The sequence below is a fragment of the Lampetra fluviatilis genome, chromosome 19, assembly GCF_964198595.1.
Source record: "Lampetra fluviatilis chromosome 19, kcLamFluv1.1, whole genome shotgun sequence".
Taxonomy (NCBI): domain Eukaryota; kingdom Metazoa; phylum Chordata; class Hyperoartia; order Petromyzontiformes; family Petromyzontidae; genus Lampetra; species Lampetra fluviatilis.
The window spans coordinates 4,588,240-4,660,328 of record NC_136293.1 but is presented as its reverse complement, the minus strand read 5'-3'; the positions used below and the strand labels follow the sequence as shown (position 1 = coordinate 4,660,328).

Sequence of the window (72,089 nt, the reverse complement as noted above, 5' to 3'; positions counted from 1 at the left end):
GCACTTGGCAGAGCCGAAGATGCGGCGTCTTCCACTGGCCGTGCAGCGGAGGTGGTCGCAGTGGAGAATATGGCGGTCAACGTCACAAAAGAGCTTTCGCTGCCTGATATAGATTCTACGATGATGACCGTGGCTTCTCAAGATCTCAATTCTGCTGTGACAAGTCTGCCAACTGCAATGGTGGAAAATAAACTCGTTGATACAAAAAGGCCAAAGGGATTTGGTGTACTGCCAAAGGCCGGTTGTGAAAATGGGCCTCTTTGCATTAACGACCCAAAGAGAGCCCAGATTGGTGCACCCTTGGGTAGTGACATTAATCATCGGCGCATTCCTGGTGACCACGGTATGTTAAAGTATAAGCATTCGCCCAACGGCCCCTCTGATTTACAAAAAGTAAGCTTGAATGGTCGCACCACGTCCACTCCGCTCGTTGACGATGGGTGTGCACGAACCCTCGTGCCTGCGGTGATGTTTGCTGGAGACAACGATCTTGGTGAGATTTCGACCATATCTTCCTCGTCGAAATCCTCTTTCAATGGCTTGCCGCAGCAATTCAACTTTGACAAAGGAACGCTGCCGGTTTCTATCAACAGGAGAGCAGAGAGCACAGCCGTCAAGGCGTCCAAGAAAACGCTGACTGGTCGGGGGGTGACAACGGACGATCAAACTTCAAATGCCAAAAAGCTGCCGACAGTTGTCCGAAAAGCTTGGAGCCTCGACGTGATGCAGAAGAAGCTGCAGATGTCAAATCCAAACAAGTCCATGGAGAGAATCCCAGCCACTGTGGTTGAAGGTCGGGTTGCCCGTGCCACCGTCACAAACGTTCAGAAGTTTAAGCATCCCGTGAAGGCCACCGATCCCACGGGACGTCGCATGGCCGGTGTGGATGCACCAGGTGAATTGTTGCCGTCAAAGGTCAAAGCGTCGGCCGTGATGCAGCCAAGAGACAATTCTGCAGCAGCGATCAAAGCCAGGGGTTTGCCAACGTTTCCAAGACGGGCGCTCCCTTCATCGCTGTGTCTTACAAAATTGTTGGCAGCTGGCCCCACCAAATACGGCAGCCCCACAAGGCCAAGGCAGCAGGTGATTGACGGTGTTGCGAGGAAATTGACAAACACGCCGTCGAAGCCTGGCAGCTCGAGCAAGCTGTGCACACCGGTTAAGGCCGGAGTAACCGCAGCCGCCGCGGGGAGGAGAACCGTTGCCGCCGTCACTCCGCAAAAGCCGAGTAAAGTCTTGGGCTGCCCCCATCTGGACGGCGATGGGCCCTCCGTCTTGGGGGCCGTGAACATGTCCCCCAAGGTCCCCTTGGCCAACGCGGTGAGGCCGTCGCCCAGGGCCATGAAGCCGCCGATGCGCCTCCCTGCGAGGGCCTCTGCACCGGCCCAAGCACCGAACGTCGTGGTCTCCGCCCAGAGGCGGCAGCTAAACGGCCCGGGCGACGGCCACTCAGAGAAGGGCGCTCCATCCAGCGGCCAAGTCAGGGCGAGGCAGCTCAAGCCTCCGTTTGGCTCCAAACTGAGGGCTCCAACGAGACCCACACATGGCGACAAAGCAGAGCCCCCCGCGCCCGTGAGGGATGCTGTCGACGGTGTGCCGCTGGAGGAAGCTGCAGTCGGAAGCGCGAATTTGACAATGGTGAGAAATGGATGCAGCATTGTTCCCCCGTTACTCGCGAAGTTACTATCCGCGGTTTTTGGCTATCCGCGAATTGCATCTGGCACTATGCAACTGCATCGACAGTGGGGAAAGAAAGTGAGAAAGTGGTGCGAGAGAATGTGATGCGGTAGAGCGATGAGAGACCGTTTATTTAAGATAATTAATTAGAAACGATGGGTTTTTGTACACCAACGTTTTCCATACAATTTGCTACTCGCGGGCATCTCCAGAACATATCCTTCGTGAATGAGGAAATATGTACTGTAATATATAATCATAATACATTGCAGTGTATGAAAATGCTAAATGGTCTGGACTTGGGTGTCCATGATTGTTTTGGGTCCAGGCAGAGATTATTGTGCGTGTGTGGGAGACACCTGCCAGGGTGGCTAAGACTTGGCTAGTAAAAGGCAGTGCGGCAAATAAGTGGTTTATTTTTCCCATTTTTATCATTTTGCTGTGTCTGTTCATACACATGAATTGTCTGTCCACTGGGGTTTCCCCCTATTTTCTGTAAACAAATAAACTAAACGCGACTCTATCTTGACTTGAAGCGTTCGTGACTGCAGGAATTCATATTCTTGGGTCTTTCGGTAAAGTCACGTGGATGTTATTTTCTTTGAACCTATTTGCGTGACTGTACCGAAAGACTCAGGAATATAAACTCAACTATGTTTTATTTCGCAAGGTAAATCCCACTAAGCTGTATGCATTTTTAGAAGCGACCTGGCCACAACTAAGTGGCTTATGTAGAAATGTATCGCAGCTAAATACAACATTTTTTTTGCCAAACATCCAAGTCATGACCTGATTTTGAAAAACGTTTCGGTACGCAAAGACTTTCCTGGGCATAAAAGGAATATTTGTACTATTCAATTACATTAATTACCGTAATGCACTCAAATTGTCTCCATGCTCCAAAAAGGAATTATTTGTGGGCAGCCATGAGGAGTGGACATTCCACATTCCCAAAGCTGGATGCCCCTTTCTATTGGACGATTGCGCTTGGTCGTGCTATCGTTGTGCATGTGTTCACGTATGCCCATTTTATCATTGTTTTGAGCGTTGTGGGGATATTTAACCATACTTCACCATGGTCAGTGTGTGATGGTCATAGGGTGCAGCATAGAATTCCAGTGGAAATTGCTGCACTGCCTTATGCTGTGCAAAAACCACTTGGCCATTCCTAATATTAATTTACCTTAGATTTGTGGTAACCACTAATTTCTTACGGACTGAAGATTGGTTTTAAGCAAAAAGACATTTATCTTTTAAACATCTATTTTGTTCGATAATTGTATCATGATCGATGTTGATATTACATTGAACTATTCACTCCTTCAAATTAATGGAGTGAGTTTGCGTGCGTAAATTATTGATGTCGCCGTCACAGACCGACCGTGTAATTAAACGTGTTTGACGCAGTAATGTCGTGCATCACAATTCGACGCGTGCCCTTCAAATCACGTCTTTGTGCTTTCCATATAATTTTGCCTAATGAAATAACACAAGTAACCACGAATGTGCTGGGAACTTTCTTGATGTTGCATGTTTTTGGGGAGAATATGAACATTAAGTTCCAACGGGGCAGGGCGTGGCTACTGGCAGCAGCACGGCCTGTGTGAAATGCCAAGAAGCAAGGTGGGGTCTCGCGGTTTGCCTTTTATATAATTGTAATTTTTGTTTATTAACGGGGTCGTCCACATTCAACGTGCACACTTGGCAGTAACCCATTGTTGTTTTATTTACGCTTATTTATTATCCCCGAGAGGCTCGCTCACTTGGACACCTTGCTGGGAGGGTCCTGCCAAGTTTTGTCAGTAAGGTGGTGGATGATGGCCATGTTACACTCTCAATTCAGAAACATTGCAGGGTGACCTTTCCAATTTTGACCCGGACGCCGGCGCGCAATAGGCGGCTACCCTTGTTCTTGACGTCACTATCTTCACCTCCATTGTGTGAAGCACGTGGACTGTTTTTGTTGTGGTTACTGCACCCGCCGTGATAATTGTGCGACGCCCGCAGAATTCGAATCTTGCACCACCTGAAACGAGCGGCAGGCCGTGTCGCCGCCTCGGTAAACTCTCCGCTGCTTCGGCTTGCGTCGTGCGTGGCTTTGCGCCGCCGTGTGTACATTGTTATTAGGAAGCCACTGGAGCTATCCACTCGTCAATCTAGATTGAAAACGAATTTCTTTAGAAGCTCGATTTTAGCTCGGTTGGCTACGTTGCAGTGCGAAACAAGTTCTACATGCATACGTGTAACATTGCAGATTCAGGTCGATGATGGGAGAGACTCCTCCAAGGTCGCTGCTGGATGCCTGCTCCAACCTTCCAACGGGAGCCTGCGTCCCACGGGCCCTTTCTCATCCGCCGGCAGGGGCCGCCCCACGGCGATGAGGCCCCCCTCCTTCCTACCCGGATGCCGAGGAGCCTCCAGGCTTCCTGCCACACGCGCCACCGTCGCCGCTCGGCCGCAACCGGACAACCCCAACAGCACCTTCTTCGCCGCAGGTTCCCCGCGACGACTGGCGCTCGCTGGATTTGCTCGTGCAGTGGAGCGAGAACCGGTGTTAATTTTGTGGTTTCTTCCAATTTAATTCGTATTAAAATGGCAAAAAAATGTTTTTTCATATTCTTAGGTTTTTTTATTGCACATCTCTTTTCTAATGTGTATTTCACATACGGGTCAATCTGTTACGGTGGAGGGCTCATACCCAGCAGTGTTCTAAACATAGCAGCTGCGAAATACGTTCTACATACCATATGCGACACGTGGCTAATGCCGAGTGTTCAATAAGTTGGTCGCCAGTTAAATAAAAATTTGTACCAATTTAATTGCAAAAAATAAAATAACACACTTTTAGATGGGTAGTAACTGAAGTGCCGAAGAGCATTGCTTTGTAGCTGGTTGAATAAAGCCTCCTGTGACCTGCTTTGTGATGGGCCACTCCTTCGCACGCTCCACGTTATCATTGATGATATTTGCATCAAAACAGGTGGCCTAGTGGTGCAGTCGCGACTAGCGGAACCCTCGGTGTGGGTGTACCTCGTGGCCTTTCTGCTGAATCCTCGCCTGTCGTGACCACCGCTGCCACCGTGCGCCATTGTACAGCGGTGCTCCATGATGGTCTAGAATCAATGGGAAACATTCCACATTTTTCCTTTGCACAAAGTGGTGCAGTACATGTTTTTATCGACTCCAGAGGAATGATGTTTTGAACTTGTAATTGTGTTGCTGAATATGTAGTCGTGCTAATGTTTGTCAGGCCATCCTAATGGCTTCATCCAACTGCATAGCAGCAGTACATGCAGAGTATTGCAGATTGCTCCTTCGCATGGGGTGTAAAGGTGTAAGATGGAAATAGTTAAGGGACTCTTGAGAATGAATGGTGGGTGAAGCCAAGTGTCAAATACATCCGTCTGCTTGCTGACCTAGCCCTGCAATTTCAAGGGCCTCGTGGTGCATCTTATTTTACCAGCGAAGTAACCTCGCTGACAAACACATTTGGCTGAAACACTCGACTGCATCTTGCATTGCTGAATTATTTAACGGGGAAAAACTACGGCAACATTGCCCCCCCCTTCCCCCCTACTAGCGGACTCTACGCGCAGGTGAAACATGGCGCGTGGAGTGACGTACGTGTTTAATACATTTCTGTTAAAATCGTTGGAGACTAGGCTCTAAAGAAAGCTGTATCTGGTGTGGAACAATTGGCTGCAAAGACAATGCACATGTTATCAGTTGTTTTTACATTCTGACCACAAGCATTGTGGTTAATGCAGACATGATTCCTTGAAAAAGGTTTCAGTTTGCTGTTTTAACATCTTAACACCTGTTTTGTTGCCAGAAAAATGGGGAGAAACCTTTTCTTATAATCCATTTCTTTCGCACCGTACGTAGTGCACCGTGCCAATCGTAGGTGTGTGCGTGCCACCAGATCGACGTGAAAGCCAAATTGCGCGTTCAGCGTCTGCCGCTGCTTCTGCTGCGTTTCCACCGCAACGCAGGTGATGCCCAGACCAGCACGGCCGCCGGCAAGGCTGTCGCCAGGGCATCCTTGGCCTCGGCCGCCGTCACCGCCGCCACAGCCACCGACTTCTCTGCCCAGCTCTGCCAAAAGCTTCTGGCCCTGCCCGCCTTGAGGAAGCGCAGCCCCAGCCCCGGCTCCGCATCCGTCGCCAGCACCCAGTCCACGGACAGCGATCGCAGTGGGCACGCCGCGCATCGTGGCGCTAAACGTACGGAGAGGTGTGGGGGCGGAGGGGACTGCGGTGGCAGCAGGGGGTGCTCGTGTCGCGAGTACAGCCGAGTGTAGGGGCGGGCGCGCGCGCGCGTGTGTGTGCGCGCGCGTGTGATTCGGGTGGCGTGCTGCACTACCCAACCCGGCGGTCCGAATTCGATTTCCGCTCACGGACTACACCAGTGACTAATTATCTTTTTTTGCACACAGCGTTGTAATGCGGTGGTTTTTTTTTCTGGAAGATTTGCTGGTTTATCTGGGATGTTTCTGTTGCGCGTCGTCGCTTTAAGATGTTCTCTGTTCATATTTGGTTTGTTGCGGTTGCACCCGACTCAAGAGCCGCATGCATGGCTCACAGGGTTATACCGAATACATGGAACTTGAATCTGAACCGGTTCTGGGCCTCCCCCCCCCCCCCCCCAGTCTACTCTGCCTCGGATGATTCCCTCGTGCGGTGTAGTAAACATCGCCACAGGGGAGACAAAGGCGGCCAGACGTGGTGTTGGCCACCCACGTGTGCCATGCCGGCCTTCATAGGTGCTCGCTAACAGCACTTGCCCCAACAGCCTGTTAAGGTTACATGGATGAGCTTTGTCTTTTGTAGGTGACGCAGTTGCTGTAATTGGCTGTGTTGGTAATGTCCAGGCGGTCTCCGGTTTACTTTGATCCATATTTACGTTTATATAATGTTTCTAGATTTTACAAGGATCCTATTGACGATAGAGGTTCCAGGAAGGCATTGCAATGTCGTTAAAGCTGTGGGGACCAGCTGTACTTAGAATTTGCGACTAATTCGGAAGAAGACTTCTGGTTGTCAGTTGGTGATCGTAACCTCCTGGGTACGAGAGAACGAGGGAGTGGAATGTTGTTGGTAGTCGGTAGTTGGTCCGTGTGGTGATGTGAGTCACGTCACGAGAACGTGGAGTTTCCACCACTGCCTTGGAACATGGTGACGATGAGCACTTTGCTTATCGTGAACTAGAAGTTCGGGATTTGTTTTTGATTACGGGAATATAGCTCCAAGTTTGTACCAATACATTGAAGGCATATCTTTGTGGACTCGATTAGTTTTGTTTCCACAGGAATTGGGTCAATTCAATGTAAAAACAGTTGCAGAGTATGTAGGCTTGCCAAATGAGCATATTCACATACAATTAAATGGGCTGTGAATGAAACTGCATTATTTAAATTAATTAGCTCTTCCTGTCCCGCCCTTAACAAGAGGAACATTGTCTAATGTCCAGTGATTGTTAAAATCCATAATTAATTGCACTTGCATTCACAAATCTAATGTAATTGTCATTCAATGCTCGCGCTTGTCCCTAATGCAGCGCAATTGCTTTAAACGCACCTAGGCCTGCTTTGGCCTTCGTTGAGTGTGAGCGCTGCTGTCGCGATGAAAAGCGGTGGTACCCATCATCACCACCACCCCCCCTGCGTTTTATTGGAAGGTGGCCCTCCGTCGCAGGTGTCTGCCAGTGCCACCATCTCGAACGGCGACACTCCGGAGGGTCGCTACGCATCCGTGACAGGCAAGTGGTTGTGACCCTCCCAGTGGTGCTTTCTACTGTGTAGGAGGAAGGCATTTCAGCAGCAACAACAATTATTTACCTTCTCTAAAGATGCAATTCATCCCTGGATATCCCAATGCGCCATGTATCGAAACCAGGACATGAATTATGTTGAACTTCTTTCGCACCGTAACAGATAACCGTGCTCATAGGAGGTGCGGTGTAATGACAACAAGCTTAAACACAAAGCCGTTGTAAAGAAATTATTTTTCAATCTAGATTTAAAAGTGCATAGCTCCAGTGGCTTCCTCCATCAAACCGGGGTAAACTGACCGTAACGAGGGGGGTAAATGTTTGTATGCACCGTTGATCTTCTTCCGTAACACACCGAGCCAACGGTGCCAATTGCTGAAGGCCAGTTTTAAAGAAGTGCGAGTTTTGATGACACTCAAATGGCTCGAACCGCGACCCCCTTATCAGCGAAGGCGGAAAAGCGCTTTCCAAAGCCTGGGAAGCGGCACTGACTAAAGCCCGATTGCCACGGCAGGAAATGAGCCCCGAGCATTGGCCGTGTGGACACTGCTTGCACTCAATCGAGATGGCCTTGAGTTTAAAGCGTTTCAACCTGTCACGTCTCAAGATGCTGATGAAATGCGTGTACCCTTTTTGTGTTGAAGTCTACAGTGGTTATTGCACGGATGGACTGGCTCCTGTCTGGGAATGTGGAATATGTATTCCTCCTTGGCTGAGCTGTTAATGGAGATGAGCATTGCTATTGCCCCAGGGCTAATTTGTGCAGGGCCACTTTTTGACTTTCAAGTAATTGTAATAAAACTCCATTCCATTGCATCTTCAGACTCTTTAAAACGTCAAATGTAATCTTTTTTATTCTGTTCCACGTTACATAAAAACGACAAACAAATGTAACCACACGGCTTGAGGAGTCATGAAAATCGACGTTCACACTTCGTCGGAATTGTATGCGTTTAAAAATGTATTCAAACATTACTTGAATTTCCAAGTTTCCTTGCTCATTATGACGGTGCTCGCCTCCAGACGTCGTGCCAAAAAATTCCACATTCCATGGTGATGGCCGTTATCGCCATCGGCAACCACTCTTCCCACAAAGCGGCCCTCTACGATAATGGACACACGTGTGTGTGTGTATATATCATGATCATCATCAGTTGGTTATAGGGCCGCCCCAATTGTGTCGCCATCTCTCGCGAACCTGCCGTGTAAATAATCCACTTGGCGCCTGCAAACGAGGACATTTTAGTCGCTACATCTCCTCTGGGCGCGGCCGCTCGGCCACGTTCCATTCCTTGGCTGTCACTCGGTCACCGGGCTTGACCATCGGCCACCAACCTCGTGTTTTGTTGTCCTTCCCCCACGACGTTACAGCGCGAAATAATGTCTGTCGACATACAAGACCAGTCCTGTGAAAATGCCTCTCGTATCTTAACAGTTAGAATTGTCTTTAACCTGGGCGTGCTCTGGAATGTGTTTTCCTGCTCTCACTATACTTGCTTTGAAGACGGCACTAAACCTGGATGCGTGAAATACATTCAGATATTTTCTACTGGTATAGCGAGTCGCTGAAGGTTACATTGGGGTTGGTCCCGTACATGCCCCAGGTGATGTGACTTTTACAAGATTAATGTTGGTGACTGTGCCAATGCAACTCCCTGTTCTCAACACCAAGCAGTGAAGCGTCGCTAAATACAAAGTAAACAACGCTGTCCCAGAGCTACGTTCATCTTCCATGGGATGCGCTTCAATCCAGAGCCGGCTATGAACAATCAAGGACATAATAGTTATGTTTACTTGATTGTAAAATATTTACTAGCTTTAAGAAGGTTAGGTTTTATATTTGCCTTAAAAAGACGATTTTTTAAATATAATAATCGGCACCGTGAATGGACAATCCAAATCTGTAAAATGCAAAAACCCCATCGTAACATAATTTTAGGACGGGCCGAAAAACCACGAGTTTCAAGCGGCACACCAATGTGTAAAAGGCGCAATGCCTCCGCTTTTGCAAAAACAGGAAATGCTGATGGTTTGTGCAGAGGCACAGAGGCTGTGCGTATTGCACTTCTGTGGCTTGTTTGAAACTGTAGGGCGTTTGACTCGTGATTTAAATGTTAAGTTCATATCTCGGCAGTGTCAACTCGGCCCATCAGCCGTCCTCTAGGGTTGATAAAGTCCATACCGCCTTGTAAAAAGAAAAATCACCAGCAGGGGTTGTCCTTTGTGCTAACTGGTTTCCTGGCTTAGGAACGTCGACTTTAGACTCGTGATCTGCAACCAAAGTGAGGGCACTGCTCAATGTTCGAGCATGGAGGGACTGACTTGTTGGCTTAGTGCTACCAATCACACTGCAGTCCCCCTTAACAACCATGTTGATTACGTGTAAAAAATTAAGGGGCTGTTAATGTATTACAATGATCATCCAAATCAGTTTTTTTTTTAATACGGTGTTCCCTCCGTTTATTCACGAACTTGCTATCCGCGATTTTGACTGTTCGTGAATCGCATCTGGAACGCTACACGACTGCATGGAGAGAAAGTGGCGAGAGGGAATGTGGTGCGAGAAAGGGAGATTAAACGATGAGATAAAGTGATGATGATGATGCCAAAGCCAGCATCATCAGTTAGGGCAAGTTCATTTCTGAACTCTTATTCTACATTCTTGGTTCTTTCGGTAAAGTCACGTAGAAGGGAAATAATAAAATAATATAAACGTCAAACAATAAAAATTCTCACGACGTCTCCCTTCTACGTGACTTTACCGAAAGAACCAAGAATATGAATCCCTGCAGTCACGAAAGCTTTAAATCAAAATTTATTATTTTACACTTAATTTTTTTAAGTTACTTAGTTTATTATAATAAATTTAGTTTATGGTAATGTTTATCGATTTGATAGCTTATTTATGTGTTTAAGGTAATTAAAAAAGATAAGTTTTTGTAGCCCAATATCACTCTGTGACATTTGCTATTCATGAGCATCTCTGGAACGTATCCCTCTCGAATGAGGGAACACTGCGTTCTCAATGTGGTGTGATGCACATGCTTGTGGCCGATGGCAGAGCTCCTCGCTGTTAGCAAGAGTGCAAGTGTGTATAGTGTTGCAGACTCTCTTCCTAAGCGGTTTCTGCAGTGGTGTTTTTGTTTTCTCGACTGCTTGAGGATACAGCCTCCTACTGCGCTCGCCTGCGGCACTTGAGAATTGTGGCCGGGCAAGCAAGGCTCGTCTCGCATGCTTCGCTTGGGAGTGTCGCTTGTTAATGTTGACATTTAAAAAAAAAACCCAAGTTGTATAAAAATGTAGTGCGCGTCTCCCTACCGTCAAATAACGAGGGCAGTGCTCATTTCTGTTGGCTGTCCTCGGCAAGTTGTGAAAATTCAACATTCCGACGTTCGGGGCTTAACTCTTCACGTGACAACTGATGTAGACGTCCCACGTTTAAGTGATCATATTATGTAACCGGGAGAGATGAACAGAGTCCACGCCAAGCCGGGATGTGAACTCGCATGCTTTTGTGAGTTGCACTTAAACAACAACAACAACAGAGTTAATCAATGTCCGAGTGCCTTTACTTCACGAAAGCATCGACTCGAAAGCGCTTTGTAAAAAATTTTAATAAATGTAATAGATTGCAAATGGTGGCATGAAAAAATATACCAAGCAGTGGGTATAAATTATCTGTAAAAAACAGCAGTTCAAGCGAGGGTGGGAAAAAATATCCGAGTGAACGCCCTACAGTAAAAATATATTCTCAAACTTTAAAACCGCAACAGAGGAAGGCCCTCCCTTGGTGTGATGGTGCCAGTTAATTCCATACTATAGGGAATACTACTCTGCAGGCGAAATAATCTGCCACCGTTGGGCAACCTTGAGCAAGGCTGCATGCTGTAATCTAAGAGGCTGAACAAGGGACCGATGCGGCCAACAATTCGTTTAGTTACAAGGGACCCAGGGTGACGTGGAGCGTCACCTTGTCACAGGCAGCACCTTGACATCGATCCTGAACCGAACATTCCCACCCAGCGACGCGCACTGGGTGCCAGGGTGGCGAGATGTTAACTGCCTCGCCTTCATAATAATTCATAATAAATCAACGTTTTTGGGTTAGATCGTGTTATTTATAAATGTGTCGTAACCCTCCACCACCCGACACGGCCAACCAGCAAAAAAGTGTCACGTTGAGAAAAGATAAATGGTTCACTACTTTAGCCCACCGGTGTGAAGAGAATCCACAACATTTACAATTTTTGAGTACGACGTTTTGCTGGTAATTACATCCGGCATCATCGGGCAGGAGGTCGTGGGTCGATCCCGTCCCTGACGCCGGTATATTTGGAGTTTTCGTGTTCTCCCTGGTGGCCGCGTGAAGTTTTCTCCGGGTCCTCCGTTTTTTTTTCTTCCCACATTTAGCACCATGAGTTTAGAGTAATATGGTTGCTGTAAATTTCCACGTGATAAGCCTCTTCGTTGAGCTATCCTTTGTGCCCAGGTTGCGTCTGAAAGATACCTATATAGCTTCAGTGGGCCTTACCTGGTAAAATAAAAATAAAAACAGCTTTAGTTGAGTAGTTTACTCTGCTGGTTCACCAGTGAAGTGGCTGCAAGTACGCTTGTAACATTCAGATTTGCGCCGCGTGCGGTGGTGTCCATGGGCAGGAGGTTTAGTCTCAAACCTGACACACGACGCTGAGCAGACGGGCCTAATTATCCCATTGGTGCCAATGGCGCCGTGTTACATTCCTGTCAACGTCACCACTCCGAACCGCACGCGTGAAGCCTCTACAGCCGTTCATACGAGACCACATCCTACGTATTAGTGGGCAAATAGTGACGTGCGTGATGTTTTGTGCACAGATATTTACAGGGGTAGGGGGGTGGTGGTTGCAGTAGTTTTGGCGTACTCGAGTTCGAGTCTTGGCCACGGCTAACATCGCTGGCGAGTGATATCCAAGCTGGGCCATTTTCGCCCCTCCTTTTCAGCAACCTGCACTGAGCAGCTGCTCACCCCGAGCTCTCGGTGTCCTGATGGTGGCATTGTCTTTGTGCTGTTCGCCTTTTGGCGTCCTCTGGTCTAACACTGTTTGAGACAAGGCTCTAAAGAAAGCTGTCGCTGGTGTGGACCAATCAGTTTGAAACACAATGCATATACTAGCAGTGCATGCGTTTTGTTTGCATGTTCAACACAAGTATGTGGTTAATGAAGACATGATTCTGTGCAAAAGGTGTTTCTCCGGAGGGTAAACCCCTATTATGTGACTGACATGGTGTATAGGGAGGCCTTCATCCAGCAGTGGATTTAAAACTAATTTTCCTATTACTCTCTACAAGTTGCCAAGCAAGATTGCCGTTCTGAAATTTGCAACGGGTTTACTTGGTCACGTTTTTGTTTACGTAAAGTAGAGGGGAACGCATCCTTTAGGAGGGCGGTAAAATGTTCAGGGGGTGTGCATGTGTACATCCACCTGCGATCAATCACGACGTCGCACCTGATTACATATCCTTCGGGGGGGGGGAGGAATTCAGAACCCGTTTCTAAAAGAACACTAAATCAGTTTAGCACTATTGAGTCCTCTTGCTACCGTCTGTGTATGCAAGAGAAATCCTCCTGCATTGTAGCTTTTGTGACTGCAAGAATTACTATACTCATTGGTTCTCTCGGTAAAGTCACGTATGTAGAAATCAAGTTAAAGTAAATCACGACGTTTCGAACGCAACACAAGCGCTCGTCCTCGGGTGAAAATGGCTTAAACCACAGAAAGGGAACACACAGAGGGACATGACACACAGAGAACGGCAAACTGCACGGAGGCAATTACAGCAAGGAGATGGGAGACGCGAACTCGGCAAACCTTAGAAACATAATGCGATGCAACCCAGTCGGCCAACAACACAGACACTAAACCTGGTTGACCACGTATTTCAAAAGACTGCTATATTTTGTGTTCATCTTCTGGACTGAATACACCAACGTAAGCAGAGGACAAGGACTCGTAAACAGACACGTATCTTTTGAAATACGTGGTCAACCAGGTTTAGTGTCTAACTGTGGTGGCCGACTGGTTTGCATCGCGTTATGTTTCTAAGGTTTGCCGAGTTCGCGTCTCCCATCTTCTTGTTGTATTTGCCTCCGTGCAGTTTGCCGTTCCCGGTGTGCTCTGTGTGTGATGTCCCTCTGTGTGTTCCCTCGCTGTGTGTTTTGCCCCATTTTCACCTGATGAGCGCTTGTGTTGCGTTCGAAACTTCGTGCTTTAATTAAATTTTATTTTATTTCTACATACGTGACTTTACCGAAAGAACCACTGAGTATGGACATCCTCTTGTGGGTCCGTGTGCTATAATAATGATTAACAGTCGCCTCAATCCATTGCTTGCTGGAGGTGTCATGGTGGTTGTCTGACCATACTTCACCACATTGGTCTGTTGGGAAGGAAGGATGAGAGGTTCCTGCCACGGCAGGAACAGGGGATGCCACATACCTGAATTGTTTGACCGGTTTGGGTATCGCTTGCCACTGATGTTCGTTATTACCTGGAATTGAACCCGGGTGCAGTGCATACTTTTTTGGCAGTGCATTCCATTGGAGTGTGGACAATTATCTTTTATTTAAGTTGGGGAAAATCTCAAAGTATCTTTCAATGTACTGCACAATTCATGTTTCTCGTGGTGTTTTGTCGTGTGGAAGTTCTATTCATGGATTTTCTCCGGACTTTTCCGTAGGAGGGGATAAAATTATTCTCTGCACTGGCTAGCTTAGAAACCTACTGTCTGTACAGCCTCTCTCCCATCAACGATGTCTCCAAGTTTTGTGCGAAGTGGTCAGATCAGTGAAGTAATATATTCTTGAATCTATCTGTACAGAGCTTGTGTTACTCCCGCATGTGCGTGGTGAAACATATACATGTGTGCCTAACATTCGCTGCATAATGGAACATACCAATGCAAAAGTCTATGCTCGGTGACGTTTCTCCGGTTAAATAATTAGCAAGAGTGTTAATTACTACAGGCATACGCCCATCATACCACCATGTAGACGTCACTGAACAAGTGATAAACATCCGGATTCTTTGTATGCAAAAAAATTCAGTTTATTTTGCGTCTTTCATGACATTTTCAGGCGCTAAGTAATTAAGCATCTCGTGCCACGGTGGCGAGATGTTAACCACCTCGCCTGGTCTGCAGGAGGACAAGGGGGGGGGGGGGGGAAGCCACCAAAGTGCATTTACCTGACGTTGTAGCAGCTGACGAGGAGCATGAGAAGATGCGACAGGAGCAGATGTCGGTGTGAAGGGGATCGGTATTACCGTGGTGTCGCGGCATCTCTTGAGAAATGTGAGGTGACTCGATCAGATGAGACTTTGTCCCATTTTTTAAATCCATCTACATGACTTTACCGAAAGACCCAAAGAATATGAATTCCTGCAGTCATGAAAGCTTTAAGAATAATAAAATAAGCTACGTAATATTATAATTGGAGCACTTGGAGATGACGAGTTCAAATCAGTTATTTTTCAAGGGTCAATGAAACGGTTATTTTATGGCATATCTGCAGTGACTTATTTTAGAGGATGGCCATTATATGAATGCACTTCTTTCACACCGTATGTAGCCAACTGTGCTCATCGAAGGTGCGGTGGTAAGGACGACAATTATGACCCTTGCCATATAAATGTGGAATTGCCGTCACCGACTCCTAAGCATCTAGTGAGCATCATGCCTATGAGCACCTTGCCACTAACATTGGATGCCAGAAACCTTGAAAATTGAGCTTGGAATTTTGGTTTTACTTTTGTAATTCACGAGCCAGTTGTGCATCAACATTTATTTTGACGCCCGCCGGCTCTTTGGAACCCGGAAAGATGTCGCAGCCGGGCAACTTGATCTCGTTTGCCAAGGTGCCTCGTGGCCCACGGGGCTGTGTTGTGATCGCGAAGCCCTCCTCTTGCCTTTGGGGCAGATTCCAAGCTGTAATTGAACGAGCACACGCGGTGGGCCCTGGCGGATTACCGCCACCACCCCGCCTCCTAGCGTCCCCACCCGTGCCCCATCATCACTGCCTCTCCCCCGCCGCACCTAACCCATCCCAACATCAACCGCTGCTGTTTTCAAACATTTAGTGTCATGCGGCTTTGACGCGAGCGGTCGACCTGTTGCCGAGCTGTTGGATATCACCTCCCCCACCCCCCCACGATCATGAATGGCTACAATATCTACATCGATATCGGTAAGTTGTTTTAGCAACCCGTACTGCTATGCCGTTTTTAACGATATTGCACACTTATGAGTGAAGTTTTGAGAATGCGATTTTAATTTACGAAGAATAATATTTCGCGTACTATTGTCCCTGTGTATACAGTTCAGTTGTGTATGGTTGAGTCTAAGCGTAGATTTGACGCTTTCGTGACTGCAAGGATTCATATTCTTAGGTTTTTTCGATAAAGTCACGTAGGTAAAAACATTCAAATTAATTTTACTTTTATTAATTTTAATGTTTTTACCTACGTGACTTTACCGAAAAAACCTAAGAATATGAGTCTAAGCGTGTTTGTGTTCAAACAAGTATATTCGGGCTGTGTAAATATCCATTGTTGGTTCTTAGCCAATGCTGAGTATTCAAAATTCTCTTGACAGGGCGCAGTTTAATTTTTTTATTGGATTGCCATTGTTTATTTCCCACTTGAAGTACTCGTTTAATTAAATTTGGAGGATTGTGCGAGGCTGAATTTAATCTTGAGAATAAAAAAAAAATGCAACCCTATAATTGTATAACGAAGGTAAAGTAAAGGGTTAACCCGCGTCTTATTTTTCATACTTTGATACTGGCACAAAGGTCCCATGATATCGCTGCTCAACCCAAGCTATATAATGTTTTCATACGTGTATTGTCTTTGTACTGTTCGCGTTTTGGCGTTCTCTGATCTGACACTTGAGACGAGGCCATAACGAAGTTTGTCTCTCTGATAGAGGCCAATCGGTTTTAAAGACGATGCTTATATTAACAGAGGGTGTTTGTTTGCATGTTCACCACAGGTACGTGTGATTAGTGCAGACTTGATTCCTTTCAAAAGGTATTTGGTATTTTAACATCTGAACATATTTTCATAGCCATAAAGGGTAAAACATTTTCTTATTTTTCATACTTTGATATTGGCAAAAAAGGTCCCATGATAAGTCAAGTATGTATTGACAATTTGTCATTGTTTACACTTATTCTTCCAGACTCGATTAAATAGGTACCCAATTGTGGGAAGTAAACGATGGAAATGATCCAACACCCTGACTGGGCTCTGTCATGGGAATATGGAATGTTCAACAACTTGCCGAGGCCTACCAGTGGCGATCTGCACAACCCCTAATGCTTGTTTGATCAAGAAAACTCTGCGCTACCACGCCACTCAAAATAATTTGTGAAGGAAACTTAGGTAATGTATAGTGTGTGTTCATGCGTAAGTGTAACGTGGATCATTGTTGAAGGAGCCGTGTGGGGTTGAAGACTTGGTCACCCAGCGTTCACCCAAGATGAGTAAAAACCTGTTGAGAGATTTAACCACCTGTCAGGCAAACCATCTCTGCTCATAAATCAAGGCCAACCGCAGTGTCTGTGGCTGGAGGCTTCGTCAGTGTGTGGTCTCTCGCCTAAGGAGAAATTCAATCTTGAACACCTGCGTAGCACTGCAAGTGGGCAGTGGTCAACATCCGGAGACAATGGCTTCCCACCATAGAAATGGGGAATTGTGCCACTGACGTGGGGCCCACCAATAGAGATGAACGCTGCTGCGCCGCCTTGAGCTGGGAGACGTTTGAGCTTGACGGATCGTGGCCCCGCACGGCACGGCTGATGCGGGGGGGGGGGGGGGGGGCTCCTCGCACCAGGTGGGCAATGAGGGGTAGCTCGCGGTGCGACCGCAGTGGCCAACCTCAAACCGTGGCAGCTTCGGATCCTTCCCCTGCCAACATTTGTGGATATTCACCTTGCTACCCCTCCAGCCCGCTCGTCAACCTTGCCATGAGAATCTGTGTCGGTGCCACTTGGCGCCACTCGTGACATAATTGTAGGCTATGCCACTTGCTTCGTACGTGGATTAAACGCTTGATTTATGTTCTGGCATGGTCTACTAAAGAGGAACGGATCAACATGTAGTGATTTACAGATTTGATGGTGGATAATTACCGTGTTCAAATCCTGTGCTTTGTTTGGCTCGTCCGACGCCACCTGAGATTGATACAATCGGTGCCATTTTGTCACCGATGTTTATTCTATGGGGAGACTGGATTCCATCGTGGTAATGTGGAATTTTCTTTTAATGGCATATGTCCAGCCCACGTATAAGCAAAACTTGGACTTGAGTCGTCTTCAGTTCGCTATGCCGTATGAGAATAGGTTTTCCCCTTTTTTTCTGGCAACAAAACAGGTGTTAAGATGTTAAAACACCAAACTGAAACCTTTTATAAGGAATAATTTCTGCGTTAACCACAATACTTGTGGTCAGAATGCAAACAAAAAACTTACTCTGATATATGCATTCTTTGAAACTGATTGGTCCACACCAGAGACGGCTTTCTTTCGAGCCTTGTCTCAGTTTTTTCTTTGCATTCTGACCACAAGTATTGTGGTTAATGCAGACATGATTCCTTGTAAAAGGGTTTCAGTTTGGTGTTTTAACATCTTAACACCTGTTTTGTTGCCAGGAAAGGAAGGGGAAAACCTATTCTCATATTTTGGTACTGGCAAAGAACGTCCCATGATGGTGCAGTGTCTTCATGTGCAGGGTCGTGGTTTGTTGTCAGACTTAAGGTTGGGGAAAAAAGCTGAGCATTAACCTCTTTTTGCTTAATGCCCCACTGCTGCCCAAGGTTATGGTACTGGCATCCAACCACGACCCTGGCCCAGGACCTTCAGAGCGACCCCAGCAAGCAGAATCACCCCGCGGTCTCGAAGAGAATCGTTGATGTGTGGAAAGTCGATGCGAAGTTGCCCCCCAGTGTTGTCCAGTCATGGGCTGGAGTGCAGGATCGCTTTAATTAAAGCCCATTCTTGTTGAGTCATATCGCCTGCCATTGATTCCTAATCGTCTCGGAATGCATTTTTTATTTGCCGGTCCCTCCCAAATTATATTGGTGGAACACGTAAGCTCCAGGGTTTACTGTAATCCCAGTTGAACAATAATAAATACTTTGTACACACGAGGCAATGCGCAGCAATGCAGACCTTTGAAAATCCAGGATATCCCTTAACTTGAACTTGTGGGTCCAGCCTTTTTTCTAAGCCTGCAATTCTTCTGTGCAGCTAATCTACCCAGTCGCTCAAATTCCCTTTGACACACCTGACGTGTGAATGACGGCCGTGCGGATGTATACGAAATATTTGCGATGGGATCTTTGTGTGAAGTAGCCCCTTTTGTGCGGTGGCTGTTTGGGCGCAGCCAGATGTCGGCCGGTAGAAACCAGAACAATTTAATGTGCCTAAGAAACAACGTTTATGTTGTCTGGCTTTGCTCAGAAACCATAACAGGGCCGCGTAAACAGAAACACTTACATGTGGCACTCGAGGTGAAGAAAAATGTTGCCCTTTCTGGATGGGCAACTATTGGATTTGTCAACCCTCATCCCTTCCCTGTTGCCAAACTTCGCTCGCTCGAACTTACGCAGGTCTTTTGCGTCTCCAATGCAGTGATCCGCATTTAGTTTTTGTGATAGGGCCGCGTAATTGTTGTCGTTGGCCCTCCACCACCCGACCTTGTCACGTCCACGCAGATGTTGTTTGTACGTGGCCGGTGGATTCGTCAAATTCTGACCGATTTTTAGAATTGCTCACTTGGTGGCTTCAGATTTTTTATGGGCGAATGTTGCGCCTCGGATTTAGCATGGTCGACGACGTACCGGGTGAAATAAGTTAAACGTGCGCAACGATGTAGCATCAACGAGACCACGGCTTTTTCAAACGGCTTTGAGTTTCATCAGGTAGCTAACCCCGAGGTCAATACGGATCACACTGAAGTGATTCACCATTGAATGGCTGTGAGTGTCATGCCAAGTGTTGCCTTTGTTTTTGTGCATGAAGTTTGCTGATGCTGGATTGCCAATGTAATTTCGGTACACACTGCCTTTTCTATTGGCGAGTTCCTCAACAATAATAATTAAAAATAACAATTTCAACTTGCAAAGTGCCCTTAAACACGGGGGGGGGGGGGGGGGAACGCATCATTTTAGTGGGCAGTAAAATGTTCAGTGTGCGCGCATGGTGTGTGTACGTCCACCTTGCTCTATCAATCGTGATGCCGCGCCTGATCACTAAATTGCCTTCGACGGAAAATTCCGAAGCCTTAAACAAGTGAAATGACGACTTGGTGTAATACGACGCGCGGGGGGTTTCGTCAACCTGCAGGTTCGGAGCCGCATGCAGCTCGTCCTGACGACTGCTTCGTGACGTTCTGTATGAAGCACCCGCCGTCTTCACGTCTTCACGTGGATTGAGGCTCTTTAAATATCGGTCTTTTTTTTACATGATTCAAAAAGAATGCCTCCTTATTGTGCTTGCCGACCCCCCTTGCATGTTAAGCTCATTTTTAATTCCTTTATATTAAGTTCACTTGCTTGCTTGCGCGCTTACGACCGTGCAAATTTTTCGGTCGTCTTTTAACCCACTTCCCGTGATCCAATCGAGCTGACATTTTGCACACAGACTCGTTGTGCGTGACAATTTATTTTCGTGAATTTTTTTCCAAAATTTTACGCTTTTTAGGAAAAAAAATATAATATTTAATTACCAATTGCTTAATGGTGGCAGGCAATCATCTGACCCATAGGTGGCAGCCATCTCAAGCCAGAGGACGAGAGGACTCTAGCCGCCCGTTTCAAAGACCAATGTGGGCTGGGTTGTGGCCCATTGAACACGCATATAAAGGATTTATAGTGAGAAACTTTGTTTTTACGGGTTAATTTTTTAAAGGCTGTTCAGCGTATATGCACGTTTTCAGTCTGTGGATAAACTTATTTCTTTTTCATTAATTAGACTCAATAGATGATGGGCTTTGTGAATTTAATTCGCAAGCCTAATTACGAATTTCGATATATTCTGAAAGTGGGTAGCAACATTCCATTATGGATAACCGTCTACATACATTGTTTTAATCGTCGTTTTTTTATTATTATTTGCAAAATATCACCTAATTTGTGGGCTCCATTATTTTGGGGGAGGCGGCTTGACGATGGGGAGTTGAACTGGGCTAGTGTGTAATGGCGCGCACAGTAACGTACTCTTATTGAATAAAAGCATCGATGGAAAACGCAAACACCGCTGTAATCGCATCATGCAAAACACGTGGCGTTATACCTCGTGCAGGTTAAACACGAGGTTTACATTTCGGTTTTATTTCGCGTGTTATTTTGCGGCGACGCGAGCTCGCTTCGGTTATCGCTTGCCCGGCTTGTCCCCCCCTCCCTCCTCGGAACTTTTCATGGTGCATTGAGGTGTCTGTCATCGTCCAAAAACAAACCAACCCACACGGCTTTAGCGTCTGGATCCTCTTGTCAGCGCTGAGCATTCGTGCCAAGTAAATGTCGTGGCCGTGATTGTGGTGTGCGAGATACAATGGCAGTTGATTGCACATTTTTTGTATAAAAAGTTCAAGTTTTTTTTTGGGTAGAAAATGATGGCAAAGCACTGCCATAGAATGTTTCCGCCAAGAGCACTCCCCGTATCCTTGAGCTGGTGCAGCAAGGCAGCGCGATGCCACACGTAGCTATGAATGTCCGATACTTTAATGTATGTTGAACTTCTTTCGCACCGTATGCAGCCAACCGTGCTAATAGGAGGTAGTTTAAGTTGATTTTATTTCGCCAGGTAAAAACGTATTGAACCATATAAGGTGTGTATATTTAAGTGAAGCTGTCATGTTCTGGATGGCTAATGACTATGGGGGGTGGAGGTTGGTTTTTGATAATAATTTTGGCATAAAACTGCTACGGTGGCCTGAACCCTCACCCCAAAACAAACATGGATCGTGGTTCCGTTTGGCCCGACTTTTAATTGCAGCCGCGGTTTTCTTTCAGGTCGGCAAAGGAGTTGAACGCCGCAGCCTTGCGCTCGTTTTGGAAATGCATCTCGGCTCGCTCAAGTAATTGGGGGACGCGACCCCGTTTGTGTCGAGTTGTTTTTATTGAGGGTCAGGTCAGCGACTCGTTGCTCAAATGCGCGCACTCGGTGTGTCTCTGCTCGGTGGTTGATCTCGAGCCAAGTCGTGAAAATTCCACGCGCTTATAGTGGGGCGAGGGGGGGGGGTCACTCTTCATGACTACCGTTGTCGGCTTCCCACGACGTGGTTGCTGGTTTTATTGACCAATGGAGAACGGATGGGATGAGCTGAACCCCGATTGGAACTCGCAACCTTACAATTTAAGCTAAGCAATTAAACCTCTGATACGCGCATGAAGCCATACGTGTGTAATTAAAATGCACACGTTACAGCCCCCTTTGCCAATCCGCTGCTGAATGAGGGCCCTCCCCATACTGCGCAGATCATGTGCGTGAATTGTTCATACTTCACCAACCAGCATGGTGACGGTGGGGATCATAGAAGTACCATACAACAGTATTTTAGCGCACTGCCTACCCCGCAGCCCGATGATTGTAATCTATTTTATGCATGGTGGTCGCTGATCCAAGCACTATCCAGGCTTGACCTTGCTCGGCTTCCAAGTGCGTGTGTGCGTGTTTACATGCAAACGAGCAGATTCATTCCTGTGTCGCGTGTGAAGTGGCTCTCCGAAACAAACACCCAACTGGTGTGGTGCTGGTATGGGCCCGGCTGTAACTACGATGGAGGGATTGAGTGTCGCCATGGGCCGTCGTGGGGCAGTGTTGCAAGGCACTTTGTTTTGCAATTCCTGGGGGGTTGACTCATTTCTCTATCGGCTGCGTCGCGAGCGTTCCGAGTTCTGTACCCTGGCTTGCTGTGCGTGCAGCGACTGCTGCTCCACCGCGCTCTGCCATGCGTCGTGAGTGCAACACGTTTCGGTTTTAGCTTTACAATCGCACGGAGGTTATGACGTTGGCAATGCAAGGTCGTTTTTTGCGTGTGGTACCATTGAACCAAAAAAAACCTTACATCTGCCAACGTGCTTTCCCCGCACCTCCGATTTGCACGGTTGGCTACATATGGTGAGAAATGTTGAATATACACTCGTGCGTACGTCATCGTTGTCTTCAAATTTTAACTGCAGACATAGATGGACTCAATTTACATGTTGACCGATGTTCCCGTTCGTGCTTGGTACGCTAGAAATGTGACTTTTTCTCCGTGAACACGATAGAGAGTTTCTCAGGCACAGCTTCCCCCCAGTCACAATGGTGATTCTGGCGCATAGTGAAAGGATTCCCTTGGGAGATGGGAGCGAGTTTAAAATCCTGCCTGAGTTGATGCAGATTCCGTTCATTTTTGGCTCAAGGCTATCATCGGCAGAGAATGGGCCCTGTTCCTTTCTTGTTTTGAGCGAGACCTGTTTTGTGTTATAAAGTATGACCATTGGAAAATTTGAAGTCCCCAAGGCATTTTGTCTTCGATAATGCTACAGTATCTATATGGCGGCAAAAACTAGGATTGGATGTCGTATTTATTAGCACACTTGAATGAACGCTATTTTAACTTGTGTACCATGGACTTTGGTTTCAGTATTACCAAAGTCCAAAACTTTGAACTTGCAGCAACCAATTTTAAAAAGCGTGCGTTTCATATTCGCTTGCGTTTGTTCATTAGCGTGAGTCCCCCCCCCGCCCACAATGTTATGACACAATTTGCAGTCAAAATATAAATACAATAATTTTAGCTGGGCGTTGCCCCACCTGGACGCGCTAATCGTTTAATGAAATAAGCGCGGTGATGCTATTGATAACTATAATTATGAATAGAGGGGGTAGCGTAATAATCACGGTGTTGGAGTTAATGATGATGACGAGTCATACAGACTTAAATCGCTTTTTTACCCATCCCTCTGATGCATTCAACCCGATTTAAACGTGCAATTGAGTATAATACGAGGGGAGTCTAGGAATTGGGCTCTCTCTCAGTAGGTTGTCTTTGTGAGAAATGGCTTAAAAGGCTTTGCACCGTGTGTATGTATTAGCACTGGATCTGCTGATTTTGAGCAACACAAACATTTGGATTTAACAGCTTGGAAATCTATTGAATTTCATCATGAAGCAATGGAACGGTGTCCTGCAGGAGATGGTACAGAAAGTAGGCTTTTGATGGGCAGGTTGTGTTCTCTGCATGGTTTATATGCGCAATTACTATTATCTAGCCAATAACATTTAAAACTGTACAATTGGCCACCATCCCATAGTTACTCCTGAATGTCCTCACCCAGTGATGTTGAAACGTGAGCAGGATCTGTACATTGTACACTGAATTTTATGGTGAAAGACTTTTCATGCATTTTTTTTTTACATGAACTTATTCTAATTTTGAATGTAATTGGCAAGTACGGTTGTTTAGTTTATATTTGCACTGCTAAACAAAGCTGCCCTGTTATCATTCATGCTGGCAACATCTCTGCTGTGTACTAGTGACGAATTGGCATGTTCTGTTCTACGTGACAACCCTTACTAGTTGGCTGTGTCGAGTGGTGGCGGGTTTTAACTACACTATATAGTTACGCGATCTAACCCAAACAACCTCTGGATGATATTAGTCGCGAAAGCCTTAGTGTTAAACTAGCAACATCTCGTTAGCTGAGACGTTCACGTGCTCTTGGCATAGGTTTTAACATGACTCACCTGCTGTTCAGTAAGTGATGGGTGCAGGGTTTAGAAGTGTCTTGCCTAATCGGCAGCTTAAATGATTGGCAATGGATTGCTACGTACAGCCAGAAAATAAAGGCTCTTGTGTAATACATTAATTGGGTACAAGCACAAGTTCGTTGTGCGTTTCGGCTTGATCGAAAAATGTTATTCATTGTGTAACCTTTGTGGCTTGAATGTTAATGTACTTCCCAGTGGCATTTGTTTTTTGACAAATCACATTGGGAATCAGATTTGACTTTGCTAGGTTCCAAAGGAGCTGTTAGGATATGGTCTGCATTGCAAGACAGGAAAGCATGCATTGGAGAATATACACGGGTTAGACATCGTATTATTGACTGCTCGTAAAAATAAGTGGAAGTACGCAGCGCTAGCGATGGAGTAACAATTGGAGGAGGTAACAGGTCATCCACTATGGAGTATTGAGCGATGGCATCTTGTGTGCAAGGGCTAGATGGATTGTTACGTTACAGGACTGACAAATGAATCGATCCTGGATAAATCCGATAAGCGATGTAACGTTTTCACAGATGTCCAGTGGGGGCGGGTCAGAAAGTTACAACAAGAACCAATACAACAACATCGGAGTGCAAAGTATAGGAAAGGTAAGCAAATCGCTAAAAGTAAATAAACGAAAACTAAACTAGATTTGAAGTTTTCGTGACTGCAGGGATCCATACTCTTTGGTTCTTTCGGTAGAGTCGCGTAGGTAGAAAATAAAATATTTTATTCACCCGGTAAGGCTCACTGAGCTGTTTTAAGAAGCGACCTGGCCACAAATATTAGCTCGACAAAGTGGCTTATTGCGTGCGAATTTATTGCAGCCAAAATACTCCTTAACGCGTGATGTTGATTTATAAATGTGAAGGGGAAAAACCGGAGGACCCAGAGAAAAAAATCCACGCGACCACGGGGCGAACATGCAAACTCCATAAATACAGGCGTTCAGGTCTGGATCTAATCCACAGCCACCTGCAAGCCAGGCGAGGTAGTTAACATCTCGCCACTGTAGCAAGAGATGTGAAATTACTTGGCGCCTTGAGGTTCTATGAAAGGCTCAATACAAGCTGCTATTATAAAAGAACGATGATATGTATTGTCCAATGTCTAAATGGCAGTATAATGGCATATGCCTGTAGCAATTAACGCCAATGCAAATTGATTAACCAGACAAACCTCGCCAAGCCGAGACTTTTTGAGGGCTCGGCATTGGTATGTTTTGGACGGTGGCATTATGGAACAAGTGGCATAGAGGAGGAAACTGCAAACCCTATTCATGATCCAGCACGTGGTAGTACCACTCGATCTCCGTACAGATATATTCATTCTGTTGCGACCACTTCGCCGAAACTTGGGTGGGACATTTGATGGAACGGAGGCGGTACAGAATCGAGCCCACGGCCACCTTCATACCGCGCGAGGGAGATCACGCCACCATGGTGCTCCTTAAAATAATAAACTGAATGAAAGTAAAATTTAAAACCAATCACCAAGCTTGAGGTATTGCTTGATCATGGTTAGTGCTGATTGCAACTCAAATGTTTTTGTCATTAGCATCCGGCAACCCAGTAGCATTGGTTAAAAACAGTGCAGTGTAAGAGTTCACCACAAGAGGGGAGGATAGCGCAGGTTTAAGGATGAGATGTCATTTCCACTGCTGCTTTCGGGCTTGCATACGGCGATGGGAACCAAGCCAAATCTCTTTGGTTCTTGTGGTAAAGTCACGTGGCTAGAAATAAAATGAAACACGACGTTTCGATCGCAACACAATCGAACTTCATCAGATGGGACAACCACGGCAAGAAAATGCTGACGTCGGCGGGAGAGCTGCCGTGGCAAGAGGTTATATTGGTGAGAGGGGGGAGAGAGGGGGGGGTAGGAGGGGGCCGCGTGAGCGCTAGGGGAAGAGGACGTTTTGAGTAGACCCGTTACTGTTAAAATGTTGCGAGGTCAGAAGTGGAGGGGGGGCAACTCGCCCCATTTTGCCCAGGGCCGATAAAATAAGTATCGATTTGTGGTACATCAAAGGGATAATCCTACAACGAGACTTAATACAATTTTGTTAGAATTCAACCGCAGTCTTTACGTGGAGGGGAGTTATCGTTCACGTATACTGGAAGAATCGCAAAACAAGTACAATTGCAAGAGTATGAGGAGCCGATTATCGATCAATCTTATCGCATCCTGGAGCGTGTGATTATCGCGGCAACTTTCGAGGTGACTTTGCGTTTCTTCGAGCTGATCAATTTGACTCTTGGGGTTACGCGTGGCAATCCCCTCGCCCCCGTGTTGGCAGACTAATGCCCACTTGACGGTCCAAGTGCTGTCACCTTGTGTCGCACAGGGGACCACTCACTGGGGGGGCGTCCCCCTGCCACCCCTTCAAACGTTTAGCTTCGAGACGTGATGAGAGTCGCTTCATCGCGCGTTTACATTCGCTACGAGATGGGTCTCTCCATAAAAAAAAACTAATGTATATAAAACTAATTACGACTTCTCCACGACCATTCGACTTACTAACTTTCTGAGATTCGGACAAACCTGTCCGAAATGTCCAGTGGCCCGTTTGAACCGAGAGTCGTAAGTTCATCCGCCGCACAATCGATGGCGCTGGTGGAATCTCCATCTCCAGAACCATGAAGAACCACAGTGGCACGCCTGCATCTACAGAAGATTATACAACTTTTAAAGCCATTCCCCGTGTTTAGTGTACATGCCGTACAACATGTTTGGAATCATACTTTTTTTTTCGGTGAAGTCACGTAGGTAAAAAACAAAATAAATTAAAATGAAAACAACTAAATTAAATCACGACGTTTCGGGAGCAACACAAGCGTCCTTCATCAGGTGGGGAACCACGAAAGTGAAAACAATCGCTGAAGTATGCCAAAGAGGTGGCTGTAACAAGGGATTATATAGCCGAGGGGGCGGGGGGGTGTTTGGAAACAACAGGACCTCCTGGTAACCAACTCGTTTGTAAGTAGACGAGTCCCCCCGTAATAATAATTCATAAATAAAAACGTCTTCTTGGTTCTTTCGGTAAAGTCACGTAGAAGGGAAGTAATAAAATAATAAAAATATAACATAATACAATAATTCTCACGACATTAAGGCCACAACGCAAGCAGCCGTCCTCGGGTGAAGACCAGGTCTATTTTATAATTTCCCTTCTACGTGACTTTACCGAAAGAACCAAGAAGATGAATCCCTGCAGTCACGAAAGCTTTAAATCGAAATTTAAAACCGTCTTGGCTGTGTGGTTGCAGGTGCGGGCCGGCCGGCCCTGTCGGGCTGCTTGAGCCAGCCCGACCTGCTGCTGTCACGGGGCCCCGACGAGCTGCTGGGGGAGCTGCGTGCCACGCGCGACGAGCTGGCGCGGCGCCTGCGGTGCGCACAGCGGCTCGACGCCGAGAGGGTCACCGCCCTCGCCGCCCTCGCCACCGCGCTGCAGCACCTCGCCGCCAAGGTATGCACGGACACGGGCGTGGGTGGGCGCCGTGTGCGCGTTGCGCCGAGCGGGTAAAATGCAGAAAGCTGGGCACAGCTGGTGATCTTGCCAGTCATCTCGGACAGTCAACCCATGGCGCCTGGGTCTGCCCGTGACCTCCTGCCAGCAGCGAGTTTTCCACACTTCACGTGGCCTCGAAGTGCACCGAACTTGGATCAAGCACTATGGTGATGTCTGCCGCCACTTAATGGCCGATGGCGGCTGTACTGCCTCTAGGTTGACTCTGCCTTAAATGCGGAAGTTTGATTCCTGCTCATGCCCAACATCGGTGGTGACTATGCGATCCAGTCCTTGGCCTCCTCTAGGTTGACTGCCTTAAATGCGTACCCAGTGCGGGGAGTAATGGTCAGCGCTGGGGAGACTAAGGTGGCCGGGGATTGGTGCTGGTTACCCAGTTCCTTGTGTGCTGTGCCGACTTTCATGGATGCTCACCACAAAATAAAGTGAATAAAAAATTGAAAATAATACAAATAAAATTAAAATATAAAAAAACAAAAAGCACTAATGTAGACTGTAGCCTGGTTCTTAAGTTTGAGTGTACTGGCAGTCTATAATGTAGACTGTAGCAAAGATTATTAAGCTGGATGAGGTGTACTGGCAGTCTAATGTAGACTGTCGCCTGGTTCTCACCACATGTTCCGAGTGCGACGGTGGCGATGTTAACCACCTCGCCTGGTGTACAGGAGGTCATGTGTTCCATCCCCACTCTGACGCCTGTTGTATATTCGGAGTTTGCGTGTCTCTTTCCCCGTGGATTTTTATGTGGGTCCTCCGGTTTTTCCCTCCACATTTAGAAACGTGCGTTTAAGAGTATTTGGCTGATTTTCCACGTGGTAAGCCACTTGGGTTATTATTTGTGGCCAGGTAGCCTCTAAGAAAAAAAGAGCTATATAGATCGGTGGTCCTTGCCTGATAAAATGAAAAATAGTTTAGTTTAGTCTTCAAGGACTGGATGGAGCCCTCCGTGCCATGTGATCAAATGAGAATTTGAGCCGCTCTACTGGAGAAAGATCCAGGCAAATGAAATGGCAATCACCATGCCAGACAACAACCAGTACAACTGGCTAAAAAACATATCTTGCACCGAGTTTTGGGATCAATTTCTCCCTGTGGCGCCTAATTGCACTGTCACAGAGGAGGGGGAGTGCCTGCGATTTCTGTAATCATGAGGGTAGTAAAAATGAGACCAGCATGAATAGGGAGTGGGGGGGGGGTCCGCTCCAAGTGAGGTGCTCCCGAATGAGTGGTCAAGCGCACGTTGGCCACGGGTTCCCTGTAATTAGCGGGGCTGCTCTTGTCGTCTCTGCCAAACCAACCTCTCCTCCTCTCCTCTCTCCCTCTTTGTTGAATTCACGGTCGCTGCCAGGTGCTGCTTCAAAGCCACGAATTCTCATTTTGTCTGCGCAAAACTCTTCTGCATGAGGAGGGCCTTTGGGAACCTGTGGCCTCGATGCCAGCAGGTGGCAGTGTGGTCATCAACTACGGCACCACATCAGCTAATTTTAGAGTTCCCTTTGTCCTTTTTGAAGAAAGGGCAATTTTCTTCGGCCAGTATTTATGATGATGGTAATTGCGGGATTTAAAGTAAAAATGTGTGCATGGATTGGTATTGTACACTATAACGTTTATTATTCTAATTATCTTATATCCAGAGGCAATCATTTTTTACAACTTTTTTTAACAACGTCCCACTTGCTGAAGTCAAACATTTCTTCGTGAGAATAGTTAAGAAGAAACCTTGTTTGTAAGCAGCCAAAAATACGGCTTTTCCTAAGTGGTGCATCCTTTGTAGTCGCGTGCGATGCATTCTGCACCACCCAGGCCCATCGACTGGTCCACCCGCGAACGGGTTCCACTACCCCCTAATCTGTGGGCAACCAAGTGGTCTGACCTTTGTGGGTCACTTCCAAAGGAGTTTGTGGGAATCTGGGGGTTTGACTCGGACAAGCCAGGCAGTGGTGTCTGTCCAGGTGACGGGCATTTCTTTTGTCTCGAGTTCTGGTGGCTCGTGTTGAACTAAAATACAGTGAACTGCATATTTTTGAAAGACCAAGGCCAGGGGTTGGCAACCAAAATAACAGAGCCATTCAAGAGCCGCGTTGCACGTGACTACGAGACGGTCGTCCTTAATGAATAACGTCACGAGCCAGTCCACAAAGAGACGCATGCGGCTCCGGGAAGCTGCAGGTTGCCGACCTAGGCTGACCTGAAAACTCTGTCTGGGTTTGATCTGTGAGAAAAGGTGGCAAGCCCGAGTAGAGTCAGGTGTGCAGATGAGAAGAGGTTTGTCCCGCTGATTTATACAGTGCAGCAGCAGCATCATTCTGAACGCTCCTCGGGGATTCGTGTTGAACTTGTTCCAGATTTTTCTCGTTTTTCCTTGTCCCCCGCTCTCAGACTTATGAAGGCAAATATTGGTGTTGGCTCCAGCGCAGCAGGGCACTGTCTTTTGGCTTTGCATTTCATCCGGATTGCGTGTACCCCCCCCCCCCCCATTATCGTTTTCATTGCGTCCCAACGTTTCCACTTGGCAAAATTCAACGTCGGGTTGTCGCTCCTGAAAAATGTGCACGTGCGCGCTGCCCTCTTGGATCGAGACACAACAGGAGTTGTGATAAGGCTGCGTGGAAGATTTTAAAAGGTCCGAGTGGGGGCCAGGGGGGTGGAAGTCTCCACGCACGAGAACACACTTTATGCTGCGTCTGCTTCCACACGCGGCGACGGACGTGCCGGTGCCAAGAGGGCTCAAGCGGAGCCGTGAAACTACGCCACCCCACGCCGCTGTGTTTTGCGAGACAAATATTATCGTCGCGTCGTTAATATTGTTTGATGGGACGCTGCCGTGGTGCAACAGGGTTGGCACCACTGGATTTGTAATCAAGAGGCCGCCGGTTCGGTTAAAATAAACTCTTATTTTATCAGGTAAGGCCCCCACTGAGCTCTTTTTCAGAAGCGCCCTGGCCACAAACGATAGCTCAACGAAGTGGCTTAAAATGTGGACATTTATAGCAGCCAAATACTCTAAACGTACGTTTGTAAAAGTGTGGAGGGAAAAACCTGAGTACCCGGAGAAAAATCTACGCCACCACCAGAAGTGAGAACATGCAAACTCCAAATATACAGGGATCAGGATCTAGCCCACGACCTCCTGTACAATGGACAAGGCAGTTAATATCTTGCCAGCGTTTAAATAATGAGCGTGTTCCTTACACCCCCTCCCCCCCGGCTCGCCTGCTTATGTCCACCTAGCGAGGTATATACGTGGATTGCACGATGGGGGAGTCCATTGGCATGTCACGGGGTGGAGTGTGGGTCCACTCCTACCTTGTCCAAAATGTTGAAGTGTTCCCAAATACCCATTGAGGGAGGTTCGCTAGGGCACGCTAGTGGAAGGCCCTTCTGCCAGCGGTGGCGTGAGCATGGGAATTGCGGGGCTGCACCTTCGCCTTTCCATGAACCAACCATCACGCGAACTCGGTGTTCCTCGCAGCAGTGGCTTTTGGCTAACCGTCGAACAAAGACGGCCATTGCATCGCGTGCTTTCAGATGCCGTTTTGCGGCCGTCTGGAACGGCTCTTCCTTCCGATATGCGGAAGCCACTGGAGCTATGCGCTTTCAAATCGAGCTTGAAAACGAATTTTTTTAGAACTGCTTTCTGCGTTGAGCTTGTTGCCCCATTTTCCCCTGCACGTACAATTAGCACGGTCCGCTATGTACGGCGCTTAAGAGATGTGTAGATGAAAGCATGCAACACTTTGCAGATGAAACTCTTGCAGGAAGGTTGAGCTGGGTGTGTGGAGTCGTGCACGTAATGCAGCGGTGCTCTTTATTTGCTGTGGCATCAGTGCCGGACTAAGCTAGTGCGGGGCCTGTAGCATAGTGGAATATAAAGGGGCCCTAAATAAAAATATACATATTAAAACACAATTTTTGTTACTTGCATAGTATAGTAATTATATTTTTTCATTGCTATGCAGCCAGATAATATGATAACCTTAAACACCCCGTCGTTAAAAGTTGAAGGCAGTATAGTACTATAGTAATAGAGCAAGTGCAGAATCACTGAACCGGAATTGATAGCTTAAGCATTGAGCGCGGGGCCATTGAAAAGTGCGGGGCCCGTAAGCATATGTAGCTACTTTTACTCCTAGGATAATCCGGCACTGTGTGGCATCGTTCAGCTTTCTCCAAAGCGCAGGGAATTATTAAAAGCTCGCATCGCCGACACGCCGCCGTTGTCGGTCGAGGCGCCAGGTTGCGTGCCCCGCTGCCGCACATGGGCAGTGGAACCTCTGACGCTCCCGCCAGTGCGTTTTGTCGGGACCAATATTGCCTCGTTTTCCTTTATCCCCCCGGAGGTGCGATTTCCGTACGCATCCCGGAGCTTTATGACCGTCTGCTGCTGTCCCCTGCACGCGGTCCCCCGTGCTGAGCTCGGCGCGATGGGTACCGCGTGTGATGATGCAGAATGATTGTGTTTAATGTGAAGCGTGTGTGTGTGTAAGATAATAATAGCTGTACGAACTGCTTCTGTAGTCGTAGTAGTAGCACGGGCCACTATTTGTAAAGAATCGGTTGCACTTTGACGAAAGTGCCTGAAGTGCGGTTTTGATCCTATCGGATTTCCCGAGCTAAGCTGCGTTGGATGGGTGACCATTGTGCATAACAGGTACTATAGGTTGGCAGGAGGGTGGGGGTTGGGGGGGCTGTTATGGGCAGCAGACGTCCGTGGATCAAAATGCATTGTATATTGTACTAATGCTCCCTGTTCAACCAGAACTGACCAATGTGGTGAAGTGTGAACGGATGCCCGCCTTGAAATGCACATAGTGTGGGAGGCCCTCATCCAGCAGTGGATTGAATCGGAATATGTATACGGAAAGGAATCCGATTAGCTATAAAGCTCTTTCACAGTTGTCCAGTAGCATTGACGAGCGCTCTACACGTGCAATGTTTGTCACGTGGTGGCTTCCTTGCTTAAATGAGCATTGGGCGAGGCAAGCCTCTCGATTACCTGCCCGATCACCTCCGTGACCCCGGATGTTATTTTCCGCATTCCTGGTTGGTGGAAGAAGTCCGCGTTCTTATGCCACCTTGCGCAGGGATCTCTCTCCATGGGTTTTTTCCCGCTTGCTGCCCGGCTTCATTTCGCTGACTTTCCTCCAAAGCCACATTTAAAAAAAACAACAACCTTGCAATGTCCCTCTCCCGCATACTCGCGAGCCACACGTCACGAGGGAGACGGGTGCATCGTCACATGGATACTTATAGATCACTGTGCGAATTTCTGCACCGTGGTGAGCACCTGGGGGGTATAAAGCCTGTATATTTAATGCAAATCCATTCCCCCCCCGACCCTCCAATGACATTGGTCACCTTGCGCAAATGAACTTCGTTGTAAAAAGCGTACGCATGCATCACCATGAGCGATACGTTGTGTGGGAGGGAATTAAAGTATAGGGCCGTTTCTCTCCGGGGTCGTTGGGCTGAAAATGGTCTCCCCGAGTGTAATTATTAACCCATAGCCGCAATGGAAAACGGGTCACCGCATAGCTCACGATCACGGCCTTGACACAATTTTTTTATTCTTTCAAATTACACGCTACCTAAAATGATTTCACCCACATCAAGTGTTTTATTTTTAAAGCCAGTGTACACGTGCATTGCTATAGCATAGTTTGGTATGATTTTTTTCCTCTGTGTACATAAATTTTGCACTGGCATTTGAAGTATTTCAAGCGATGCAAGGTGTACATTGTATTGTGCACGCACCTGCGTTTCATGTGCAGGCAGGATTGCAACAGCTATTTTGCATTGGCCACATTTTGTAATTACGGTGACCTGCTGTCGGTGCCAGATATCAACAGTAAACGATATGGCAAACTCGGTATAAACAAGTAATATGCCACTATTTTATTACGTAAGTGTATTCAACAATTGCTCACGTGTGCATGCGAGAGCGCCTCCCGATTAGCGCGGTTGGCTACGTACAGTGCAAAAGAAGCTCCACACACATTTGCAACCGGAGCCTCCTATTCAAGTTATGCCACCCTTTTTACTTGGTTTCGGTGAAAAAGGCAGCCGATGAAATTCCCCGAGGTTGCAGTTTGTTGTTTTCCCCTGGAGGGCCCGGTACGATTCTACCCCACTTGCCGACACAAATCCAAGAGCGAGCCATGATCATAGCGAAATACCTTCCGTTTCCCAAACGGAATGTAGCGCTAATGCGAGTAATCGGTCTTGGTTTTCAGCTTGGCATCGATCACGGCAAAAGCTCACGGCTGGCGCGCGCTCGCGTACTGTGGAAATATTTGGCGAGAGATGGCACCCGCAAGGGGGGAGATCAGATGCGATGTCCTGCTATGCTATATACAGCAAAATGAATATGAATGCACCCTCCGAATTCAAATGCGTTTCATGTCACCAAATGCAAAGACTGCCTGCTTCCTCATGGATGTGGCTGATGCTATTCTCCATTGGTGGTACTGCCTAGAGGTATAGAAATTCCACGTTCGTGTGGTGGGGGCCAGTCTATATGTAAAATTACCACTGTTTTATAATAAAGTGCTACTCATTTTGTTGTGCCAGGTGGGTATGATGGGCCGAGTTGAACCCTGACCGAGACTTCAACTCCTACAACATCTGGTTAAGATTCGAGGGCTTTAATCCGTGGCATTTAACTGTGTAGCTGTTGGCAGAGAATGCATCTTTTTTTGTGCAATCTGGTTAAAGATTAACGTAATGTGCAAATGAGTAGAGTTGCTTAAGGTGCACACCCGACTGTATTATGCGGGGCATTGGTTAGGAAGAAATATGACCTCGCTAAAGCAGTAAAAAAATGTGGCTTTCTTTTTTGGTAACAATAGCCGAATGTGCGTGCTGTTGAAGTGACGGCGTTCCGATGTGTCCAGTCCTAACCCCCCCTGTCCCTTTCGGGCCACAAAGCCCTACCGACGTTGGGCTTCGGTGTTGTTGCAGCCATCGCCCTTGTGGCAGAATTTGTGCCATTATGGGTCGTTGGCGGAGACTGGGAAATGAAGAAAAAGTTTGTTTAAGAGCTGACGTATTTGGTCTCGAAGTAATCGGATTCCTCCAGTATAAGTAAACATTCTGATATTTTATTAAATCTAGCTGATGTAACAAAACACCTGGAAATGTGTACAAAAACTAAATTATGTTTTAATGTATTGAGTCAATCGGTATCTCGTCGCTCAAACAAGCACGCAGATAGGGTGTTTTATGACAGTTGGCAGCCCTGTACCTCAGGATGGAACTTTCACGTTGCTGTGGTGGGGGCAAGTCTGTCCACGAGTCAACCGACGTTGATGGTGCAGTGGGTACTCCATTGACCCCGATGTGGTGATATGCTAACCTGGGATTTAAACTTCCCAAACTTCTGGGTTGTGAATACTCTTACCCGAGTGGAATTTAATATTTGAAAAAGCTGTATATAAGGAAAACCCTTTCCCCATATCTGGGAATCGGCACTTACTAACAGACTGTTTCAAATAATTTTAAACTTGCTGTGTTTTTTGTAAATACATCCCTGTATCAAGAACTATCTGTCGTAAAGCTCCCCTGGTCTGTCCAGATCTGAGAAGCTAAGCAAGTCAGAGCCTGGATAGTGCTTTGGACAACCACCATTATTCGAATATATCTGCAAAACAAAATCCATTGGTACTGTATGCTCCAGTCTGATCCCCACTTTCATTGACACAAACCAACTGGCCAGTAAATCATCTGGAGGCTGTTATCCAGCAGTGTTATCAATAAGGGCCATATCAATAACTAAATATTGGCAAATTGATATCAAGATCTGCAAGGGCTCTGTGGCTCTTAAGAAGAAACCAACTGTTAGGTTCTTTGCATCTATCTGTTTTTTGCATTGTGCTTTGACAGCTTAGATTTTTAATTGGTGACTCGTGTGTGCGTGTGCTATCCAGAACATTAGATAAGCCTCCAATGGAGAGTAGACCATTGTGTTGTAATCAATGTTTAAGTCATCTCCATAACAACAAAGACCAGAGTAAACTTGGGCTTAGAATATCACACTTGATATTTTGCTTCCACAAGCGCATGGGAAGCCAAATACAAATTCTTCATTGCACTTGGAATTATATTTGCGTTTACCCCGTGATGCTCTATGGCAACGCGTAATGAGTGTGCCGTACAGGGACTTCTCTGCTTTTAAATGAGTTAGGTTTCAGAGGTCTGTTCGTAAGTCCAACTTTTTACGCCTGTCGATTCCAAACGTGTTATACGGCATGTATACTAAACACGGGAAATGGTTTTAAAAGTTGTATAATCTCCTGTAGGTGTAGATGCCGCCATCTATTGCATGGCGGTTGAACTTATGATCTTGGTCTGAACGGGCAACTGGACATACGAACATGTTCGTATCTCGAAGTTCGTAAGTTAGAGGAGTCCCTGTGGTTTTTGCGTTGAACGGGGCCCCCATAGTTTATACGGAGTGCTGCTGATAACATCTGCTAATCCAGCAGCATTTGCTCTAAGCCTGCCTCATGGTGAGACGACTCCGGTTGAAACCTATCTGAAGTTTACTTGCTTGAACAAATGCTGCTTTATGATATTGGTCTGGAACGCCAAATAGGGTGTGGACTGGAGGAACCTACCTTCTATTCGTGGAGTGATGGTGTGGAGTTCATGTTTGATTTCACTCCAGTGGTGGAGCTTGTGATCGCAAGTGCTGTTAGCGAGCACCTAAATGAAGGCCGAACGCCTTTGTCTCCCGCGTGGCGATAATTACACACCAGAAACTCCTTTGGGGGGCCGACTTACCCTCGGGGTGGCTCGGGACCGGTTCGGATATTGGTCACTGGTGTTGGCCGTGAGCGGCAATCCAACTCGGTTTCGCCAGGTTCGTTGCGCAGCGCGCACCAACCGCCACACGCACTATCGTTCACTGTGTGTACGTGTACACAATACCCGTACACACGTATTCCGTACACACGTGTACGGAATATAGTACACACACTTGAATATGAAACGATCATTAAGGACGAACCAACCATTCCATGCAGGATCTTCCTTGAACAACTATTGGGACTTGGGTAAACATTACCGTGTAAAAAGGACTATTCTTACTATTTAATCTACGTGTAAAATAAGCCTGAAAGACTCGTGTAGCCTTTTATAGACCGTTGGGGTAGGAGCTGTCGGTGAGCACCTAATAAAACCAGCAATGAGTGTGCGTGGGATGTAAGAAATGTGGCCATTCTTTCAACTGCCGCACCAAGAATTGAAACCGGAGACGTCCTGGAATGCAGCAAGTTCATTGTGATGACTATGACACCACGGCAGCATCCTGTATACGGGGTACACCTTCAGTATGTTCTATTAACTAAGAACTCTTTTATTTTACCAGGTAAGGCCCACTGAGCTATATAGCTCTTAGAAGCGACCTGGCCACAAATGATAGGTCCACGAAGTGGCTTACCACGTGGACATTTCTAGCAGCCCAAATACTGTCCTCTAAACGCATGTCAGACACTGAAGGCACGGCACTGCATCTTCCGGACACTGATACACGTATCAACCCCCTGACTGCAGTCGGACAAGTCACCGATTCAAGGTGATTTTGAATTGGGACCCAAGTGTTTGGGGAGCAGTAGTGTAGCGATTTTAGCATGCCGCGCTTATGAACCCGGCGGCCCGAGCTCGATTCCAGCTCACGGGAATCGAACTCGGTCCTGGGCCTCCACTAGGTCGACTCGGCCTCAGACAAGTACCTGGTGCGGTGTGTAATAATCACCACCGGGGAGACAATGTGGTCGGGTGTGGTGCTGGCCACCCACCCCCTCCTGTGCCGTGCCTGCTTTCATAGATGGTGCTCACAAACTGCAGTCTGTTAAGGCTATTTGGGGGATCCTCTGTCTTTGGTATATGTATAATCTCACACCACCAATGTGCCCATCGATATTGGTAGGATTCTCTCTTAGTTAGCCTGCTGTTGCCCCACGTGGTTTGTAGAAAACAAACTCGGGTCTCACGACTCGGATGCGTAACGTCGACGTTGCGTTGTCATCAGTGGTGGCCCGGAGCCAGAGGTGGGAATTCCACGTTTCCATGGTTGGTGCCGGTGGCTCCAAGAGGACACACATTTGGTTTTCGTTCCTGCTTACAAACAGCATGGTGTATAGTAGTTTCATGTTCGTGTTTAGTGTTTTGGTGGTCCTGTGTGGTTGGAAAAGCAAAATGCGTGTGTGGGCACGGGTAACAAGCATTTATCTCCAAAAGGTAGATAAAATACAATAATTGTTGGTAACAAACGCTGCATAAATAACAATGTTTTGAGTTTAATTTATAAAAACTGCACGCTTATTTAGTCATAATTCAAAACCCTTATGGCTAAATGGCATGCAGGGGTATTTGCAAGTTGTGCACAAGTCTGCTCTTTCAATAAAAATGCAGTGCTGTGGAAATGCAACTTTAGGCAGAGGGAATGAGCAATAATGTTTCAATGTATTAAAAAATCCCCATTTTTAAGTCGGGTTGGCAACCCAGAAAATGTTTACGTATCTGGCACAGGGGCCGTCCATAAATGACGTCACGCACCTGGGGGGGTGGTCAGATATTTGTGACGCGGGGGGGGGGTTGAGAAATGTGACGTCACATCAAAATGTGCAACTTTAAATAAATATAGCCAACACGTTCTATTTAATTAGACTTTTTTAATAAATGTTTTTTCCAACATCAGAGTGCAGCGGCACATTAAATACGCACTACAATGACAATAGTTTAAACGGATTTGAAGCATGTTTTATTTGGGGGGGCAGAGCTTTGACGTCATATTTGAGGGGGGGGGTCTGACTTTTTGTGCCGTGTATGACGAAGGGAGGGGGGGTCAAGAATCGTCAAATGGCGTGACGTCATTTATGGACGGCCCCACAACTCAGAATATCTTGCTGTGGCGCTAACTCACCATCTCCCACCTCCTCTTGTCAACCAGCGACCCGGCCAATATTTGAGAAATTAAGCCCTGGTGAGAAGACGACTCAAAACCAGGAGCCTGAGAATTTAAGTCTTAGCTGGGAGTCCGACCATCGGGCTAAATTAAATCCGTACCACGGTCGGTCGTGGTCGTCATATGGATGACCCGGCTCCTGTCATAGGAATGTGGCATTTCCCCTGCTTGGCTTTAGGCTTGCAAATCGAGAACAATGCGTGTTTGAGTTGGCGTTGTGGAAAGTTCTTTGTTATGAAATGGGGAGGGGCGGGGTGGGTGTTGCCGATGCCAGAGGATTGTAAGTGATTGTAATGTGACTTTTGTCCCCAGACACATACCGGTTTATTTCCCCAGAAGCCGGCAGGCAATGCTCGGCTATTATGAGCAGTGTGGTAAAGCTGGCTGGCGTGCATGCGCGTTGTGTGTGTGTGGCAGGGGGGGGCTGTCAGTAGGAGGAGGAGGCAGGGTGGCTTTACGTTGCGGGTGGTGCGAGAGGAGGAGTGGTGTAAGTGAGAGGGTGGGCCGAGTGGCGGTGTGGGTGCATAGCGAGGGGCATGATCCCGCGCGCTGCTGGCTCCCAGCAATGAGCGGCGGCTCTCTGGTCACGGCAGACGCTCCGAGCTGGGCAAGCGGTGTGCGAGTTGAGGTGTGGTGGTGGTGGGGGGGGAGAGTGCAGGGCAAGCAGCAATGGGCTGCGTTGAGAGCAAGTCTTACTCCCGCACCCACAGCAAGCAGCCCAAAAAGGTAAACAGACCCGTGTGCAGTCCAGCCCGACACGCACGGTACGGTGTTGACTGTCGGTAACGCAATGCCTCGAAATGCGAAGTACTGTAGATGCGTTCCTGGAGCTTCGTCCCCGTGGTGAGACTTCCTATATTGGATGGTGTACGACGTTCGGACTTGGAGGATGCGTTTCTTCCCAGCCTGCGTAACTTACTAATTCGTACTGTGGGCGCGTCATAACTTACCATTCGTATTGTGAACGGACAATTTACATGTAAAATTATATCATATTTTTTTTATACTGTGCTGTACTGAAAAAAAACTAACTACTTAAATAAAATAAACATGGTGAAGATGGAATTGTATTCGTATTTATATAGTACCGAGATCGATTTATTTTAAATTTTAATTTTTATGACCATTTAAAGCAATGGGAGTAAATCCAAAGTTCGTTTTATACTGAAATTTCGTATATCGAATATTCGCATATCGAGGTATGGACTACTTTCTGGATTCTCTTCCCAGTGCCGCTGTTGTCAACTTTACTCGTGAAACGAGAGCCCTCCGAGACTCCGTCTCCCTTGACGGCCCAGAACCAGGGGTTGGAAATTCCACATTCTCATGGCGGGGGGTCAGATTGTTGTATAGGACAGCCACTATCGTTTTTTTGCAAAGTTTTGCTCATTGTATCAACCATGGAGGGGTGATGAGCAGAAAACACCCCAAACTCCGACTGGGATTTAAACTCTCAATCCTGTGATGTTGAGTCGAGCACTATCAAGTGTCATTCGGCTGTATTTGTAACCTATTAAACTACTGAACTTTACGTTAATGTAGCATTTTAAAATTGTATCAAATTATTAATTGGGTTTGGGTTTTTTTAAATAAAAAAGCAATTCGTCATCCCCGTGGTTGAAAGGGTCTCCATCTGTCATAGGGTAATAAATACTTGCATTACAGATAAGATATTAAATTTGAGTTCATTTTTGGTAAGTTTGACTTGGGATTTTTCCTGCAGCTTTCGTTACGTGTACACAAATACTCCAGGTGAGATGTGGACTGCGGTGATGCGTTGATGCGAGCGGTAACGGAATCGTCCAGGATTTAGGATCGTCTTAGTTTTGTTACTTTCTACGGCAGAACATCCCTAGTATATTTCCCTGTTATCGTTTTGTACGTCAACTGCCCCAGAGCAGTTTCTGTTCAAGAGTACTCGGTTTCTGAAACGGTGTCTTTTGCCTCGTGTTGTGTACGGTAGTTAACAGCGAATGTATGTGCTTGTGTAACGTAACATACGATCTGTTTTATTTACATGCCAAATATTGTCTGTACAGAGTCTTAGTTGCGTGTGTGTGTGTAGAGACGTGTTGGTATGGTCACTGCCCAGTGCTATGATCCCGGCAACCTGAATTTAATTGTCAACCATGCCCGTCAGTGGCGAGTTATCCCAATCTGTCCCGAGTATTGCCCTCGGGTTGACTCGACTTTAAACTGAGAATGTGGTCGTCTTGTGGTGTGTGTGTGTGAACATCGGCAGTGGGAGAGACAATGGTGGCCGTGTGGTGCTGCTTGCCATGCCGTAGTTTACGCAACCCCGTCGGCCTCTTTCATAGTTGTTCGCTCACACGTGGAGTTTGTCTTAACGTAGAGTTGGTGGCACGTGTGATTTTTTTTTGTGTCCGTACCAAATTTATGTTGCACCTCATGCTGCACGTACATTGGCCCTGGTTCAGCGGCGTGTGTATAAACGTCCTGATATATTTTTTTAAAAACATAGTCAAGCTCTGGTTTATTTTCGAGAGCCCCACTACAGCTTGGTACAATTATTCACCCGCCAGAGTGGATGGGGTGGGGGGTGACACACACGTGGGCTCGCACCGCCTTGGCACATACACCACTGGAGCTTAATGTCGTCCTGTGTGCCTCCTGAACGGAGCATTAATAATGCAGGTGCCTCCTTTGAGTTATGAGACCCAAGGTAACACTTTTTCCCCCCCCACCGGGTCCGCCGTGGTAACAGCGCGGCGCAGATGGCAGTGCGCGAGAGAGGTGGTTTTGGCGTTCGACCGTGGCCACGGCAGCGTCGTTTGGGAAGGAATTCCTCCTCGCGGTCAAACAAACAAAACAAATGCTGTGCCGCCGCTCGCTCGCGAGAAGCGATGGGGGAACGAGAGAGGAGAGGGCCCAGCAGCGGTGTTGGCTGGCGGAGGAAGCTCCGAGCGTGCAGCCCCCGAGCCCCGCGATGGAGTCGTGTCAAATCGCCGGCTTGTCAAAAGCGGTCGACGTGCCCTTGATACGGACGCTTGAAATATTCCCTCGCGTGGTTGAGCTGTTTGTTCCCCCCCCCTACTCCGTACTTTGTTGGGTTTTTGAGGAGGGGGTCTAAAAGGTATGTGTGTGCATACCATAGCAGCGTTAATAGTTGCTTGCAAACAGAACTTGTCCCAACAAGCTTGAAAATGAGTTTGTTTGTTCGAAGGTGTTTTTAAAATGTATTACTCTCCGTGAGGTGAGAAGCAGAGACTAGTGGTTGTTTTTACTCTGGCCGAAGGTGATTGTCAGAGGCTTGTGTAAATGAATTACTAAAATTATATATTCCCTTCACCTGTATACTGTACTGCTCCTTGTCAAGCCACTGGTGATCGACGGCCTCGTGGCATTACGCCTCAAGGATGTTTTTTTTACTATACTTCACCATGCTAGTGAGTGCAGGTTGGTTCAGGGGGAATGCCCAGCACGGGTTCGGCTGTCACGTGCCCACTGATGTTAGTTCGAGCTGGGAATCATGGTCGCGTCCCTTTTTATCTTAAACAGCTTTACGTGATCTAAACCAAAGGAAGTTACTCCCTAATTTTGTATGTCGATAAATGGTCCACCGATTTGATAGATTGATGGCCGTCTGACCGTCATTTGGTAGACGGCTTTAATATATTGCCATCTAAATTCAATTCAGCTTTACGTAAATGTGGTGATGGTCATTTATTTATTTTTCAAGCAGCATAGTTAGCTACAGACTGGAACATACCGAGTATGTCTGGTAGGGGGGGGAGACAAAGGCAGCCGTGACTCAAGGCACGAAGCGGGGGTGGGGGAGGGGGGGTGCCCACCAATGCTAATTAAACAATCGGGTTGTTGCCCTTGCCTCAAGCCATGGGGGTCATGGAAGTCTTCATAACGCAATGAGGACTCGCCCCCCTCGCCCCCCCCCCAATGGTACGAATGCGCACAATGCCCCATGGCAATTCCCGCTAAACGGGAGCCAGGCACTGAGCTCATCCCCGAGATATTTTTGTTGATAGTTATTATAAAAAGAGCTTGTACCCTCCTGAGTTTCGGTAACTTTGTGTTCTTTTTCTCTTGTAAGTGGCACGTCCTTAACTTGTTGCAAGTTTCATAACGACCCGTTCCGATCATCCCCCGCCACCCCCCCCCCCCCGTAGATATACAAGTACGACTTGGTGAAGAGTCAGCCCCACTCTCTGTATTGATAAACAAAACCCCCCGCCATAGGAATGTGGAATTTCCATTGCTGGGCTCTGGGAAACACCAGTCGAGATGAGCCACAGGCCGCTAGTGACTCACGGGAGAGACGCTCTGGACGGTGACGACTGCGTGCCGTGCGGACACCAAAAACGCTCAACGGAACTGGGCGTGTCAGCGACGTGAAACAGAAACAAGTTGCCAGTCGATGTCCGGCTATCGAATCCCCCCCCCACCCCACTCGCTGTGGCTGGAGAGCCACACTGGCGACCTCGTGCGTGAATGGTCTGCGCCGTGTGGTGTATTTCAGTGAGCGGGGGGGGGGTGTGGATTTCAGCTGCCCCCCCCCCCCCGGTGAGTGAAGAAACATCGACAGCAACTGCAGAGAATTGCCGACGGCAGTGGAAGGTGTCCACCCAATACCACCCGGGGGGAGGGGGGGTTAAATAAAGAGCGCATTGATTTTGAGGCGTGGTGGCCCTTTTTAATGTCTTTCCATGCGAGGGTTGTTTTTTGACCTGGAATAAGTAACCCATAGAGTGTAGATCGATATCTTGATAAGAGAGACGCCAAATAAAACCTCCCTAAAAAAACTGAAACGTAGGTCTTTAAACGTGGCATACCGTAACATACAAAACCCACGTGAGTTTTTTCCATCTTCTTTTTGTTGTTAACATATTTTCCTCCAGCGCGGCTGTCACTGCGGAGGCGATTCCTGGTGAGCCAACTCCACAGCCACAAAGCCACTTGGGGGCTATCTGTCAAACGCGCAGCTTTTAGTTGTTGTTGTAGGCACATATTTAGAACACACGAATTGGGTATCGTCTGTGCAGGAATGCTGATTATCAGCCTGCTCTGCGCCATGGAGATAGGAGCTGTGATGTGTTTGTTTACGCGCCCGCGCTGAACTTATCTTGCACCACCGTTGTTGGCCTGTCTCGGACACTTCCCTGCCATAAAGATCGCGGGGGGAGAGACCGCCAACTGTACGTGTAATGGGGGGCGAGGCGTACATCCGTACACGTGTTTTTCCCCACGTATGTTAGCTGGGAATGTCCCGTTTATGGTAAGTTTTATAGATATTGTACGGTAAGTGTATAAACAGCAGTCAAACGATGGGTGCAATAGCGAGCGGTTGTTTTATTGTTTTGTTTGGATAGAGGGTGTGGATTCAGTATTTTACTTTTGGAATATCTGAGTATACACTTACAAATTTACATATTTTGTAAATGTAATGAAAACAATGTACTTAACTATTTTTACTTTGCAAGTAGTTTTTCTTTTCAAGTGCTCCTCTTAAGCGTCATAGGCTAACATATATATTGGTATGTGGCGTAATTCAATTGTAGCCTGGCATATCATTCACCTGTTCGAGTAGCAAGCTCCTCATTGATTGCATACAAGTCGCAGCTTGGGTGAGCGAGGTGGGTAAGGTGACTCTCGAAGGTCAAATTGCTAAGCTGGCCCCGCTGAAATCCTGGGTTCGAACCCAGACGGCTGCCTTGTCATGAAACTGGGGTTCTCAAGTGTCTAGTAAGTTGATGGTCTCAGCCTGCGATTTAATGGCGACAAAAAACAATAGCAGAAAATGTGACTTGGCACTTTGTCTTAATTCCGACTCGGAGATTTACAAACATTGGTTCGGCTGTCATATGACAGAGGTTGTTCTTGGTGGCTAAATGTGGGAAAGTTAACGATTGCTTTTAAAATGAAATTGTATATAGCGCCGTTCGTGCAATTTGCATCTCACAATCGCCGAGGTAGGAACCACAGACACCAGCTGGAAGGCTGCCAGGCGGCGAGCCGGCACCAACGATTGCTCTGCAGTTCTCTACATATTAAGATGCTTTCAGCCGATTACTGAATGTTATACATGTGGCAGGAAACTGGTGCACCAGGAGAAAACCCACGCATGGCGAGGTGGCAATACGAATTTTCATTCATAAAAATCCCGGCCAATTTCGACTCGGTCGGTCGTGACTGTCCAACAGAGTCTGTCGTCGCAGGAACGTGGAACTTCTCCCACGGTTCGGAGCCAGTAATGGGGGGCGAACGTTGCCCCCGACACTCAAGCGAGCACTGGGAACGCTGACTTTTTGAAGTGGAAATTTTTAAGCCCTGGACATACCGCTGCACGCAACGCATGCGGCATGCACGGCTGCAGACTTTTGGTGAACGGGGCCCGGTGTGGTGTCTCGGAAATAACACCGGGTTCACCGTCACTGCTGCTGGATCGTGTCTGCTTGGGGTGTGTCTGTAAAATAACCCTCTGGAGTCATTTGATTGATGTGGTTTCCCCTAGGGGGGTGTGTGCATTATCTCATGCTCTGATCAGTCGCCACAGCGGAGCAGGTGTTTCTTTAGCCATGTAATCAGACTTTTATTCCACCCTCTTGCTTGGTATATAACTTGTTTTTATCCGTGCTTCACGTGATGGAGAAAGGTTAACTGAAAATAAATAGCCTAAAAATATTAAGCTGTCAACCGTGGACTCGGAAATTGCATCCGTCTCTGCAACGTGTCTGATCGAGCGTGAAACCTAACCCCATCAGAGAACTTTGGGCTTCGCTTGGCGTGCAGTATGGAGAGGTATCTGTACATCACGGGGTTCTTGGAGTAAGAGGCGAGTGATCGGGCTGTACGGACCAAATGCCCAACTTGTCCATAGGACACAAGCCCCTGTTGCGTCCGTGTACGAATAGACTTGACTGCGCATCAGCCACTCTTTGACAGGGAGGGCATGACCTACAATACCACCGGGCATGACCTACAATACCACTATGCATGACTTACAATACCACTATGCATGACCTACAATACCACCGGGCATAACCTCGAAGCAAAAGCCAAACGAAGGAATGAAACATTAACATTTGACCCCTCCTGCATAATTTAAAAGCCATGGAAATGTACGCTACTGCCCTGGCCCATTTTTTAAATGAACCCACAAACGCTTAACAGTACGTTGAGTGAACACATTTTGTTTTGCACTTTATCTGGCTTAATGCCGACTCCGAGAATGGCAAACGACAAAATAGCTATTATTATTTTACCTGGTTCAGCCCACTGAGCTCTATAGCTCTTTTTCAGAAGTGACCCGCCAAGGGGAGAATATGCAAACTCCAAATACAGTTTACAGGCGTCGTCACTGTTGGGATCGAACCCACGACCTCCTGTACACCATCTCGCCACTGCCCCCGTGGGGGTGGGGGGGGGCTTTGACTCGTGCGATGAATGCTGAGTAAATAAAGCATCCAAGTAAATAACCGTGGGGCATCTTGCCACAGCAAAAAAAAACAAACCTGCCTGGGTGCTTTAGTTTAAAAGAAACAACCTGTTTCTCATTGAGATGCCTTTCAGAGTTCGTCTGTGTGGGGCGGAAGGTTGTGACCAGCCCCGATGTCTAAACAAACATGGGGTTTTTTTTTCCTCTTCACGCTAAAGTGGAGGGCGGCGGTTGTTTTCGCAGCAGCTTGCTGTGCACCGCCAGCAATCCTGCGCGGCGACTGCATTGGCTCTGGAGGAGACGACACATTTTTCCGTGGCATGTGCCACTATTTTCGGGGGCATTGGTTGAGTGGGGTGGGTTTGAGCGCGGAAGTCATGCAACAAGACGAGCCTTATCATAAGGCAAACAGTGTGCTTGGTGGTGGTGGGGGAGTGATGGAGTTAAAGCCATCGGGTCCCGCGATGGAGTCTCTGAAGGCATCCCCTTGACTGGCTCTGTAGGGCTCCCGTGGGTCACGTGGTCTGTGCTGTTCTTGCAGTCACGGTGGTGATGGATGATTTACAGACGTTGCCCAATGAATGCCATATTTGCCACAAGTGACACGTGTCACCTTGCGTAATATTTACGTACACGTTGGTGACTGGTAAACTTTGTTTCCCGTATACATCAGATAAAAAACATACAGCTTCTAATCAATCCTATGACACTTATTATCTATGGCTGGTGGGGGCCCCTGGCATAACAATTATAGTTGAGCATTGGTTTAGGGTACAGAAGACCTTTGAATAGCGCTGGGGTTACGTTCTTTGAGAGTCACAAGCCAAAACCGCGATATTCAATATTTGAGCCTTACCTAAATAATGCGGTTAGTTTCACGGCAACCAAAAATAGACAACATCGCAATTTAAATAAGTGCTGTGCAGTATACCAAATAAACTAAACTGGTTAATTGAAATTAACATGTAAAAACCCGGTACAAAAAAACTTTCCGAGACAATAAATAGTGTAATTGCTAAATGTACTACTAATGATGATGGTGATCCAAAGCAGATGTCTGTTTGTCCGTGAGTGGGGAGCGGTAGTGCAATGGTTAGCACGCTGCGCTACGAACCTGGCGAACAGAGTTCAATTTCCGCTCATGCTCTACACCAGTGACGATTATCTTAACCGGTCATGGACCTCCCCTAGATCGACTCAACCTCATGAGTCCCTGGTGCGATGTGTAAATGTCACCACTCGGGAGACGAAGGCGGCCGGGTGTGGTGCTGGCTATAACCCACCTTCTCGTGTGCTGCGCCGGACTTCATAGGTGCTCGCTAACAGCACTTGCCCCAACAGTCTGTTAAGAGGCGATACGGGGGAGGGTCTTTGTCTGCGAGATGCTTGTATGGCAAAGATTGTCCGTGCCACTGACTGCTACTTCAGTGTAAAGTATACCCGCGAAAGGACAAAACTAACCCCCGCGATGGCTAAATTGGTACAGAGGTGGCCCGCGATTGGTCGTAATCGGGAACGATGAACCCGCGATATTCAAGGGTCTTCCTGTATTGAATCTGCATGTCAATGAGAGCATCTTGAGGTTGTCCTATTGAACGCTGGCGATGCAAATGTGTAATTTCCACTGCTGGCTTGGGCCACTGACAGATGAGTGATGCGCCACTGCTCATTGTGCAAGAAGACACTTGGATGTTTTTTTAACGCTTTGACATTTTTAATTACGTGTTTTCTAACGGAGGACTTGTATTTTGTCATTGAGCGTGACTTGGTGAAGGCTGTATTCATGCCACAAATCCTTTTTCAGGATTGCTTGAAGTAAAAACAAGCGTGCCAAATGCTTGAAAATGCTGCGGTGGAATTTTTGATGTCGCATCTTCCTGAATTAAATGGCGCTAAACGTGAGAAGGGCACAAGATGGAATAAAATACGAACCGTCACTTTACCATTTATTATTGGCAGAGTATTTTCTTGGGCATGTAAATACAACAGTAATATGCCAGTTGCGAGTGACATTTAAGTAGTGGCCAGAGAAAGGCTTTGCAAATGTCAGCTGAAATGCTAAATACAGTACTGCAACTTTGTTTTAAATTTGAGCATTCATTTTTTTACGTGGAATTTCCACGCTTGGTCCTGGGACTGGCGATGGAAATGATTTCGGTACCATGTTCACTGGAGCAGATGGGGTAGGGGGGGGGCATAGTGGGGTCATCCCGACACTGGGAAACGGTGTGGTTATATAAACCCTAATTGTCTTGTGCTTTGCTATCCACTCGCTCCAGGGTCTCGCCTTCAAATGTTTTGACGGGGGAGGGGGGGGGGTAGAGCACTCATGCCTGGACTTAAAATAAAATGCACTGCCCAGCCATTGCCACCCTCTCTTTGTTGAACAATGCCTGGATGTGCTGCAGGGGCTGGGCTTTTCCACATGTGGAAATGTACCATGGTCAATTTTTAATCCCGTAATTGTTTTTAGTGGTAATTAAAAAATTTACTTAAAAAGGGTTGCCAACACCCACTAACAATGGTGACATTTTGCAGATTTTTCCCCCGGCTTTGTCGAGTGGCTTTTTCCAAAGGTAAGCAGGAAAGTAGCATTAAACAAACAGCCAAGTGAAAATTCTCGCGTAGGTACGTGCCTGATTTTCATTTTAAGTGATACGATACCTATTTTTAAGTGGTGTTATTAACCCATCCACAAGCCTGCTAAAGTATTGGCGCTAAAAACAAACCGTTCGGCTTTTACAAATTCTATCCTCCTGAGCCTTTGCCTTGCATGGTTGGGGGAAGGGGGGGGGGCGATTGCCACAATGGGTTCCTCCTCGCATCTGGAAAGGCTGAAAGTTTCCAGAGCAGTGGCCAAAGGTTTGGGCTTGCTTGGGTGCGTGCGTGCAAAGAGCTCTGCCTGGCATCGGTCACGCCTGCGCGTGGCCTGGCCGCCACCTCTGGCACAGAGCGCCATGTGTGTTCGTAATTTGTCGAGGCAGTGGCGGCCGGAGAGGTTGCCCCCATGACACGCGGCATGTAGCGCCCTAACGCGGAGTTTCGCGCAACGCGTCTCGCGGGGAGAATGTAATGCGGAACATGAACACAACGTCGCATATCCAACCCAGTGCTCATCCGCCCTGATGAATGAGACACCCCCCCCGCACCCAGGGCAGTACTTGTGCACGGTGTGATTGTCATTTTACTGTAGATTGTTCACGCATCCAACCTTTTCACATGTACGCCAATACCCGTCACGTTGGGTAAGCAACGTTGCGTATCCAACTTGCATATCCAGTAAGTTGGATATGCAACATTGTCCTGTGGCACCCGCCACGAGAATGTGGAATTTCCACTTTTTAATATGGTGAAGGGAGTTGAGCACTGACCCATCTGATTGGGAATGATTAGGATCAGATTCTGTATTTGTGCGGAGAGTAGTGGTGTACCGTTGAATCGATTTAACAGCAGTGCTGAAGCTCATTACACTGGCAGCCGAATGCATGGGCAATAATTGCGTTTTTATTGATGTGTATGGATGTTTTATGTAATCGATTTGACGTTACAACTGCGGCCACTAGAGGCTGCTATGTTCACTAATATTGAATCGATAATTTCCATCTGATTGGCGCCCTGAGTCGCTGCAATTTAATTTGCAGCGAGGAGGGAGAATCGGTGCACTCGTGGTGTGGACAGTACATGTGCTGTACATGTTGCTGGATTCATATGTATTACCTTGGTCCATCCTTCCCACGAGTGACAGTACATCCTTGTGTAGGATGTCAACGGTGGTCTTTCCAAACAACGACTGGCCCTTGCAATGAGTGTGGCGTTTCCTGGCCAAGCGTTGCCAACAGAGATGAATGTGACTCGATCACTCTTGATGATACACATTCGGATGTTTAACCCTAGACTTGGGAAAATGTACTATGTGAGTGCATGCAGCAGTAAGTAATTTTTAAACACCATCTTTGGAAGGGGTAATGTTAAAATACATTGCATATGCAAAATTAGAAGTGAAGTTAATGACCACTTTTGACACCTTGGGGAGCATTGCACAAATTGCAATCAACCTGTGTGATCGAAATGGAAACTGGTTGGCTCTGGATGAAAAGAGGCTCCTTGTGAACATACGTGTGGATTAAATTAACACTGGCAGGTCTATGCACCACACCGCGTTCCATGTGGCAGCTTTCAGTTCCTAGGCAGACGTGTACTGGCGTTGCACCTGTTAGCTGTTGACTGGAAGAGGGGCGCTGAGCTGGTAAGATGTTAACTCCCTTGCCTGGTATGCAGGAGTCAGTCGGTTCGATCCTGACCCTTGATGCCTAATATATTTGGAGTTTGCATGTTTTTTCCGTGGATGCATGGATTATTCTCGGCGTTTTAGAGCTTGGCTGGGATGAATTTTTGTGGCCAGGTCACTCCTGAAAAATAACTTCATAGCTCGGTGGGCCTGAGCAAGTAAGATAAAAAATAGTTTAGGTTTAGCTGTAATTATGACACAGACCAAAGTAACAATCGGAGCGCAAGCTCAACATACTTGTCTTGGACTTTGTATTCAAATCTATTACTTGTATTGCATCTGTGTGCATGTTTCAAAAATTGCTGAAACGCCCTCAATTGAATGAAAATATTCGCATGCACAATGCAGATTAACTGCATTTGAAGTGCCTTCCCGGATGGTCTGCTTAACGTATTAAAAATAAAAATTACAGTTATCCATAGTGCCGTCATACTTTGGGTGCACCACGGCAAGTCGATTTGGCAAGCCGCGTGTGGGTGGGTGTAAAGTCTGTCACCCCCCCCCCCTACTGGACCATCCTGTGAAAAAAAGCTTCGTAGCTCGTCGGATTTCTCCAGCATGAATGAAACGATTCTGATTTGGAGTGCTGCTCGCCTAGTCCCAGATGCCCGGCCAGCATGGGAGGGTTTGCCGAAGTACCTTGTGAAGATGAGGCTCTTCACAAGCTCCCTCGATGGGAGGCCCTTCCACCAGCAGTAGTGTGAACAAGAAGTTGCAGGGCTGCACCTTTCACCCCACCACCTTTTTAAAAAAAAAAAAACCAATCCTTGTCACTTGGGTAATTAACCGGCAGTCACTAGTGGTTTTCATACTCTCTGGTTCTTTCGGTAAAGTCACGTAGGTATGAAATAAATTAAATCGCGACGTTTCGGGTGCAACACGTGTCCGTCATCAGGTGGGGACAACCACGGCAAGAAACAATTGCTGAAGTGACTTTACCGAAAGAACCAAAAGAGTGGATCCCTGCAGTCACGAAAACTTCAAATCTAGATTAGCGGCTTTCGGTTTTGTTAGAAAGTGAGTGAAGGCTACTTACTACTGCTGCTGCTGATGCCGCCCTGGTTGTGAGAATGCAGTTCTTGTTTGAGTATAAGAGACACCGTTAGTTAAACGAACTCTGGAGCAGAACCGACTTTCTCGTTTTATGTATTTTCAAGTTTTGTCAGATGTTGGCAAATCATTAGGAAATTGCTTCCCATGGGATTCAAGGTAAACAAGCAAGTCGCCAAAATGCTTGTTTACATTGGGGGTGGTGGGGACCTGGGAATTAGGTAAATGAAAATAAATAGAATCTGTGAAAAATCCTGTTCTCACTCAACCCGTGTACGTTTCCGAGTCCCATTAAACAATTGCGTGATTAAATTTGGCAGTGTGGGCCCTGGTTCAAGAAATCCTCCTTGTTGTGGCGTTAGCGGGTGGAGTTGGCAGCGTGGTGCACAACAATAATGGAATGCTGGGAAATTGTGGCACACCCATTTCACAGCAATTGACCTTCAATTAGCAGTTCCAGCGTTGGCGTCTGTTATGAGTGTGTAGCCGTGTGCATCCCGATGGATTCGCACTGCACATCAGTCTACACGCTGCACCTCACCATGAGAGTACACTGAGGCACTGTCGGTCTAGACTTGGCAGTTGCAGCTCGTCTAAAAATGCGTTCTTAATTCTTAATTTTGCTATACTAAAACAAGTTAATTTCATTTTAAATTAAATGTTGGCAGTTAAAACTAATCGCTGATTCGCATGTTTGCCCTGCTGAATGCATGTTTTGCCCGTACCATTGGCCAATCTAAGCCACTCCTATGGAGTGCCATCCGTTGAGAAAAGCGAAACCAATTGTGGTGCATATAGTTCCACCGCTTGCCAAATGACGAGTCGTCGTTTAAAGGTAATTTGACCCACCACCGACACTCGGGTCGTGTCTATTATCATGGGTGCCCCGGATTATTGGTGGGGAGCTTTTTCAAACTTGGTTTGGCTATCCCTCGTCAGATGTTATTTCTGGGTAGGGGTCAATTCCTGCCATAGGAATGGTGAATTTCCACACTGGCTTGGGGCCACCAGCAGTGTTGACACTCGGTTGTCTCTTACTGGCTCTGCGCCTCGACGCCGTCTCGAAACCTTCCCGTTGAAGCTGTTAAATAGCATTACGAAATGAGACTCTTAAACGGTCTGCATTTTACATCAATCCATACATCGCTGTACATAGCAAGGTGCATGCGTTTAACATGAAGCATATGAAAGGACGTGTACGTGTATTAGATCATGAACATATTACATGTATGTCTATTGTGTGTGTGTGCAAGTGGGTTGATCTACATAATGACTTGCCTGTCATATAAATGTGGAATTTCCACCACTGGCTCGGCTACAAACAAGAGAAGTGCCACCCCTGACTTGTTCGGAGTGGGAAACCATTGTGGCTTGATTGATTAAACAGCGCTAAAAAAAAGTTATCTGTCCATGGTGGGGATATCCTCCGACAGCCCGTACTAAAATTCTGAATGCGTCCCTGGGGCTCTGTCAAAATGTGCCGTCCTTGGGAAGAGGCGTTTCGGCTTCTGCTGAGTGTCTGATCAGCTGTTAAAGAACTTGAATATGTCCTTGGCAATATGGTCCTAAGCTTTGAATGAGTAGTTGTTGTCATTGATTAACAGACGGCTTTAAATTGAGAGAATTTGTCTACCTATTACTACGTGACTGTTTAACCAAGAGCATGCCACATTTGCTCGAAGTTACTCTCTTAAACTCCGATAATCATGCAGTGTGATTTTGCAGATGATGATGATGTGATTGTATTTTTTGTGGATGTGATTTTCTAGAATGAGAAATCATCTGGAAAGTTGACTGATCTTAATTTGGATCTCAAAAGTGTTCAGCAACAGCTCGGTAAGTGATCGATAAATGCAACATTCTATCGACCCATTGTGTGAAAATTGTATAACTTATAATTCAGGCATAATTGTCAATGCAGTGTTTGCATTACTAACTTGACGGCTACATAAAATCCCTTCGCTCGTTCATTCCCCACCAAACTAATTCACTTTGCATCTAGATATAGTCACTGTAGTGGCATGAACTCACAGGTGGTAAACCACATCGAGTGATTGGGCTGCGCACCGTAGGCATGGGGAATTTTTACACCACTGTCAGAGCCCCAGGGTTATTCGAGCCAAGGGGAGGTTTAAATTTTTGAGCGACTCATTTGTAACTTGGGTTTTACACCGAAGGCCTTGACCATAAATATTATCAAAACAAGCGTGGGACTGCCACCCCCTCATGGCAGTTACCAAGCCAGTGGTGGAGATTCCTCATTCCTATGGTTGGGGCTTTCTCCATAAGACAACCACATTTTTGACAATCTTTTATTGACCTCCGAGTGAATGCTGGGCTGAGTCACCCCTCTGCCCACCATTTCCCTCTTCTTGAATGTGAAAGAACGATCTTCTCCATCTTGAGGCGAGCGGGCATCACAGCTCATTTCGGGCTTGGCATGACCTGTCGCCAGTTGTAAAAACAACCATATCGTGAGGGCCCCACTCACGAGCTCGGCTCTGAGCTAGTGGAAGAGAGGTCTAGCTAGACGGCACTTCCCGTGATGATGTTTTGCCCTTAACATACTATCTATACTCCATTGTGTGCTGCAGCGACGTAGTGTCGTGGTTAGCGCACTGCCACGAACCTGCCGACCCGAATTCGATTTCCGTTCGCGATCGACACCAATGGCGGTTATCTGAACTGTCCCTGGGCCCTCCCCTAGGTCAACTCGGCCTCAATTGAGTATCTAGTGCGATGTGTAAAAACATTGACGAAGGTGGCCTGGCGTGGGTGCTGTTCCACTCCACCCAATAATGGCCGTTCCGGCCTTCATAGGTGCCCGCTTAACTGCACTTGCCGCAGCAGCTTGTTAAGGCTTTATGGGGGGGGGGGATTTTTGTCTTGTTTGCCGCAGCGATCTACGTGGAGCGCTGCACACGGCTGGAGCAGGAGAAGGAGGCGGCGGAGCGAGACGCCGTCGCGGCCGTCGCGGCTCTCGCCGAGGCCGAGAGGAGGCACGCCGAGGCCCTGTCGAACCTCGAGGCCACGCTCAGGCAGCAGTTCGACGGGGAAATGGAGCAGCTGCAGCAGACCCACGAGCAAGAGCTGGATGCGAGGGTGGCGCAGGTACCTGGCCACGCACCCCCGATGAGCACGGTTGGCTACGTACGTGCGAAAGAAGATCGACATGCATACCTATGTCGGGGCTTTTTTGCAGTTTTTTTTTTATTTGTCTTTTAAAACTCGCATCTTTAAACTGGCTTTCATGCCATAGGTTGTGGTCGTTTACCCTGGTTCTGTTTATTTTATTGCTTTCCGTACATTGTGCATTGGGATCTATGGATGAAATGTGCCTTGCAAATGTAAATTATTATTCTTATTTTTCAATCTGTTCTGCATTGTTGCCAGAGTGGTAGCATAACAGAAGCTTTTTTTTACACTTAAGAAATCTCGTGTCCTTGCATTTTTTAGTTTTTGTCTCTTCTGGCTTGGGTGGTGCTCCGGCAAAGTTTTAAAATTCTCTTGGTTAGTGGTTTGCTCGGTCAATAATATCTCTGTGGGAAGGAACACCGCTGGTTCTGGATGATCAACTCAGATTTGCACCTTCCCCACAGACAGATGGCTTGATTTTTATACTGCATGCCCTTGAGCCAAATACCTAGTGTTGTGGTCCCGGTAACGCGTTTACGTTTTTGTCAACTCAGATTGGCCACCAATTTTTGGCTGCGGCCTAAATTCTCCAGTCTCATTACACTTCAAGGCTGTAGATAGCTTAAATAAAAGCGACTTTTAAAAAAAATAATCACAATTCCACTCTGTTAGAAATGTCCAACACATTTCCGAACACGATCAAAAATGCTATGAGGAGTTGCTCTGGAGACTGGGAGATCGTTGATCGATGTTCGGTCACCGGTTTGATGGCATTAGCCCACGATTTCTCACTGGATACAGTGGGCTATGTGGAGGCTGCCATCTTCTCCAAAAATGCATGCAGTAGTGGGACAAACTTAAACTTTTACTTTCAATCAAAAGTTCAACAAACAATGAATATTTAATATTGTAGCTACAAGTCTTGCCCCTTTTGTGTTTTATATACAAGGTATTAATTTTGTTGGAATTTTGTTTGTTCTGCATCAAACATTCTCCTTGTCAGCCAAATCCTGAGCTGGTTGGAGAATCGGATCCCAGTTGAGAACATGTGGTGTCACATGACGCTAAACAAATGCGGTCAACATCTGAAACCAATTCCGCTCCGAGCTAGGGCCCTGTGTTCTAATTTCACTTTGTGATGTTTTCTTTTTCTATGATTTTTTGGATGAATCCAGTGGCTTCGTTATTTCTCCAGGAATGCCATTTCATTTTCGGTTAACAATGAGAGGCTACTTGACTAAACATGAACATTTTCCTTCTCCGCTAATGGCTTTATTGGTCATTTATTGCCTCTCCTTATCCCGAGAGCGCACGCGTGGGCTGGGAGGGGGGTTAATTTTAGAGTGGAGCTCCCTCCTGCTCAAGAATGTTGACACTTTATATACACAAGGCGCCGAGAGCCAGAGAAGAATGCACGATGGATAAAAGCAGATCCCGACGTTACTCATTTTATCGTTTAACATTTGTTTAAAGTTTGTTTTGACGTTGACCATGTCATCGCCCCCTTTACATGAGAGCACGCTGGAGGGCCGCGCCATGCCATCACGGCCCTTTTTTTGCCTCTTATTTCCGTGGTCATGAGCTAGCAAATCTCGGTTGCCCCGAACCATTGCATGCTCATTCAACTCGCCGAGATGCAGCATCTCCTCTGTGTATGTTAAACTTCTTTTGCCCCATACGTAGCCAACCGTGCTTAATCGGAGGTCCTCGAGCATTGTGTGGCTCTTGTGTGTGCATGCAGAATTACTTGTCATGGAACTTCTCCCTGCTGTCAATTGTAATATGGGATTTTTTTATTGTACGTGGTCTTCTGGAAACATCGTTTGTGCAGTTATGCTATAAAAGTTATTTAACCAGTTGCTTTTCAAATTAGTATTCCGTGCATACAGTGGACTTTTTTTTTTATGCAGAAAACTATTTTACTACCACCTCCACTTACAAATTCTGGCACATTTTATGAGTGACGGTAATGTTAGCTTTGTAAAAATAACATATGAAAAAAAAAGTTTTAAGTGTCTCGATTGGAAGCCTGTCGGCTGGTGGCGGAAATTCCAAATGTTTATGGTGGGGCCCCATCTTTCCATAGGACTGATCACGTTTGACTTTTCTCAAGTAGTAATCATTTTATCCACTCTGTAGGGGATGATGTGCATAAAAATATAGCTTCATAAGAAAACGTTCTCTGCGGTTAGCCTTCAAGTCAGGAAATGGTTTAGAAAAAAAGTCCTTATCCGAAATGAAAGCTTCTACTTTTTGGCCACGAGGCAATTTGTAATAATAGTGATGATGGCAAAGTGCACTTGGGGATTTCTTGATTTTATCCCTGTTTGCCAATATGCGTCGGAGCATAAGCCATCATGCAAACGCCGGTCATCCTCACAGCGGCTTTTTTTGCTAACCATTGAACAAAGACGCTCACCACATTGCGCGCTTTCGGATGCGCTTCTGCGGCCGTCTGGAATGATCTTTCTTCCGATATTAGGAAGCCGCTCAAGCTATGCACTTTAAAATCTAAATTGAAAACCCATTTCTTAAAACTGCTTTTTGTATTTAGTATGTTGACCTTCACCGGCACCTCCGATTTGGCACGGTTTGCTACGTACATTGCAAAATATGTTTTACATGCGCATAGATGTGTCTGTGCATGACTACAGGGGGTGGGATCGTTGTCTTGAACCACCTGAAAGTGTCAGCTTGGTCATTGGCACGCTGCATTCCTGGCAACCTGAGTTTCAAATCCCAGCCCACGCGTAGCCATTTTTGGCAGGCTACCCAAATCTGTCTTTGTCTTCCTCCCTTAGGTGTGTTCAGCCTTAAATTAGTACCTGCTGTTGTGCAATCATCACTGCAGGAGAGGGCCATAATGACTGGGCCGTACCAGGGTCTAATGTGCAATGTCCACAGTGGGCGCTCGCTATTGGCGCTTGCATGTTAATGTGTTATATTAAGAGTAAATGGGGAATCCTTGTTATTTCTGTGAATTTCTAAGACAAATTGCCTCTTCCAGACCCTGCCATGAAACATTGCCATTTAATTGAGACCATCTGATGTTGCGTGGGTGGGAGTTTTCTTTTCTCTCCATTCAGGTAAACTCCATATCTGCTCGCCCGTCCCTCCTACTTTCCCGATTTATACTCTGGATGTAACATTCTCTGGGTTTTCTGTCTCTCGGGAATCTACTCCCACCGTCTCATTAATCATGCCCTCTGCCGCTGTATTAAATCCATTCTAAAAGTATACATTTTCCACTGCGCCTTTGCCACTATATATCATTCTTGGAAAACTCGTTTGTGTTGCGTACTGTGTGCGTACACGCCTGCCTCAAGTACTGCATACATGCTTTTTGGTTTTCTGTTGGTATGCATGTATATTTGTTAAACTTCTTTTGAACCGTACGTAGCCAACCGCGCGAACCAGAGGTGCAAGGGAAGGGCAATCAACTAAACAAAGCAGTTCTCAAGAAATTAGTTTTCAATCTCGATTTAAAAGTGCATAGCTCCAGTGGCTTCCTAATATCGAAAGGAAGAGCATTCCAGATGGCCGCAGAAGCGCATCTGAAAGCGTGCAATGCAGTGACCGTATTTGTTCGATGGCCAATCAAAAGCTGCCGCTGCGATGTTTACCGGAGTTTGCGTGATGGTTTACGCTCCTTGACGAGACAATTCAGTGGCTTTCTGCGCAAACAACCACCTTTACCTGTATCAAAGCCCTGAGCCCATTGATGGGCATTTAACTTCCTTGTGGAATAGGCCATTTTCTTTACTTTCTCATGATCTGCGGGGGAGTTATGGACTGCTGCATTGACCCCAACCTAGGAATTGACCACTCAAAATTCCACTTTGCAATTTTCACATGCCACAAACCCCAATGTCTCTGCCCCATGAGAGCGTGACAGGGCCCAGCGGTAGGGTGTTTGCTGCTTGTTGCAGAGGTTCACAGTTTAAATCCAGTGTCCTCCCTGATATAGGGTGGTGCCACGGTGGCTAGGAGATGTTAACTACCTCGCCTGGTACACAGGAGGTCGTGGATTTGATCCTGACCCTGACGCCTGCTGTATATTTGGAGTTTGCATGTTCTCGCCGTGGTCATGTGGATATTTCTCCAGGTCCTCCCTCCACATTAAGAAATATGCGTTTATGGAATTGGCTGCTATAATTTTCCACATGATTTCGCCACTTTGTTGAGCTGTCATTTCTGGCCAGTTCGCTTCTGAAGAAGAGCTATATAGGTCAGTGGACCTTACTTGATAAAATAAAAATAAAATACAAATTTCTGCGAGCGTAATAACTAAAATAATACGACAGTGGCCAATAAAAAAATCTTCTGACATAGTTTGCTAGTGTAGGCCCATTGTGTGCTGACGTTGGGCGGTTGGGGTCCAAATAATACAATTATTGTAACCTGAAAATTGCTATATACATGAACAATATGGAGCAATCATCACACCCCTACTGGGACTAATGCCCCAGGCCACATTTAGAAATAAGATGATACTGGTCTCTTGTTCTCGCCACCTGGTTAACTAAACTTAAAGCCACTGCATTTGGCGATGCTCTTTTCCACACTGAAATTCTATGTTCCTGCGGCAGTGCTCGGCTTTGTGCGAACATGTAGGTGTTGCCTCCCGTTGGTCGTCACCAGAGGTCTCAAACGGGTTTTGATTCCTTACCCGTACCTGGCTGGGTGCGGCCGGGTACGGGTAGCCGGGTATCGGGTAGGGTACGGGTATCGGGTACCCGGTTGCGACCTCTGGTTGTCACCAGGAAGAGTGGATCCCCTTTTAAGAATACTTCAAAAAGCATTGGCCAAATATCTCTCGTTATTGAGACCCCGTGGGAAGTTTTCATGGCGACACTATCAATTTACTGACACACGAGGGACAAGTGTGATGAACGCTGTGAACTTGTGATCGTGAACCCAGTGCATTCTGGGCTAATTGCACATCATGGTATGGAGCTGGCACCAGTGACAGTTTGGGTTTAAATCTGGTGAAGAGGACTGTGGTTAAACCGCACTCTGAAATGTGGTGGTGACTTTATGGTTTTGGTTTACTTCACCAATGACTTAGACAACCACATGGAACGATGTGTTTTCTTTTTATTCCACTTCAACTCTTGAGGATTAAACATGTTTGGTTGGCCACGTGACAATCTTTTCAAAACCGTGTGGGTTCAGAGGCCAACTGTCATTTAAATATTTAAGGCTGTTCTATGCCACCACGTGATGCAGTGCTCACTGCAGAAGCTCCGGAAGGACATGTCTTGCTCATGATGGTGATGCTGAGATCAGGATGGGAATAATACTGCATTTGTGGGGAGTTGGGGGGGGGGATAACAAAGGGAAGTGACACACCCTGATTGATCAGATGTTTACACTGCCCACACTCCACTCTGGTCCTCATGTCCAGGAGTTGCCGTGGTCCAGTGTGTTTGCTCAATACTAAAGTGAAATCTCCCAATTGTCACACGTCTCCTGTCGCCCATGGAGTGAAGGGAAGGCTGCTTTTGCTTCAATGCATCTGCAATAACATAAGGTGGCCAAAGGGGACCGACTTGGAAAAACAAATGACCCAAACAAAGTTCGGGTGTTGAATTACAAATCAAACACACACACACACACTCCAGCGCTAGTAGCAACAGAACAACACATGGCCCTGTTTAAGAGTTTTTTTGGACCGTGATGACTTTTTACGTAAATATCATTAATCATCTTGTGCCCATTTTAGATAGCAAAATGAGCGGCTATAATAAATGTACAACACAAAGCATAGCATTCTGTTCTTAATCTAGCCAAATAAAAACCTTGCGTCTTCCCATTTATCTTTGTTTAGTGACCGTGAGCAAGTGGTGGTCAAAATTACACATTTCTATGGCAGTGAACAGTCTATCCATCGGACAACTGATATTGATTTTTCACATGGAATAACACATGTTCTTGACCCAGAATAAGCAATGGGCTCAGCTGATGCTTAACTGGGATTTTAAATTCCAATCTTATGATTCTTGAGTTCATTTTTCTTGCCAGAATACCATCCTTGGGATTTAATATAATGGATACAAATGAAAAGCGTAGTGTAACAAAAAATGCCAAAACAAATTATTGCACGAGGCAATGCAATACATCTCACTTTAAAAACTCTGTACCGTGCACGGGGGCACCTTCGCTTGACGTCGCTCTGCGCTGTAATGAGCACCCTGTTGAAATTCCAGCCGCGTCTTTGCCAGAGCGCGCGGCTTTGGGTAGGTTTTAGACGCGGACGCCGTTATCGTCACTTGCAAGCCAAGACGCCATCCTCCTGAGGACGTTAGTGGCTCGTTGACTCGGCAGCGCTCGGACGAGCAACGCAAAAGTTTTTCCTCGGTGCTTCTGTTTTGTGTGTGAACTTCTTTCACACCGTTGTACGTAGCCAACCCATGCTCATCGGAGGTGAGGGGAGAGGGCAACAAACTAAACACAAAGCGGTTCTCAATAAATGAGCTTTCAATTTATATTTGAAAGTGCACAGTTCCAGTGGCTTCCTAATATCGGAAAGAGCATTCCAGATGGCCGCAGAAGCACATCCGACAGCGTACGATGATGCGGCGGGGTGACCGTCTTTGTCCGATGGTTCGCCAAAAGCTGCCGCTGCGCCGGGGGTGGCAGCTTTGCTGTCGATGTTTCACTTGGTGGCTGGGTTTCAACGAAGGAGAGGTGCGGCCTTACCCGATGGCCGAGACGCACAAATTTCCTACAATCATTTCGAATTGGTCAAGGTGGAACGTGGCAACTTCTTGCTTATGCCGCTGCTGGTGGTAGGGCCTCCACCGTAGGCATTTCCTGGGAGCCTCTCCAGAAGGTATTTGTCTGTGCTGGCCAGACAACTTTAAAGACGTGGGAGTGCCCACGCTTTACCCCCACCACACACGACCTGCTGATCGACAAACTATGGTAGTCCAATTTGTGCTGGTGGGGGAGGGAACGATCCCATGATTTCAACTGCTGTGACAGTCTCGGCGAGTTCTCACACGGTTATAAATAAACTTGACTCTTATGTAAGTATTGACTTTCCATAAGGAGATGCACATAAATCCCAAAAGTCAGGGTTGGCCTTCTGACTTTGATTTGAACACGTGTCCTTTTATTTGGAAGCTACTAACAGTGGCATCTGCCGTGGTCCATGCATGAACTTGATGTGGCTGGACGTAGCGTCATTTTCTATGTTTCTGTTTTTCCCATTTAGCAAAAGAAAGAGGCCATGTCTGAGATTGAGATGGAGACGGTGACTGCCATGAAAGAAGGCCTGGAGAGGAGCATCAATGGTGAGCTTGCACATTCCATGATTTAATTCAATAGATGCTTCAACAGCAACGTGTGAACCCTATGAGCATAACAAATATGGGCATTTAACTTAACACAACTGTAGCCCTGTTGAAATATTTTGCTGTCTGCGTTCACTTAATGGATGTATGTTGAACTTCTTTCGCACCGTACGTAGTCAACCGTGCTAATTGGAGGTGTGGGGGAAGGATTACAAACTAAACATAAAAAGCAGATCTAAAGAAATGATTACATTTTTTCGAAAAAAACGCCACTTTTTCTAAAAATTTCATGCTGTGGTTTTCAAACCTGATGATTGCTTGTGTTGAAATCGAAACGTCGTGAGAATTTTATTGTTTTATTTTTATTTTTTATTATTTCCCTTCTACGGTTCTTTACCAAAATGATTTTCTCTTTATATTGAAAAGTGCATAGCTCCAGTGGCTTCCTAATAACAGAAGGCAGACTGTACCGCAGAAGTGTATCCGAAAGTGCGCGATGCAGTAACAGTTTGTTCTATGGTGAGCAAAAATGTTAAGCATGCTGCTGAAAAGTAACTTTTGTTATAATTGTGGTATTGATTTTGTTTTAATTGAAAACCCTTGCATTCAATCGAGGTTTTCCTGTGTAACTAAAAGAACATCTTCATATCTTCTTGGTTCTTTCGGTAAAGTCACGTAGACTTTACCGAAAGAACCAAGAAGATGAAAGAACCAAAAAGATGAATCCCTGCAGAAGCTTTAAATCGAAATCTTCATATTAATTAATGTAGGCAATGAGCAGCACTGTAACAGGACATTTGAAGGCATGGACACATCTAACACTGCTTCTGAAGTCTGTTACATGCCTGGGTCTCACCCAGCACAAACAGTCATGAACCGTAGACTTGTACAGCATATTCCTGAACTTATTCATTACCCTTTAAATAACGTTCACGAAACTTGCCAAGCCAAAGCATGCTCGCGGTTTTGTGGGTCTCGTTTTTCTGTTGAGAGGTCTTTCCGATCAGTGCATACCAGCTTCAACAGAACCAAATCGACTACGATCCGCCGCTCACGGCGACCTGCCGCTGTACCCACCGCATGTGAACCTCGCGCACGATGCGGCCACCGCAGTTTCGGGGTCTCCGGCCCAATGACCTGGAACACGCTACCAGATCATGTTTGGGATCCATCCCTGAGTCGGAGCCCAGTTCCTGCAGCAGACTCGAAACAGTGTTATTGTTTCGGAGAGCCTACTTAAACGTGTGATCAATGCGTATTCGTGATGGACTGGACTCGTAAGAGTGCGCAATAACAAGAGTTCTATATTCTTAGGTTTTTTTGGTAAAGTCACGTAGGTAAAAAATTCAAATTATTAAAAGTAAAATAAAAATCACGACGTTTCGGAGGCAACACAAGCTTCCGTCTTCAGGTGGGACCGTCACAGCACGATAGCTGTATCAAGTGAGAGAAATTCCAAGAAACCCGTATTTTTATATATACTGGTTGAGGGTGGGAGGAGCCAAGGTAGGCCCTGAATATTATTTTTGTGAGGTTCGGTGCGGCTGAAGCACGCTGTTAGGAAAGAGCCTTTGTTGTGTAAACAGGGTGCGGATGATGTGAAGGTGCATGTAAAAGGGACTGAGCCTTTTTGTTATGTAGAGATGATGCGGCTGAAATCGTACGTTGAATTTTTCAACACTGTCTCGCACCTTGCCGTTTATTTCCAGAGCTGAACCAGTCTTTTGAAAGTGAACGGATGTCGATGCAGAACAAGTTTGAACGTGAGAAATCCTGCTTGGAGGTATGCGAGCTCCCATTATAGCATCCCCTTGCTTATTGTAATCGACATCTGCGTTGCTTCCAACCGCTGCGTTTTAAAACGGTGGAATTTGCATTTAACGTCGGACCGAGACTGTTTGTCAGACGTCGAAGTGTTTTCCTTCCTGTTCAAGGGAGCGTTGGAAAACGTTCCCCTCCATTGATGGCGCTGAACCGTTGGTGGGAAGTTCTACCTTCCTGAACATCCACGTTAATTTGTATGTACGTTGAACTTCTTTTGCCCCATACGTAGCCAACCATGCTAATCGGAGTTGTGGGGGAAGACAACGATAAGCCTATAAACTATGCGCCTTGCGCATCTTCATCCTAACACAAAAAACATGTACCTCTGTGAAAATCGCAGGAGACGGTGAAGACGCTGTCTATGCAGATCAAGACTCAGAAAGAAGAAATCTCCAGCATAGGGAAGCTCTTGAAAAATACTTCTGCCAGCAAGGTAGGCGCTGATAAAGTTAGAGGGTGGGTAGGGTGGGGATGCTGGTGGGGGGGGGGGGGGCCTTCACTACGTTCACCCGAATTGTCCCTGCTGACGAACACCACCTAAAAGGGGTTGCGTGCCTCGAAGCGCTTCAAGCGGTGGTGCCCCGCTGGCAGCGATTGCGCAAGCACCTGCGGCAAACAGAAGCACGCCGCGCTTTCGTGAATAACCCTGCCCTCAAAGGGGGGATGCGCCTGAATAATAAGTGACGTTTCGGGCAATGGTCCTTCTTCGTAGCAGAGATTAATTTCTACCGTTCCAATAGAGAACCTCTTGTCCTGCGAGATGTTAACTACATCGCCTGGTATACAGGAGGGTCATGGGTTCGATGCTTACTCTGGCGGCTGTATATTTGGAGATGGCATGTTCTCCCCCTGGTCGTTTTTTTTTTCTCTCTGGGTGCTCCGGTTTTTCCCTCCACATTTTAGAATCAACATCATACGTCTTGAGTTTGCCTTATTATAAATTCCACGTGATAAGCCACTTAATTGAGCTATCATTTTGTGACCCGGTCACTTCTGAAAAAGCTATATACCTTAGTTGGGCCTTACCTGGTGACATTTGTAAAAAAAAATCGTTAAACTCGGCATTGATTATTTTTAAGTGGTGTAGTAATGGAGATGTCTTTTTTGTTAGCTCTGATAACAAGCGATGTTCTTCCGGCTCTCCCGGTCACTTGTGTCCATACCCCCGCCGCTCCTCCGTGCGATGCTGACACACCGATTTCGTGCCGACCGCGCAGGGCTCACCGCAGTCTCCCGCGTCGTCTCCGCACATGGAGGACGAGCTGAACAGCCTGAAGGCTGTGGTGGACATCCGCACCCAGCAGATCCACACGCTGGAGCGCCGCATGCTCACGCTGCAGCAGGAGGTTTGCTCCCCCCACCCGCACATGTCACAGTAGAGAGGTGATGACGATGATGACGATGAAATCGCCTTTATTTAAGACCGAAACTGGAGGTTGGTTGTGATCGCCAGCGAAACGTCGTATTCATTGTAAATGTCGTGGGTTTACTCTCCACCACACACCGGTGAGCTGAAGTAGTAGTAATTGGCACGTTTTGTTTGTGACAATTTAATTGGCTGTGGTGGTGGGTTTAACCCAATCTAACCCAAAAAACCTTTATGGATAATATTAGTCGCAAAGGGGCCTACTCCGTGTTAAACTAGAGGCCACCTGCCTAAAGGGCACAGCATCTCCCTGCTCAAGCGAGCCTGGGCTGAATGGAAGAGTATTTACGGTGTTTGCACGCCTGTAATTCAGTCCATTTTTGATCAGTGTGATCTATTAAACCTGCCCGCTATCACTCACAACTCAACAAAGCGTAAAATATGGGTTTATCTGACCATTAATGCCCCCTTTTAATCAAAACCACATTTTTACTTTTAATGCTCCACTAAAATCGCAGCACTTGCTCGAAGCTGTGACCTGTTTGTCGCAGTTGCCAAATAGACAAAGTGGCTTAATGCAATTTGTGTAACGACGTTTCTCGTTCAGGCCGATGCCAAACGGATTGTGGAGGAGAAGCTGCAGGTGCTGCAGCAGCAAAACGAGGACATGAAGGCTCGCATGGACAAGAGCATGGAAGTCACGAGGTGCGCGCAGTGCACAATGTCACTCCTTAGGCTTAAAGTGAAGGTTGTTCACCGGCCAGCCGCTTGAAGCAGTGGCCGATTTGTCCCCCTGTGATCAAAGCATTTTTGTTCAGATGAATCAAATGAGATGAAGAATTCGAATTTATTATTTCTTTACATATCACCCATAGCTTGCTGGGGTGGGGGGGGGGGGTGAGGAGGGACTGTACATGGAGGCACATGTGTTTTGTGACCCCCAAATGAATTCTGTAAAGCTTCAAATATTTTTTAGTGAGGTTTATTTAAAGCTGAAATTAATATGCAAAGTAAAAAACTATGTTCGGTCAATTAATTGAGGGTCGGAAGACATCTGTGGACCGCCTTGTGGAATAAAATTGGCGACGGCTTGAATCGATTGTTTCCGTTGGCGCAGGCAACTGTCGTCGGAGCAGACGGCTCTGCAGGCGTCCCTTCAGCGCGAGGCTAAAGCCAAGCAGCGTCTCTCCATGGAGAAGGAACAGCTCATGTGGAAGCTGCAGAACGGCAGCTCGCCGGGCGTGTCTCCCTCCTCGCCACCGTCCACCTCCCCCACGTTCTTCTCCTTCCAGTCCAACAACACCGCTCAATTCTTCTCCACGCCGCAGTAGCGCGTGGCGGGGGGGGGGCTCTCGCCCAATCCGACCCCTGGGGTGCCAAGACCAGAGCCCAGCCGCTTGCCGTTGGGGAAACAACAAGAGATTCATCTCCTGTCTTCTGCCCACGTGTTCCCCAGCCAGCGTCGGACTCGAATCAGTCCGTGGATGTTCATTCCGTCACGACGTTGTTAGGCGTTGTCCTTGCAGAAGCTGTGTCGGATTCTAACCTGAGTTTGAGAAACTATTTTTTTACTTGGACAAATCTACATATTCGATGGCTCCGATCTACTGATGCTCATTTACTTTGCTGGGAAGCATGCTCCGTCTTCCGTTCGGCCGTTGATGATCAACCCATATGCCCGATTAGATTGTCATGCCATGGAAAGCTAATGGGCCGACACTGCCTCCTCTTCTTGATGATTACCGAGACCTACAGAAGAATGCACACGTGCTTGTGACCATAAGTAAACTCAGCATCGTTTATTTCGTGAGACTTTTTTCACTTTGCAAACTTTATGCGCATCCTGTGATTTTGCGTGCGGTGTCATGTAGGCTTTTGCGTACTGGGAAAACGTTTCTCGCCGCTAGCTTGAAGGGCCGCGTTGCTTTCGCGTGTGTCGTTATCCCGTGAAAAGCCCACTTGGCAAAAACAATTCACGTTCTTCCACACCCCAGGTGCCTTCAAACGTGTGGGTCTGTAACGTAAACCTCAAGCCAATTAATATGGACTTCCTACGGCTTTAGCCAGCAGGGAGAACAGACGAGGAGAAGGTTTTTTTAAAGTCTTGTCCAGAGGATCCCCAGTCCCTGCTAATCCAGTGCAAGCACTGTATATTCAATTACACTGAATAAGCGTTGGAACGGTATTCCAGCAGCCAAGTGGCGTCATGCCTTAAACACGTGGCCCGTATCGATTTCCACGTGCCCAGGCCTCGTGGCGAAGGAGCTAACAGGGGTGGCACGCATCGGCTGAACGCGGTGCCCCAATGCGAAAAAAACCCGCCTGATGTACGGTTAAATACCTTCCGTTCCTCGCTTTGCCGCTCCCCAACCCTTGACGTAATGCAAATTGACACCAAATGAAAGTCGGCAATGCCCTCTCCCCCCTCCTTGGCATGGACCTACGCCGGGTGATGGACATCAGAAATGTTGCTGTGGTCCGTTCCACGGTGGAACATTGTTGATGCATTCACCACATGTGATGGGCCTTTACTAAGTAAGGCATTTGTTTTTTTAAGTTTTCAATGTCCGTGCACGCGTGCACACAAAGCGTATCCAAATTACAATTAGCGTTCTTACAGTGAGCACACGAAGGTGGCTGAAAACATGACATCGTGAAATTTGAAGTTACTGTAACGTGTTTATAGAGCTTGCAGTCAGGTTTCTTCCGAAATGGCACAATCGGCCACTTAGGAAACTGGTCCTTAAGTGATAACTACGGGTTTTCTAGCCATTACATAATTTGCCCACAAAGTTGAATTTGTTTTAAGAAGATACGTCGAATAATAAACCATCTTATCATTATATACCGCAATAGATTTACACCCGCATAGAGCAAGTGGGACGGCGGGGGGGGGTAAACACTCATTGCCTCCTTAAGACCACCAACACATTGTGCAGCTGCTCTGTGTTGTTCCATGTGGCCGGCAACACACACAAAACGGAAGCTTGACACCGACGCATTTAATTGCAAAAAAAGTCATTGTTTCTTGCTCGGTAAACTGAGATGGTAGTGGTGGTGGTGGGGCTCCTGCAGCGATTGTTGCCGCTAGCCTCGTTCGCTGCCTGGTGTCTTCCGACCCGCTTCAACAATGCCTTGCAAACGTTCCGACTTTGCTGGGTTTGCAAAATTGTTTCAACATTGTGGCTTTTTTTTTTTACTTTTGTGTGATTTTTGTAAATATATAAAGTAATAAAATAAATTTAAGTCTTACGACAAATGCATGACATTGCCTTAATGTAAATGACTCGCTTTGCGAGACTCCGCAAAAGGGAGTAGAAACATGTCTGTCAATTGTTGTGGAGTCCGATACGACGACCTGTGTATGAAACCCCAAATGTCTACATGGGTTTTGCACGTAGGCTTTTGTGGCCAATATTATCCAGTAAAGAGGTTTCTTTGGGTTGGATCGTGGCAATATAAATGTCGTTAAACCCACCATCGCTTAACAGCCAATTAGTAAGGTTATTACATAAACAAAACGTGCCAATTCGTTACTTGTCGAGCACGATCGAACCCAAAAAACCTCACGTCTCCATAGGTGCTCGTGCACGCTTGTGTGCGATGTTGCATCTACAGTGGTCCAGATGTCATATGACCCCCACCCCCCCCCCTTTAATTCTCCAACTTATGTTTCTAAATGGGGGGGGGAGGGGTTCACAAGACATCTGGACCACCCTGTACAATTTCATTCGTGTTACCTGCTAAGCTGCTATACCTCTACTCGTGGTGTGTCAAAGTGACGAGAAATTATAAATATCATTGGCATCCAGGATCCCTGTGACCGAATTGGGGTGAAGGGGAGCCATGTGATTTGGCAACATCGGAGCGTGTTCTGTGTGGTTTCTTGGAATGGTTTGCGAGTAAATGTTTGGAAAATATTTCCGTAATTGATGCTTTAAGCAGTGAAGAAATGGGCCCTCTATGTCCAACCGCAAGCAAGTGTGGACCACTGATGCTTCATTGTCGGTTAGATTTGGCAGCGTTGTGTGTCTGCAAACAGGTTTTTTTTTTGCACAGTTTAATTTCCCAAAATAATACATCGATCAGTTCCTCGCTATTTCAGGATCATTTTGGAGCATCTGCCCGCGTGTGGTTCTGGGAACAAGGTGTCATCCCAATGTTCCACAGCCCATGAGTGGTGCTCTCGGGTTTTTCCGTTCGTGAGACGCTAAGAATGACGGCAAACCCGAGATACAGTTTAAGCTACAAGGAAACACTTGCTGTCAAATCCAAAGTGTAAATGAATAACACACCTTAGTCGAATGTTTCCATTAATTTACAAATCACAATTAAGTCAGCGGTTGGGTTAGTAACGTGTGCTCTTCTCGTCACAGGTTTTTACGGTGTTTGCTGTTTGTAAGCAAAAATGTGTTTTTCAGCATCTGTGGACTGCTGTCTGAATACTCACAAAGTAATCGTCGGCACGTTTTGCCATTTATCGCCGCACCGTTGTGCACTAATCACGGCGTGTTCACGTCTCTGCGCGGATGTCCGAGCGTTTACGCGCACACGACGTGCGTTTCACGATTTCTCATCTGACACTCCGCAGGCTGCTGCTCCTGATGTAAAGGAAAATCATCGTTTCTGAGCAAAGTTCTACACCACTCACTCAATCGCTCACTGTTCATCGTTTGCTGGCCCTAGAAGGCCTATTCACTCTTGCCCCACGTTGCACTGGTGCTGAATGCAGTATTGTTCAATGGTGTTTGTTTTTGTTTGGGATTTGGATGAAGGTTGGGAGGCACCGTTTATGAAGCGATTGCCCGTCATGGGGACCGGGGGTTGTTTACTAAGCACTTAGCGCTGAACATTGTTGTTTATACGCTGTTACAAATAATAAATATGTGAACTGAAGCCATGTTCATGGGTTTTTTTTTTCCTGAGACAAGTTGATTTAAGGTCAACATGCCCCCCCACCGAAAGGTGCTCTCGGCACCCAATGCTGCCAAATGACTCCTCTCGCAAGGGGCAGTGTTTAGTCCAAGCCAACTTGTACAAGGTGACGTTACGCCCGCCTTCAATTCAATATTTGGGGAGGTGGGTTTGGTAAACCGCAGAAACGTGGAGCATGTGTAAGACCCACTGCAGGGTAATGAGTTGGTACAACGAAGTAGGTGGCCAAACCCAGATGTGTAGAGATTTAAGTTCTCTTATTATGCACGCGTTTTGTCTGGTCACACCAGTTCCGTATTATCACAAGGGACGGGATGCCAATGGATGCAGACGCTTACAGAATCGATTAATCACATTGATCAGGAATCGAACTTGATGTATCTAGCTCGAGTTCATTGTGCGTGTCTATATAACACCACGATAATAAAAAATCATATGCGCATTCCATTCTAGGATCCCAAATGAACAATGCATGAAATGCATAAAATACAGAGCCAGGGCAGCCGAACAAACCAAAGAGTGAAGGCCACTTTAAAGAGATGGGTTTTTAAAGCCGGATCGTAACCTTATTGTGGTGGTGGGGTTTGCGTGTTCCAATGACCCTCAGAGCTATGTCGCCTGGAGTCTTGTCCTCCTGGCAGGGCCTCCCTTGACGAACAGGTCTGGGGAGAAGTTCCAGACAACGGTCCAAAACAAGCCCCTCATGAATGGTTAAGCAATACAAAAATCAGAGAACCTCGCCTGGACAAGGGATACCAGGGCACACCTAGAGCCAGGCCTGGTGGTGGTGTTCGCCAGCAAGCGCCTGGTGGCCAGGTGAACCACGTAACCCGGTCGGGCCCAGCCAGAAATGGCTACATGGCGCAGTCCTGCGGGCCCACCATCCACAGGAGGAAGGGTGAGGGGCAGATGCGATGCCAATATGGCAGGCAGAGTGATGATCTCGGATGGACTGGACCTTGGCGATAGACACTCGCTATTGCGACGTGGAATGTCACGTCACGGGGGGGGGGGGGGGGGAGGAGCCAGAGCTGGTGGAGGAGAGGTGGAAAGTTACCCGACTAGATGTAGTCGCTCTCACCTCCACAAGCAGCATTGTCACTGGAACCAAACTTCTCCATCAGGGGTGGTCTCCTATTCCAGAGTAACCCCTGGTGAGAGGCCCTGGGCAGGTGTGGGGGATACGCACAAGCCCCTGGCTGGGTGCTGTTCAGTTGGAGTTTGTCCCAATGGATGAGAGGGTCTTCTCCACGAGACTTCGGGTACTGTATGTCTGGAACCACATCTCTTACAGACGGGACCAGATCACGGATTTTATGTGCTGTGTTGAATCGGACCTGGATCTTGTGTTTTATCAGGATTTTGGAGATCTGATATATAATTTAATGTTGGGTTTGTCTATGGCAGTATATAGTACGGTGTAGACTCGTCTGATGTAAGAGAATAAAGTTTAGATGGAAGCATATTATATTTTTTACGACGTAGAATTGTAATGTATTACTTACTGTTAGTAACTCACCTTATTGTAGAGCATATTTAGAATACTGATGATACTATGTAGTTTATACTTTAGTTGTTTACGTGGTGGTTTTAGTTACTGCAGCTACATACTATTAACACTCCTTCCCTTTATTAATGCTACCCCTATCCCCTCCCTTTGATGCTGCTAATCCTGCATAATGCACGGGCATAAGTAGTACTAATCACATACCTGCATTTCCCATATCCCCTCCCTTTGATGCTGCTAATCCTGCATAATGCACGGGCATAAGTAGTACTAATCACATACCTGCATTTCCCATATCCCCTCCCTTTGATGCTGCTAATCCTGCATAATGCACGGGCATAAGTAGTACTAATCACATACCTGCATTTCCCATAAATATGCTAAATTCCTCTTGATATGCAATTTTTTTGTCAAGGCGCCCTTTCCCCCCCCTTCCAACCCAGCTTATATATATGCTCCAAGCACGTGTGCTGTTAAATTCAGACGCTGTCGCCTCGACAGACCTGGTTTTCACCTGAGGATGGCTGCTTGCGTTGTGGCCG

At 46.8% G+C, this 72,089-nt stretch overlaps 1 protein-coding gene across 1 annotated transcript; it reads left to right on the top strand.

Moving 5' to 3' along the window:
• Positions 1-39,240: 39,240 nt before the first annotated feature.
• Positions 39,241-69,985, top strand: LOC144937557 (coiled-coil domain-containing protein 69-like). Its single transcript, XM_078864842.1, has 9 exons — positions 39,241-39,459; positions 53,252-53,318; positions 54,382-54,593; positions 61,837-61,915; positions 63,625-63,698; positions 64,080-64,172; positions 64,957-65,085; positions 65,713-65,810; positions 66,223-69,985. Exons 1-9 carry the CDS (start codon positions 39,403-39,405, stop codon positions 66,434-66,436), a joined length of 1,023 nt encoding a protein of 340 aa, XP_078720968.1. The 5' UTR covers positions 39,241-39,402; the 3' UTR covers positions 66,437-69,985.
• Positions 69,986-72,089: the final 2,104 nt, after the last annotated feature.

Coding starts and splice junctions, on each gene's coding strand:
- LOC144937557 (XM_078864842.1), top strand. CDS start 39,403: ATGGGCTGCGTTGAGAGCAAGTCTTACTCCCGCACCCACAGCAAGCAG. Junction 54,594..61,836: donor TGGATGCGAGGGTGGCGCAG/GTACCTGGCCAC, acceptor TTTCCCATTTAG/CAAAAGAAAGAGGCCATGTC. Junction 61,916..63,624: donor CCTGGAGAGGAGCATCAATG/GTGAGCTTGCAC, acceptor GTTTATTTCCAG/AGCTGAACCAGTCTTTTGAA.